This window comes from Felis catus, chromosome B3 (genome assembly GCF_018350175.1).
Source record: "Felis catus isolate Fca126 chromosome B3, F.catus_Fca126_mat1.0, whole genome shotgun sequence".
NCBI classification, from domain to species: Eukaryota; Metazoa; Chordata; class Mammalia; order Carnivora; family Felidae; genus Felis; species Felis catus.
The window spans coordinates 144,835,068-144,887,192 of NC_058373.1; the positions used below are offsets into that span (position 1 = coordinate 144,835,068).

At 54.1% G+C, this 52,125-nt stretch overlaps 1 protein-coding gene, 1 long non-coding RNA gene, 1 other non-coding gene and 1 pseudogene across 13 annotated transcripts; 2 read left to right on the forward strand and 2 right to left on the reverse strand.

Moving 5' to 3' along the window:
• Positions 1–9,273: 9,273 nt before the first annotated feature.
• LOC102901183 lies at positions 9,274–26,087 on the reverse strand. Of its 11 annotated transcripts, none has more exons than XM_006933146.5 (13): positions 25,670–26,081; positions 23,892–24,201; positions 21,209–21,770; positions 20,602–20,722; positions 18,575–18,667; positions 17,579–17,679; positions 15,765–15,857; positions 15,290–15,422; positions 13,657–13,770; positions 13,236–13,391; positions 12,678–12,802; positions 12,016–12,107; positions 9,274–9,942 (listed from the first exon to the last, which is right to left on the reverse strand). In XM_006933146.5, exons 2-12 carry the CDS (start codon positions 24,118–24,120, stop codon positions 12,035–12,037), a joined length of 1,800 nt encoding a protein of 599 aa, XP_006933208.4. In that variant the 5' UTR covers positions 24,121–24,201; positions 25,670–26,081; the 3' UTR covers positions 9,274–9,942; positions 12,016–12,034. The 11 variants fall into 11 exon arrangements, 7 of the variants coding, with proteins under 7 accessions (XP_006933208.4, XP_019689225.3, XP_044916509.1 ...); XM_019833666.3 differs by having other exon boundaries at positions 20,602–20,725; positions 25,670–26,080; XM_045060574.1 differs by lacking the exon at positions 18,575–18,667 and having other exon boundaries at positions 25,670–26,080.
• Positions 18,664–23,363, forward strand: LOC123386215. Its single transcript, XR_006600029.1, has 2 exons — positions 18,664–18,828; positions 19,419–23,363. It is a non-coding gene; the product is annotated as an uncharacterized LOC123386215 (long non-coding RNA).
• On the reverse strand, positions 25,009–25,115 carry LOC111561063. The gene has a single exon (XR_002743431.1). It is a non-coding gene; the product is annotated as a U6 spliceosomal RNA (small nuclear RNA).
• Positions 26,088–40,884: 14,797 nt separating the features above from the next.
• LOC101097493 lies at positions 40,885–41,183 on the forward strand (annotated as a pseudogene).
• Positions 41,184–52,125: the final 10,942 nt, after the last annotated feature.

Consider the following 52,125-nt stretch of genomic DNA (forward strand, 5'->3'; position numbering starts at 1 on the left):
GAGGTGGGGAACTGAGGTGGCAGCAATGTCCTAGGATGGGACGGACAGGACACCAGTGTCCCCATCTGGGCCTCAGTGTCCCCATCTCGGGTCAGGAAGGGCCATGTGGTCCTTGGGTGGAGCCTGAGTGGACCTGCTGGGCGAGCTCTATCACCAACCCATTCTCCTCCCTATGTGAAGGGAGTCCTCCCCTGGGGAGGTCCACAACCTCCGGGACCCATGTCTGAATGCCTCGTGGGGCCCCGTAGCTCATCCGCCATGGTGGCTGGACCCCAGTCCTGCCTCCATGAAAGTACCTGGGCCCTCAGCGGGGCACAGCCCTGGCCTCTCACTCCTCCTCACAGGCCAGGCCTGGGCAAAGGTGTTCAAAGGCTGGACCCCAGGATACTCCCCAGAAGATTCTAGGTGGAACCCTAGGTCTCCAAACTCTGGAGGGGTCACGGGCATCCCCACACCCTCCTGTCCCCAGCATCTGGCAGGAGATGCTAGATCAGGCCCCAAGGTCAGGTCTCAGTTGCCAGAGTCAGGGGTACCCCAGGGACTGAGCAAGTCACTGAGGTAGGGAAACCATACCACCTACCCCCAGGTCACCCCCACTATGCCTCACCACCCCACCAGTCAGAACCTACAACCCCTACCTCAGGCTCACCTGAAGGATCCAGAAGCCCTGGAAGGAGGGTCTGGGGCCTCCAGGGAGGCAGGGGAGGCTCAGGTGAGTGCTTGGAGTAGCCATCAGAGGCCAAGTACCCAAAGTTTTGGGAGGAAGGGACAGGCTGGGCCCTACAGGAAAGGAAGGCGAGGCTGGGGCTTCTGCAGGACGCAGGGGTGGGGGACGGCTCGGGCCCACGGGCCCCTGGGACACAGGACCTAGGAGTGCTGCCTTCAGTGAACTACAGGCCGAGAGCCCTGGATGGTCCTGGCCCAGTAGGTGCTGCTTGTGTTTCTTCCTGGAGCAGTCAGGGTGGAGAGGGCTGGAGACCCTCCTCAGGGAGGGTGGAGGCCTCTTCAAGCTTGAGGGGAGTGTCGCAGAGTAAAACCCTACCCCGCAGAGAGGACATGGGACAGGTCATGGAGCAAGGGTGGGTGAGCCAGGGGCACCAGGGCACAGGCAGGTCAGCAAGGGGAGGGAGAGCCTGGCCCTGGTCTGACCCCACCACGGGGGATCCTGCAGCTACTCCTGGGACAGGAGAGCCCACCCTGTGACTTCACATGAGAAAACTGAGGCGCAGAGAGGGGCAGGTGGTTGCTGAGGGTCACAGACACGAGGAAGGGGCAGGAGCCACACAAGACATGGCAAGGAAGGGTGGGGAGACCTCATAGCTCAAAGGAGCCCCCCAAGAACCGCGCTGCCCTTGCAGCTTGGAGCTCCCACCCTCAGAGCCCCCTGCCACCTGGGCCCGCCTAGTCACAGCCATCCTGTCCCCAGGACAGAGAGGTGCCCACAGCCAGCAGGGACCAGGTTGGGGGTGGGCGTAAGTGGGCAGGTGCTGGGCTGGGACTGCGGTCCACCAGGTGACTGGATTCATGAGACCCTCTTTAGAGTCCCCATAGGGTGAGACACCTTACAGGACTGGTCTCTGGAGGGTGCGTCCAGGATAGAAGCATCGAGGGTCCCAGGCATGGAGCACAGAGTCTCAGGGCAGACATCGGGGTGAGGAATCTTGAGGGGTGCCTCGGAGCAGAGCCCGGGAGGGGTGGGGAGCAGACAGGAGGAAGGTAGGGACAAGTGAGGACAGCATTCGGAGGCAGGACCAGCAGCGACCACACAGAGGCTGCAGACAAGAGCCCCTGAGACCAGTGGACATCCTTGCCAAAGTGCCAGAGACCGAGAGGCAGGAGGAATCCCCAGATGGGAGGGCACGGCTGCAGCCCAGCCAGTGACCAGCCTGGCCGTGATGACAGAGGCAGGGCCCCTGCAGGGCCAAACCCCCGGCGAATGAACACAGCCCGTGTACAGGAACACACACTGTCCCAGACATTATAGCCGAACCCCAAAACACAGGGGTCAAGCAGGAAACGACCCAGTCCGAATGCCACCCGTTCAGGCTCAGGAAAGTAAGTGGAGAGAACCAGGCAGCTGTGGGTGTGACCCAGAAGGGACTGTTGGCACCTTGGACCCGGGGGAAGGGGAAGAGGAGGAGCACACCCCCCCTCCTGGAACAGCCCCCCAGGGACCCCCCACTGCCCACAGGAGTAAAGCAGGACTCCTGGGCCTGGACCCCTCGAGACCTTCATTGGAGGACCTGGTGTCCTCAACCACAGAAATCCCCAATTCGTTGGCTCAGGCCAAAGCAGACAGAAGCTGTTCTTCCAGAGCTGCCCAGGCGATTGTAATGTGTGGCCAGCACGGGGGTCCGGAGGTCCGCAGGGTCCCAGCAGAAGGAAGGGCAAGCAGCGGCGGGGGGCGTGCCCCAGCACCAAGACCGGAAGTGCACCCCAGCAAGGGCACCTGCACGGTGACAGAAAGGACCGGCCCCGGAAAGTCGGCTCAACTCACCTGTTGAGCCGGTTGCAGAACACGGAGACACGAAATTCACAGTAGGTTCTAGGTCAAACCCACCAGGCCCTCCCCAGCCCCCACAGCAAGTGGGGGGCATCGAAGATGTCAGAGAGCCTGCCCCCGAGCCAGTGGGTACTTTCCCTCCTAGCCAGGGGCACATCCTGCCCTTAGGTCAGCCGCCTTCCCCCCCTGCCTGTGCTGCAGCGCGCCCAGCGCCAGGCCCTGCCAGATAGGGAGTCAGCTCCTGAGCTCGCTCAGTACCCTGCTCTGCCCTCCGCCTGGGCCTGGTCCACGCGCCTGGGGTGGGGGGCCCAGGGACGGGAGAGAGCAGGGCCAGGCTCAGGGGACTTCCCACCTGAGCTGCATCGTGGCTTTTCTCCAGGACAAGGACGGAGACCCATGGGACGCACAGGGAGAGTCAGAAATGGAGCTGGCGGAGGGCATCACACTTGGCGAGGGCTCCCCCAGCTCTCCGGGTGGGGATGGGGCCCCAGACACCATGCTCTGGAAGCTGAAGCCCAGGCTTCTAGAAATGGAAGTGAAGACACCCCAGGAGGAGACTCCTGGGGCAGACCAGAGCTGGGCCCACCGGGTCGGGGAGCCCTGAGCCCCCACACTGAGCTCCTTACCTCTCCCTCCCCGGGCCAGGATTGGGCCCCGACGGGGATGGGGCTCACCACCAGTGAGGGAGTGCAGCTGTGAGGCCCATGGAGGCCGGCCTTGGGGAGGTGGCTGGACTCGGACACCAGGGCCCTCTGTGTCAGGCCCGGTGCCAGGAGCAGGTGGCCCCCACCCACCTTCACAGGTGCCACAGGTACCATCCTGGGACAGGCCGGCAGCGGGTGCCTCCCTCCAGCCCCCTGCCAGCTTGACCAGGACCTCGGTGGCTTTGTGCCAGGGGCCCTGCTGACCAGCTGTCTGCCTGCAGCTGCCTCCCTCCCCTCTCCCAGACTCAGACTGGGTGAGGGGCTCTCTCTGACCTCCCCCCAGCTCCTGCCCCTTCCTGCCTCTGTGGACCTTAAGGTCCTTCCAGGGAGGGCTCTGTCCCTGCCCTCCAAGTGTTCCGTGCTCTCCAGCGGGACCCATGTGGTGCCTCGTGTACAAGCCCCCGGTGATGCGGGCGCCCATGGCTCTGGGTCACAGCCTGAGGGTCGTTGAGGCTCCACACCCTCAGGGTGAGGCTTGTGACCCAGGCTCTGTCGTGCCAAATCCTTCTCTATCATGCAGTCCGGTAGAGATGTCTCAGATGAACCGCCGGAATCCCTCCTTCCTCTCGAGACAGCAGATCCTTAACCCCAGGCCTCCCTCGCTCCTATTCGTGTCTCTGCGTCCAGGTGTGTTTGAGAAATGAAGTGACATTCGTGAGCGACATGGTGTTCGGCATGGCGGCAGATCGTTCCCCCTCAGAAACCTCTTCCAGCTTTGGGCGTGACTGGAGCTTCGGGGCTTCCGAATTGCCTGGAGACCCTGTCGCCCCACCCACGTGCCCTCCCAGCCAGGGGACCAGCTCCGAGTCGGATGGGGAGTCCCCCTACGTTGTTTAACAAATTCTACATCTAGTGGTTTCCAATGAGTTTTTTGCTTTTTAGCAGTTTGAAATCACCATTTTGTGTCCCCCCCGGTCCCCGAGCCTCCTGCTACTAATTACTTCCCTCACCAAGTTCCTGGCTGGAGTCACCCTGCTTTCCGTAGATGGTCACATGGGCCCCAGAAAGGTGGCTCTGATGGGTCCTTCGCAGCTGCCCGTTGCCGTAACTCTGACGGGCCGTCCCTGATCTTTGTCTCCTAAATGCTGAGAGGACGCCCCATGTCTCTCTGTTCTTTTGCGTGTTGGCTGTCCCAGGAAGAGACAAACAGGTGTCGTGAAAGAGAACTGCTAAGCGACAACTCGCAGTGTAGACCCAGGATGATGGCCACCTTGTTTGCCAGAGCTTTGCTCAGGAAGCCGTGCCGAGTAGGTTGTTAGGTGCTGAGGGGGCAGCTGACCCCAGGGAGGGAAAGCGGGGCCGGGGGGGCATTTAGAAAGAGAAGCCGGTGCCAGCCTGGCTTTGCTGTTATTTCCCCCGATGGCAGCCACGAGCACATCTCGTGAGTGCATCTCACCGTCAGGGCCTCACTCCCTCTCAGCTGTGCCATAGGTCACAAGATCAAAGCTGGATGGCGTGGCTGTGGTCTAGGCCCTGACAACATCCGGGGACAGCATCTGGGGATGGGGCAATTTCTACATGGAGCCGTTCCATAAAACTGTGTGAGTCAAATTTTGAAAGTGAAGTGTAACGTAGTTGAAGAAATATGTACAGGCTGTAAGTGCACAGAGCGAGCACTTATGTGTCAGCCCCCCGAGAAGCCCACTGGGTAATCCCTCTCCTGTCCTCCCCGTGGGTAAGCTCCGTGATGTTGTCTAACACCACAATGAGTGTCACCTGTCTTGGCCATCATCCGCAGGGATGTGCACGTCCCAACACGGATTTTTCGTGTCTGGCATCTTTCAGAATTCAGCTGGCGGGATTCCACAGGGGGCTGTACACAGCTGTCGTCCATCCATTCCCTTTGCTGAACCATATGCCCTTGTTTGGGTCTAGCAGACTTCTTGTCCAATCTACTGATGATGGCCGTGAGGTTGAGGGTGCTGCTGGGGACGTCCCTGGCCCCGGCTTTGGTGAGCAGGTGCACACATTCTGTTTCCCTGACTCGGCATAGATGCACAGGGGCGGGGAAAATTCACCCTGGACTAAATGCTGCTTGGGTCCTTAACTTAAATGCAAGTCCCCAACTGATCTCACTGTTTCCAGGTAAGTTAACTGCCTCCCAGAACAACAATCAAGAAAATTTACAGAATATAAAAATAACCAGCACCAAAAAGATAAGCTTCCTGTCATCTGATTTCCCAGTATCAGGCATTCAACAAATAGGAAAAAAGAACCCATAAGGATAAGAGGAAGCAACCAGTTAAAACAGACCAATAATGACACAGATGAAAGAAGCGATAAGGACATGATCACAGAAACACAAATTGTCTAAACTCCCTGGTGAAATGGCAGAAATCGTCAGATTTGGTTAAAAAAACAACAACTCTATGCTATCTATAAGAAGCCCACTTTAAATATGAAGATAATATAGCGAAAGCAATAGGATGGAAAACGATACGCCATGTCAAACCAAAGGAAAGCCATATGGCTCTTAAAACATCAGATAAAATAGATGTCAGAAAAAGGACTATTATCAGAGATAAAAAGAGCAGAGGTCTATTAATCAAGAGAACATAACATAACAGATGAGGTTTATGCATCTGTAAGAGCTTCAACATACTTGAAGGAAAACTGAGCCACAAGGACAAATAGACAAATCCCCTCTCGCTCATTTCTACCTGTCTCACGGCAGTCCCCACCTCACGCTGCCCTGGTGGTTTCAAGCTGCGTCCGCAGGCCCCTTCTGCAGTCAGCCAGCGGCTTGGCTTTCAACCGGGTGCCTCAACCCTTTGGCAAGGAAGCAGTTCCCAGCCCCCCAGCCCAGAGCAGGGACTGTATTTCCTGCTGGGCTCTATACAGTCCTGTTTATCAGCTGGGACGTAACAAGGCAGGGCCTCAACGGACCTAGAGACCCAGCGACGCCTTGCAAGTTACCAGCCTCAGGTGAAGGCTCCGTAGACTGTCGGGGACAGGGGTGGCCCCCTCGATTCTGCGGCAGGCTCACGGGAATCCGGGGTTGATGATTCTCAGGCCCATCCTTCCAAACATCTCCATCTGTGCCTACAGGTCATTCTGTTCCTGTCAGAGCCCCATCCTTGGTGTAAGAGACCTGTCGCATTTTCAGCTCTGCCACCCTTAAAATCAGATCCTAGGCTGACCTCCAGCATCCGTTCAAAGTATACCGGTGAGTGGGTTCCCACTCATTGGCAATTAGGGCTCATCCCATTGGGAACCCTGGGAAGTACCATGTGGAATGTTCCAGAGAAACTAGGCTGCTCGCCACCAGACTCTCCTTGCCTATTTGTTGAGGGAAGCCTTGGGAGTGACTGTAAAAGCCTGGGCACTTCCAGGGTGCCGTGGCCGTGGAGCAAGCACGTTCCGTGGCACCTGAGAAGGTCCTCAGGTGGTGAAGCAGAGACCGGCCAGCTGAGTCTCAAGCTGCCGCGCTGCAGGGGTGATGCCCCCACAGCTGGGGGTGGACTCGGCTGGCCTGAGGGGAACGTCCGCAAAGGGGGTGAACACAGACGTGGCGCTGGAGGTCTTAACATCTTGGTGGCAGCATTGCCTTAAACATTTCTTCCCTCTGGCCGCAGAGGACTGGGCGGAGAGCTCCGGGCCGTGTGTTCTGCCACGGAACCACGAGGAAGATGCGTTGTCTTGACGTCCACATCGGGGCCCACATCGGGGCACCTGGGGTCTGGCACGGGGATGTCTGGGGGGTGGCTCTGAGAACTTGAACCCTGCCACTGGCAGATACGAGCCCCTGCCTCCGGCAGCGGTCTCAGAAGATCACACCCATTCTCTCCAACCCTCATGCCTTCAGACCAACAACCAGGGTCGGGACAAAGCGGGATCGTCGGTCTTGACTCGAGGGGACTAGCTTATCCGAGGAAGGAATTGCAGTGTCTGGCAAACGTGTGTCCACAGGGACTGGGCAAAGTCAGGTAGGACTGGGCCCGCGCGCTGGGACCAAGGGCTGGGGCAAAGCGTAAAGTGGGTATGGGGCCTCCGCTGACATAGGAGCATCCCCTTGTGACCGTGTGACCAGCGTCCTGGCAAGGGCACCTGAGACCAGTCCTAATGCATTTCTGGAGGCTGCATCAGGGTCCTGCTGTACATGAGGCAGACAGCTATGAACTTCCTCTGCAACATGCGGAAGGCTCAGGAAAGGGGAAATGTTAGGACAGGGTTTTCTCGTGACACCGGTGACTCTGCTCCCCAAGAGGTCCCAAAGGAGCCTCCCTAAGGCCACAAGGAATCCCCAGTGAGGGGGAGTCAGCATCTGCCCTATAGATATTTCCAAGCTTGTGTTTATTTCTTCCGGCACGATTAGTCTGCACTCCACAGTCCGTGCCTGATACACGGGGTGGCCGAGAGCCAGGTCTTTGCCAGCCCGCCCGCTGTCCACTGTTCCTGCTGGGTCTCGCCCATGTGCTTGCTGATTTTTGCATGGAGTTCATTGTCCTCCCAAAACTCCTTGTAGGGGCCCCTGGGGGAGCTCAGTCGGTTAAGGGTTCGACTCTTGATTTCGGCTCAGGTCATGAACCCCTGGGTCGTGGGTTCTAGCCCCACATCAGGCTCTGCTCTGAGTGTGGAGCCTGCTTAAGATTCTCTCTCTCTCTCTCTCTCTCTCTCTCTCTCTCTCTCTTCCCCCCCCCATCTGCCTCTCCCCACCTCTGTCGGAGTACTTTGACACCCAGCCAGAATGAAGACACTGTTCTTAGGAGACGATCAGTGTTTGCTGCTACCCAGCACCAGTCTGGGCTGGTTTCAAATAACACGTATGGCTTCAACTTTTTATTCTGTTTTGTTCTTAGACTGCTTGCTTACGTAATGTGATTGGCACAGTGCCCAGCACCCTCTCCCCGTGGTCCAGCCCTGGGTCCAAAGGGGTGGAAAGTGTGGCTGGTCCATTGGCTGTCCCCGGGGCTCTGCTTCCTAGACCAAGCATGTCAGGGCTTCCCGATCCTTCCCAGCCATGGTCCTGCCCTGCCCGCTCAGAAACAACCCCAGGGACACAGTCCTGGGCCCGAGTTAGAGAAAAGAGGGCTCTCCGGTGGAGAGAGGAAGAGGAGGGACCGAGACCCACAGCGGTGGAAGATCAGGAAGGAGGCGGCCTGGCCGTTGTCTTCAGCAGGTGGCAGCACTGGGCAGGAGGGCCGGAGGACAGAGAGGACCAGGGACGAACAAGCCAGTTCTTTCTTCAGACACAAGGAACGTGCACAGTTTTGGACTCTGCACAACCACAAAATCCTGCTGGTCTAGAGACCAGGAGACAAAAGAAAGGAAGAAAGACTTCCCACCCCAGCTCATGAAGGGACAGCCCCCTTCCCCAGGCTCACCTTGACCTGCGGGACCTGAGCGGGGGGCGCTGAGAACTCAAAGGACTCGGGATGGGCCAGAGTTGGAAAAAAGGCAGTGGGAGGTGGCTATGTTCCTGATTGTTTGGGCCTCCCCACCAAGCTGAGGGTCCTCCCGGGGCAAGGACACTGACCTGAGCAGTGTCCCAGGGAGGGGCCAGGCTGTGGCCTGTGGACAAGGCCTGCTGGGGTCGAGGACGGGGATGATCAGGGCTACAGGCTGAATAAGTCCCAAGAAATAGAAATCATATAGGCAGCATTCTACGGTATCATGCAACGAAACCAGGTCTTAAAAATGAAAAGACCCTTCCACCGGGAAATTTTAATTGAAAACTCTTCAACATCTCTAGAGACAAAAAGGAGATACAGACCCAGAGGCCTGGGTGGCTCAGTCGCTTAGGCATCTGACTCTTGGTTTCACCACAGATCATGATCTCAGGGTTCATGGGTTTGAGCCCCACATCGGGCTCCCTGCTGACAGCATGGAGCCTGCTTGGGATTCTCTCTCTCCCTCTCTCTCTCTCTCTGCCCCTCCCCTGCTTGTGCGTGCTCTCTCTCTCTCAAAATAAATAAATAAAATTCAAAACAAGGAACTACAGACCCAAATTGCACAGTTCTTTTACAATATATATAAAAATACTACCTATCTGAGCCCAGGGGATCCGCTAAACACGGTGTTTAAATTCCTATGCAAGGTCGAGGTCACAGACCACAAACACAGATGTACAGGAGCTACTCTTTAATTTTCCTGAAAGGAGAATGAGGACAAGAAGGACCAAAAAAAGGGAAAAAGGGAAATGACTGCTTCCAACTCTAGAGTTAACCAGAGGCCTGTCGGCTGCGATTTATTCGCGTAGCCCGGAGGCAGCAGTACCTGAACGTCCACCCAAGACATTTCCTGCGACTGCTCTTCTGACACCAGGTGTGGGGGTCTCCACACCAGGCAAGTGTCCAGGTGTGCAGACACAAGTTAATTCTGATAATACATCAGACAGCAGCTGGGGCTGTAGGAATCTTGAAGCTCTCCTCACTCAAACATCTGGGGTTCACGTCCATAGCCCTGGCTGGGTCCTCAGTAGAGTCGCTGGCTGGGACACCTGCACGTGGCCTCCCACAAGGCCTGGCCTACCTTATAGCTTGGTGGCTGGGTTCCAGGGTAAATGCCCCAGGCATTCCTTCTGATAGAAGAGTCCAGACTTCGGAAGGATTGGCTTCCTCCTGAATATCAGGCTGTCATTTATGAAGTGGCCACTGGGTGGGCACTGGGATCAGGGGCACCCAGATCCTTTGCCTTAGGTAGCTGCTGGAGTCACACAACTTCCACAGCCCGAGGTTCCCTGAAGCTACTGCTCACTTCCACCTCTGTTCAGGGCAGTCAGGGTTCTGCCAGACCCTGGGGGGACAAAGACAAATGTGGTTGGTCCTCTGCCATCAAGCCACTTGCCAATGAACAGACAAGACAGCTCTTGGCCAGAGGAAGACTGTGATGTGCATCTTGGGAAAGAAAATGAGCAACACACTTGGCGGCCTGAAAGGAGAAGAATTTCGACAGATGGGAAGGACACTCCAGGTAGGTGGAACAGAACATACAAAGATGTAGAGACAATCTGACCAAATATCAACAATTTCATGTGAGTCAACCAACAGCAGGCACATGGGTAGGAGAAGAGCCCAGTGCAGCTAGATCAGTGGTTCTCAAAATATATTCAGTGGAATCCCCGGGACCTGAGATCCTTCAGGTGACCTGTGAGGTCAAAACTTTTCATATGCCCCTTTTGCTGAGTGGACATTTAACACCAATGGCCCAAAAGCCATGGCGGATAAAGTTGCTAGAACCTTGGCCCACACCAAAGCAGTGGCACCAAATTCTACTAGTGTCCTTCACCACCATGTACCCACGGGAAAAAAAAAATCCAGTTTCACTTTAAAAAGTGCTGATAAAAGAGTAAAAATACTTACTCTTGTTAAATCTCAATTTGTGATTTACACAAAATTTGTGATGCATAAATTTTTAAGATCCCACATGCAGAAATACACAGTTCATACCTGCCCCTTGTATTGCACAGTGAAAGACAATGGCCGCCCTGAGGAAAAGCACTTGTGCAATTGACATTTGAGTTACAAGCTGAATTAGCTACTTGTTTCATGGAACACCACTTTTACTTGAAAGAATGACCCATGGACAGACTGTTCAGTTGTTGATGGCATGTTCTTGGAAATGAATGATGTGAGCTGGCCACTTCAAGGTAAAAACAACGGATGGTGTTTGTTGCCAATGATAAAATTTTGAGCTCTCGAGCAAAAATTGGGATTTTGGAAAACTTGTGTCTCCACTGTGAGCCTGGGATTCCCAACAGCTATAGACTTTCCTGATGAAACTGATAGCTATGTTAACAAAGGTGCTTTATGGACAAGGTCTGATAAAACATGCTGACATCTAGATCCACATCACTGTGTGAACCTGTGTTTGCCAGGTGACAAACACTCTATGCTACAACATCACATATGGGTAGAAGAGCCATTTCAAAGTGCAAAGTAGACCGAGGGGTTTTACTACAACAGAGCATGCAAATTTCATAAAATTCATCAAGCTGGTTTCAGAATCTACGTCCTAATCTTTAATAAACTACCACCTGTCCAGGAAAGGTGTGATATCAAAGCAGACTGGCCATAATTTCCTAAAAGAGGCATTAAAATACCCTCTCTTTCCCCAATAGTAACTGGTCTATGAGAGGATGGACCTTCCTTATATACTCCAGCCAAAACATGTCACAACACATTGAACACAGCAGCCAATAAATGAGGATCTACCTGTCTCCTAGTAAGCCAGACAAAGATTTTGCAAAAATATAAAACAATGACACCCATGTTGTTAAGTTTGTTGTTATTATTGCAGAAAATACTTAATTTCTCCATTTAAAAATCATTATTTGCCATAATGTTAACATGTTATGGGTTTATTTTTTTAAATAAATTCATATACCTAAATTAGTGTTATTCTATATAAATGTTAATTTATTTTCAAATCTATATATTCACATATAAATAATATATTGTCATTTACTTTGTTTCTAGTGATTTAATAAATACTAATTTTCCATTTTGATGAATTACTATTTTAACCAATATTGTAGATGAATTACTAAATATTTATTGGCTTTAATTTCTAATATGGTAACTCTTAGATTTAACCACGTAAGCTACAGCACTTAAGTTCAGTGACTGTTCAGAGTAAAGGGGTCCTGAGATCAAGATGTTTGAGAACTGTGCTCGAGAGCACAAGGTGCGGGACCCAGGCTGGCCATGCCACCTCTGCTACGGCAACTGGACCTTGATCCGGCTGTGCCCTTTGACCTGGTTCCCTCCACATCTCCAGAGCCACGGCCCTGGCCACCCTGCCCAGGGCTGGACCCTGCCCTATTGCCTCCCCTGGAGGGATGCTCTGGAGACTTGCACCCTCAGTCACCTGGTGCAGAGCTGGGGGATCAGCAGCAGCAGCAGGATCTTCCCTTGACCTCAACCTCCAAGTCCACAGAGCTGCATGGCTGGTCCTGCATGCTAGGGAGTGAGGAGAGAGCTTCTGTGCACCTGTGAGTCTCTGGGTCTGTGCACCTGTGACCACGGGGTCAGAGTACCCAGGAGTGCCCACCAATGAAGTCTAGAGCAGTATCTTCCAGGGCGGCTGGGACACTAGCACATTCCCCAAGTCTCCACCCGCTCTTCCCTCCGGGGACCCCTAGGCGACCTACCAGGGAGCCCTGGGAACTCTAGGAACGGGTCAGGATGGGAGCACTCTGAGGGTGGCAGGGAGACCAGCCTCCCTTAAGACCCCAGGTGAGTGATGGTCCTGCACTGCCTGCCGTGTTTTGCTGGGGACTCTGGGCAAGTCCTTGCCCAGACCCTTGCTCTCAGGCCTCAGTTTCCCTATCTGGGAATAGGGGTCAATGAGCTGTGAGACTCCAGCTTAGGGTTCTCGGTCTCTGGCAGCTACTGACCCTCCATACCCAGGGGCCCATGCTTTGGTGCGGCCTTGCCCCCACTGGGGCCCCTGGCAGCACCCCACCTCCGCAGGCTCACCCGTCCCCCTCTCTACCAACCCCCTCCCCAGCCCCTTATTCTCCTTCGTACCTCAGATAACCTGGGAATCTGTCCCTGAAGGAGGCCAGCCAATCATCCACAGTCTCCCTGCCCTTGTTCTCACTGAGCTGGAAGATCCCCAGGATGGGTTCCTCTGGGATGGCCAAGCCGGGACCCTGCCGGGAGCAGCTGGTACGTGAGCATGGGCCCTGTGTTCCTGGCTTCCTGACTCTCCGGAGGACCCATTCCCCTTACCCACCTGCAGGCCCAGAGCCCAGGTCTATCCCTCAGGCCCCAGGGTGGGCGCTGCTGGTCAGGGCTGCCTGGTCCCGCCAAAGTTACCTCCTGAGCTCCCCACACCTGTCCTGGGAGGGCTTGCCTCCCCCCAGCTTGCGACATCCCAACCCTATCTCACAGTGTCGCCGTGGAAGCAGGTGGCCCCAGCCTTGTGTGTGGGATTCGAGGCCCAGTGCCAGCAGGTCTGAGTGTGGTTTGGGCGAGGACAGCACACCCAGCCCAGGCAGGGGGCCGGGAGAGACGAGAACCGGAAAGGGAGGACAAAGCGACTCCCTCCCAGCACCTGGCCTACCCGAGGGGTCCACGGCTCACCCCGTGCTTCCTGAAGATGTTGTCCAACTTCCAGATGTCCGTCTCCACCTGAGTCCTCAGGCTCCCCCACTTCCTGGGCGCCAGCATCCTGAGGTGGGTGGCCAGGGCCTGGACGTACTCCCCAAAGACCACCATGTGCAAACTTTGCATGATGCTCTGCTCTCCACAAGACAAGATGGAGAGGCCCGAGTGAAAGCTGTCCCAGGACACGGTCTGGCTGGCCTTAGCGGTGCACCCTCGGGGATGGGGGTGGGGGGGGCGGAGAGGCGGATGCTACTCAAACTCCTCCAGCACGGGTCTGTGGAGGGCCTGTCCCCACCACCAGCCACATCGAACCCCTAACCGCCGGGTTCCAGGGGTGCCTGCTTCAGCTCCTCAGGGTGACCGCCAGCAAGTCAGTCCCCCCGAATCGGCCTCCTACCTCATACACGGGAGTGGAGTGCAGGCTGGGACAGCCCTCCAGGCCCTGCCACAGGGACTGCAGAGCCTTGACCAGATCCCTCTCCTTCCTTCCGAAGTGGCCCCTCAGCAGATTCTGAGGACAGGAGGGTCGGATGTCACGGGGGCCCACGGTGCCCAGGCCGGCCGTGCTCCCTCCCGCCCTTGCCGGTCTCCTCCAGCCTCTGGGCCCCCGCCTCGCCCCACTGAGGGCACAGTCCTGGGCCAGAAGCTCACCCACTGTCTGTCCCAAAGCTCTGTCTACCCTCCTCCTGCCGATCTCTGAGAGCACCCCAGATTCAGACTGCAGCCCCTGACCCGAGCTCTTCCCTGGAGCCCTCCTGAGTCCCCCCGCGTCTCTCCCCTTTGTCCCCACAGGACTGGCCTGGCACCAGACCTCGATGACGCTTTCCCTCCAGATCAGACTCCCAAGACACGGGACCGGGGCCTGCTCAGTTCTCAGTGGACGCCACAGAGGATGGGCAGAGGGGCAAAGCCAGCCTCCTCGGTGTTACCAGGGTACCTGAGCAAGTCCCGTCCCCGCTACACCCCAGCCCTCCGGCGCCCCGTCTGCATGACGCAGCCTCATCGGCACCATCTGTAAAAGACGGTGCCAACGTCCAATCCATGAGGTCCGCCTGCCTGGAGCTCTGTGTGGAGAAAGACCCCGGGGCTCCAATCGGGCCAGAGCAGAACGGAATGCTGGGATTGAAGCCATGTCTGCCACAGCCCAGGGAGAGGCAAGGACAGGCTGCTGGTCACCCTGGGAGGACCAGACCTCCCCAGGGCTTGCCAGGTGCTCAACTCTGCAGAAAATCCAATGGCAGTTGTCTCAGGAGCCGGTCCCCAGGGGGAAAATGAACCACTGGCTAGAACTGCAGGAGTGGAGACCGACCACCAGTACCTCCCATCTTCCACCCAGGAGGCCCCCATGAGGACAGGGCCCTGAACCCCTAATCTGAATGGAAAATTCCCTCCTGTGGTTTCCACATCCTAGGAGGCCACCTCGCCCTCTCAGGGCTTCGGCTCCAGGGTCAGCCTCTGGGCATCCTCGGGGACCTCACCCTCTGGTGTGGCAGCCACAGCTCAGGGGGAGACAAAGCCGGGCAGGCACAGCGGCTCTGGGACACAGTGAAGGGACTTCACCTGCCTGGGAATGCAGCCCGGTCAGAGCCGGGGTGGGGAGAGGGGGGCCAATGTCAGGCCTCAACTGGCCTGGCAGGAGAGCAATCACACAGGTGGAGAAAGGAAGAGGCAGGTCTGGCCAGAGGGGACAGAGGGAGGTACCCTCCATGAGGAGGGGGCCAGGCCCCATAAAGTGGCAGGGAGGCTAAGCTAAGCCCACTCATCGGACAGGACCCCTACCTCAGGTCAGACAGGAAGCTGGCCCTGCCCCTCTGCTGCAGACAGAGAAGGCAAGCTGGGGAAGGCGGGGGGGGGGGGGGGGGCCTGACCAGGAACATCTCTAGCCCATTCTGTCATTGCTGCCATGTCCCTCCCCAGCAAAGGCTCTGCTGGGCTGGGCAGAAGTCCAGGGAGACACGGGCAGGAGCCTTCTGCCTAGGTTTTCTAGGAGAAGAGACCCCACGCCAGTGCTGGGGCAGGGATGGCATCACCTGGCACAGGGCTCTGACTCTAAGCAGGAGGTGGTCCCGGCTGTGGCCCTCAATGGCGTGGATGGCACCCTGTACCGCGGTCACCAGGTCTGCAGGTGGAAAGCATGCCTGACTCAGCTCCTGCCACGTTTTCCTGTTGGGGTAACCAAAGGGGGTCCGTGGGGCCTGGCCCAGAGCCCTGCCACAGCCCCAAAGCTGCAGCACACCGGCCACACCCCTGCGCCTCTGTGCACCCTGGGACAGATGGGAGGCTGACGCTCCCTCATTTCTGCTGCCGTTGCTGTCTATCCCATCCCACTGTTTTTTCTCTCTGTACTTATAGACTGTTGTATCCACGTGCCTTAAAATGCAAAAGGTACAGTGGAAAACTCCTCTCCCCACTTTTTTCACAAAGGACAGTAAATCCGGATCGTCCACTGCCTAGCCTGCCGGGGCCCACCGGCCCCGCCCGCACCCGGGTCACGCCCCCACGCACCTGAGGATGCAGCAGTTTCCCAGCAGGTGCACCTCGGGGAAGGCCCCCGCAGTGGCGTTCTGCTGCAGGAAGTGGACAGCCTTGTCCTGGTACCTGCGGGGTAAAGCGGGAGATGCAGTCCCTCCCACCAGCCGCAGACCCCGCCCACCGGCCGCAGTCCCGCCCACCAGCCGCAGGCCCCGCCCACCAGCCCCAGCCACACAGGCCGGGTCCCTTCTCTGCTTTAACGGCCGCCTCGTTCACAGAACCACAAACGTGGGTTGCAGGGACCGAGATGTTGACAAGGCAGCCGGGGTTTACTTGGGCTGGCTCCGTGCCAGACCCGGCAGCCAGATGCTTCCTAAAGACATTTTCACCGAATGCCCTGGAGGCCCGCTGGTGGCAGATGCTTGAGAACAGGATGGGGGTGGCTTTTCCCGTGGACTTGGAGCTGCGTCAGTGCTGTATCTGAGAAGCCCTCCCTCCCCGGCGGGTGAAGGGGAAGGGGGGCAGACGAGGCCGTGCCCTCCAAGCCCTGGGAGCGTCGGCTGAGGCCTGGGCGTGCTCTCAAGAAGGGGAGGTCGGCACCCCACGCCCGGGCTGGGCCACTGAAGCTGCTCCAAAGCAGAGAGTAGGGGGAGGCTCCGGACAGCACACACCTCTGCTCCCCAACAGCAGGACAGAAGGGGCGCCCTCACGAGTCTGAGTCCCTAGAACACAGATCAAACTGGCGGCCCAGCAACATTTTCTTAAACATTTAAAACCTGGCTGATTTCACCTAACAATCCATATCCCTGGCCTCTCTTAAGTAACCTGCCTCACAGCCGCCCTTTATGGAGCCTGGCCCAGGTGAACACAGCCACTTCTGAAGTCTCCGGAGAAAGGGGCCTCGTGATGTGGTCTACACCGCGCTGTGCCCAAGGCATGCTTCTTAATCACAGGGGCCCAAGGACCCTGCAACACTGAGCCCAGCCCCAGCCCGCCGGGAAAGAGGCAGAGTCCCCACCCAAATCCTTAGCCCGGGACAGAGCTGGGTGTGTGGCTCAGGACTCTGACAGTGAAAAGCAGAGGAAATGGGGACACGGGCAGTCTTCCAGGTCCCTGGCCAAGGTTAGTAACCAAGATCATTTTTTATTAGTTATTTATTGGGGGGAGGGGCAGAGAGAGAGAGAGGGAAGGAGAGAGAGAGAGAATCCCAAGCAGGCTCCAGGCTCAGTGCGGAGCCCAACATGGGGCTCGATCCCACAAAATATGAGATCATGACCTGAGCCAAGATCAAGAGTGAGACACTCAACCGACTGAGCCACCCAGGTGCCCCAAGATAATATTTTGATGAAACATTTTAAAAAATCAAAACCGATCCAAAACATCCAGAATGAGCAAAACATGAAGTTTTAGATAAAGACAGAATTCGACTTTGCATGCTCATGACTGCCCTGCTGGGCTCCCCCTTCCTCCCAGTCCTGCTGTCCAGTACGGGAGCCCCAGCCCCAGGTGGTGTTTAAAGGTCAATTAACTAAAATTAAGTAAAAGTTAACTGCAGTCCCTCCATGGAACTAGCTTGACAGCCACGGGAGGCTGGAGACGCCATGTCAGAAGGTGCCACCATGGGACGTCTCCGCAGTCACCCAGGGGCTGCCTCCAGAGCCAGGCGGGAGGTGGAGCAGGCCAGACTGGGGGCACCCAAAGCCAATGCCCACCCCTTGCCCTGCTTCGGGAACTGGCCAAGCACCCGGTGGCCCGCGGGCGGAGGCTCGGCTAGCACTCTAACTGGGCTTCTGTGGACCCAGACACCCATACCTCCTTCTCTAGGCAACGACCACCTTTTCACTTACCTGTTCAGAAACTTTGAAAATATTTCCAGAACCATGGCTTGAACTTGGCTAGTGACCGATGGTCCAATGGGTCTTGCTGCAATTATGGCTTCTTCCAGCAGCTGCCAGTCAAAGCAAGTGGCCTCTCAGGGGGGAACCCAGGGACCAATGACACAGCCGGCGGACCCTGGGAGACCGTGTCCCCCCCAACTCTGTTATAGGAAGGGCTGACGCGCGGGAGCTGCACCCACACCCCTCCGCCACTCTGCCCGCTGCCGGTGGCACAGAGCAGACGCCTCCCGCCAGGCCCTCACTACCCCTCCTGGCCCCACCTGTGTTGCAGGCCTCTCTCCCTCGAACCCTCCAGTCAGCCTGCAATCAGACAGCCTGAACGACCTCCTCATCCCCACGCATGGCTAGGCTTCTCCTGTCTGGCCCAGAGGCTGCTGCCACCCCTCCCCCCCCACGAAGCTGCCAGCTCCCCACCTGACACTCTGAACAGGGCTTCTTGGCATAAAGGCCTTGAGGATGCATAACATGTTTTCTCCCTCCAACTCTGAGCAGTCAAGAGAAGCAACAGAAACTCCCAGCACAGATCCTCTTTAAAAAAAAAAAAAAAAAAAAACCTCCCCCTCCCCACACACGGGGTGGCCTCTCCTCCGAGGCCAAACATCCCACACCCCCATGGCTGCTTGACCCTCTCGTCGAGGCATCCCCAGACACTGGTCTCTCTGCAGATCCTACCTGAGGCCCCGGGCAGTCTCGTGAGCTGAGACATTCCAGGAGGAGGCCTGTCTCCTGAAGATGCGCCCTGCAGCCCAGCACTGGGACCCCATCTGTTGTGCCTGCCGCCCTCAGTCACTGACACCGTCCTTGCCGCACATGCGCCCGGCCACCCGTCAGTCATCGCCCCCCAGCACCCCATCCTTCCAGGCACCCCCCACACACACACCAGGCGGGGCGCTCAGGAAGGGGCCAGGGACCCACGTGGTGGGCTGGAAAGACTCTGGCGAATACCTGGAAGATTTCAAGGAACGTTGGGTGGGAGAACGGGGCCCACTTTTTCTGATCGCAGATCAGGACATTTTCTAGAGTCTCCTCCAGCCTTTCCTGCCCAGAAAACAGTAAAAGCAACTTTGATCCCCAGGCTTCTCTCCAGGGCTCCGCCCCAACTGAGGACAGGAGAGCGAGGAAGAACAAGAGCCCGCCCAGGAACTCCCCCCGTGACCGGCAGCCTGAAATCCGCCCACCGCCGAGGGACCCAGTTCTGAGTAAACCCTCCCCTTCACAGCCCCCGGCCCTCTGTGCATCAGCGTCTAGATACACCCCCCTCCTCGATCCTGGCCAGGCCATCGCTCCCATCCCCGTCCGCTCATCTGCCTGGGGGCGATGGGCAGCTCCCACTCGCGGACAGCAGAGCCCATCAGCGGGCGTGGGCTGAGAGCTGAGAGGGCCGCCAGGGTCCAGAGACACACAGTCTGGGGACACAGGGACCACGGACCACTGGGGACCAGGTTGCACCAGGGAGACCCAGGGCCCTGGAGATCAGCTCCTGGCCAGAAGAAACCTGAGTGTGACCTCTCAGGCCCGACCCCGGGCAGTGACAGAGGCTGTCCCTAGCAGGTCCCCCCAGGGGAAGCTGTCCTCCTCACCCGGCTGGCCACACGGCCAACACAGTGCGGCCGGGGGAGGGGGGCGTCCTCAGGTTGGCTGCCCAGACTCCCACTTGGGTCTCCTTCCTAGCCCGGGTACCTCCATCTGAAGGCCCCTGGCGGGCCGTGGCCTTCCCATCTGCGGAAAGGGGCAGCCTGGCAGCTGACTGTCTCCACCAGCTCAGCCCTCGGTGCTTTTTCCCTCCTAGCCCTGCCAGAAGCTGATGTCTGGCTGCCTGCCCGACGCCACTGACGGCAGGTGCTAGCCCTCACCCGACACGGGTGCCCGGCATCGCGCCTCTCGCGGGCATCGCCGCGCCACGACCCGGAAGGCGGCACCGTCGCTTGCGCTCTGGCTGCCCGTCTGAATTGCCCACCGGACACTGCAGCGCAGCCCTTGACGGCTGGAGCGTGGAACAGCGAGGAGTGGGAAGCCCCGTCTTCCCTGATCCGGCCCAAACTGCAACGCCACGGTTTTGGGGAGAGCCGTGAAGGACAAGGGGCCTCAAAACTCAGAGCCCTGAGTTTGCCGGCGAGGAAAAGGCTGGGCACTTACGCGCCAGCTACTGGAAAATTCCCGTTAAGCCGATACCGATTCTCCACCTCATGGTCGTAAAGCTTAGTTTCTCGGTCTGTTAGCTGAGATAGGCAGAAAGCTTCCCTGCATCCCAAAACATCTCTTCCGCCGGTTCCCGTGACACTAGACGTGTCTGTGCCACGGCCAGGGATGCCGTTATGGGAGGTCACGTCTGTTAAAAGCGATCATAGGGGCGCCTGGGCGGCTCAGTTGGTTGCACGTCTGACTTCAGCTCAGGTCACGATCTCAAGGTTTGTGAGTTCGAGCTCCGCATCAGGCTCTCTGCTGTTAGCACAGAGCCCTCTTAGATCCTCTGTCTCCTTCTTTCTCTGCACCTCCCCCACCTACACTCTCTCTCACAAATGGATAAACATTAAAACAAAAAAAAGGCCATAGTAGGAAATTGCGACGTCCCCTTAAGTCCTCTCCGTCTGCCAAGGATTAACCGTATGCACCCACCTTGGGGCAGCTGGCTTTCCACCCGAGGCTCGCCGGCCCTGCTCTGTAGCCACCAGTGTGGAAGTGGCCAGACTGCGCTCACTGGTCAGGACAGTGACCTCTGGTCCGGCGCGCTCTCTCTGGGCCCGCGATACGCCTCACACCTCAGACCCACGGCACGTGGTTACTTCCCACGTGACAGTGCTCGAGGGCCAGAATGGGCACGGCATCACCCCTGCAGCCCTAAGAGTGGACTGGGGCTCTGGCTCCAGCCCACCATCCGGGGCCCGCCCCGGCCCCTCCCCTTCCCTGTTGTCCCCCAGCCAGATGTGGGACAAGGAGACCTCTGGGTGGTGGAGACTCCTGGATCCATTTACCTGGACCAGCCCCACCAGCTTCTTCTGCACTTGGGACATCCAGGTCACAAACATCATGGAGTCCAAGAGGTACCCGGCCGTGGGCTTCTGGGAGGTGGAAGGTGCATTCGGAAGCGTCTCCCTGCTGGGTTGGAAGGAACCACGAGGGGCGCAGAGCTGAGCTGGGGTTGGGGGAGGGACTGGGCTGCGGAGGACAGCTCAGCGCTAAGGGCAGTGGACTCCAGGCCGGGCCTCGCCCCCTCCCCAGCCTGTGCTGCCCGCCCCTCGCCCCTGCACAAGGCCCAGTGACTAGAGAGGGCAGCTGGGGTTGAGAAACCAGAGCCAGAGGCTCTGTTGGCGTAGACCAGTCTCTGGTCACACACAAGTGTGGACCGTGAGCCCCCCCCCCCCACACACACACACACAAAAACACACCCTAACATACTAACGCACGGGCACATATACACGACAAGCACACTGACACACATGTGTCCCCGAGGCTGGGGCTGCATCTGCCTTCTCCGGCCACCAGCCCCGCCCAGGTGGCCCCTCGAAAGGCTCTGTGTCGACCGCAGCCCTGGCCTGGGGGCCCTCACCCAGGACCCCAAGCTCCTCCAGGAGGACTCACCCCAGCTGCCCAAACAAGGTCGTCCTGCCCCAGGCATACAGCACGCAGCAGCTGTTCCAGCTGGTGCCGCAGGAGTGCTTGAGCTCCAAGAGGCGGCTGAGGAGGACCTCCTGGAAGCAGGTGCTGTAGATCGTCCAGAGGCGGGCCCCCAGCCGGCTCGCCCTCAGCAACCCCAGGCCCTGTCTCACAGCCTCCTTTAGCTTCTCCAGGAAAGGGCCCAGCTCGTCCCTGGGGTCCCAGGTGGGCACTCGGGCCTCAGCGTCATTTCTCAGCAGCCTCTCCAGCTGACTGCCCCAGGTGGCGACTGTGCCGTCCTCGAGGGTACCGGCCTCCGGGCTCGGGGGCTGGTCCTGTGTGTACTCCACAGTGTCCAGCACCGCCTGGAGCTTCAGCTCCAGCTCCTGGCCGAGCCTGACGCCCTCCAGAGCCTGCTGGACCACTTGCCACATGCTCTGGGCCAGAGCCTGGTACTGGGGGCCGCAGTCCTGCCCTTCCCATGCTGACGCGGAGACGCTCAGGTAGGCTTCCAGAAACTTCCCCTCCTGCACCAACTGTTGGAAGCCTGGAAGAAAAGAACCCAGAAGGATGGCTCAGCGGAGGGACTCGGAAGAATGGGGGAAACCGGGGAGGGGGAGGGGCGCCCGCCCAGGATTCTTCCCCAGAGTAGGGTGGGTGTGGGCTGAGCTGGTGTCCGGGGAACCACGCACGAAGATGAGGCAGTGGCTTGAAGAGCCTTTGGGGACGGGGCTCCTTGCGGCCAGTCAGGATCAGCAGGGCACGAGTTTGTACGAGGGTCACAGAAGACTGGTAGGCTTTCCACCGTGTCCCCCTTGCAGCAGGAAAGCTTAACACGAGCGGTTCCTTCCCATGAGCCTCTAAGCGCCCAGGGCGACGCACGGTCTGCGCTTTCATCAGCGGTGCATTGTCAACCCGACATCGAGGCAGCAAAGGCGCTTTCCCGACCAGAGGCACGGACAGGGGGGTCCAACAGAGGTAGTAGGAAATAGTGTCAAAGGAATGCCCATCAGGACCACGTGGAGGGCTCGCTGAAGCCCAGGTTGGAACGTGCATCTGGGACAGGGTCCCAGGGGGTGCCAACAGTGCTGGTCCTCTGCCAGGAGGGAGGGATGTGAAGGGAAGAATTCCGCCTTGGGTCCCAGAGGAGCCTCAGCAAGACACTGCGGCCTGTGGCTGCAGGAGGCAGGCTCTGATGAGACTCAGATGGGAGAGAAGAATTGGGAGACAGGGCTGTCCAAAGCACTTGAACACTTGGACACTGATTCTTATGGACTTCAACTTGGAGGGGCAGTTTTGAACTTTAAATCCTCCCTGGAAACTTCAGAACGAGAAGGCAGGTACATTTCAAGTTGGGGCGCAGAATGCCTTCCTGTCGTCAAGGGCGAACGCATGCCCCTCCCCCCATTTCCTATTCTTCCTTTCTCGTAGCAAGAATGAACGTGTGATGCCAGGAGCTGGGCAGCCGTCTTGGGCCACGAGACGGGAACCCCATGTGGAGGATGGTGGAGGGGTCCGATGGAGGGGTCTGGGTCCCTGATCGCAGAGGAGCCCTGGACCACCTACCCAAATCTTCCATGGGAGAAGCACGTTTTATCTTGCTTTATCTTAAGCCACTGTTTGTTGGGCGTCTCAGTGAAAACAGCTGAACTTATAACAATACGAAGAGCTGAGGAGGAGTGGAATGTGGGATGGAAATTATTTTGCCCCAAGCAGGACAGCCTTTGACAGCCTTGAGCTATTCTGAAGGTGGAGATTCCCTGTCTACTTCTCATAGATGGCTCCCTGTGGACAGGCATTAATTAGATTGGATGCGGAAATAGGAACCGTGACCCCTGGAATCTCTGTGCTGTCACCAGGTGCAGGGGCTACCTGGACATCATTCCCCTTCCTTCCAGAGCTGTGCCGTCCAGCACAGCAGCCCCGAGCCACCCGTGGTTACTGAGCACTGAAAACGTCAAACCTGAGCTGTGCTGTCAGCGTAAAACACACACCAGATTTCCAAGACTTAGCAGGGGGCAAGAAAAAGAATGTAGCATACCTTAATTTTAATACCGATTGAACGTTGAAACATGTTGAAATACTACCTTAGCTCTATTGGGCTGAAGAAAAGATATTACTAAAGTTAATTTCACCCGTTTCTTTTTCAATGCTTCCTGTGACTCCTGAGAACTTGAAATCACCGCCCGGCTCACACTCGGTCTCCTCAGACAGCACTAGCCTAGAATATACTTGCCCCTCTCCCTCCAACATGGGATTCTGATTTATCCCACACCAACCTGGCTCCTTTCTGGGCAGGGGGCCATGATCCGCACCCCCCCCCAAAACAGAAGACCTGCCCTTACAACGTCCTGAGGTCTCGACTGCGTTGCTATTTCTTAGCAAGAATATTGGCGGGGTCGGGCCGGGCCGGTTCGCTCTGTTCTGGGGCTTCCCTCACCCCCCAGCACGCGTCAAAGCCCCCGTGCGCTTAGCAGCCCGGCCCCGTGACGGCTGTCGTGTGGCGGGGGGTGATGGTGAGCAAGCCGGCCCCCCTCCCCTCGTGGGGCCCTCCAGGCCCTCCGAGTGACACCCAGGAGGGTGGCACGCCGCACGTATTGAAAGAAAGGCCGAGTGAGCAAGCAAAAGATGGGGAAACAGTACAAAGATGCGAAGACAATACCCATACCTTGGGAGGTTTCGTCCAGAGGAATGACATTCTGGGGCCCTTTGTTTGTGTGCAGTCCTTTCAGAAACCCGGTAATCCTCCTTAGGTTCAAAGGATGTCCTCTGGGCTGTTGTCTCGGGTGCCCCTGAGGCTCAGCCAGCAGGATTTGTCCACACTCGCTCCCAGCTTCTTCCCCTCCGAGCCTGGATTTCCTCCTGCCCCAGAAGACCTTCCTGTGGACTAGATCCATCCCACTGCTCTTGTGCCTGGCAGCGGCTTGGCCCCACCGACACCTGGCACAGCCTCTGAGTCACGGGGCGTGTTTCTCTCTCTGCGAAACGAAAGAAACAGGAGGAAGTGGGTGACTGCCAGAGAAATTTCCTCTTGTGTTTAAAAATATGGCTGTTAATGCTTTTGAGAAGTCCCCAAATCTCACTGCCCAGGGCAAAGAGGTGGTAGTCTCACTGTTTAGTCCAGGAATGTTTCCCTGGCATCTTGAGCCAATCCCAGGTCGGAGCAAAGGCTGGGAAGTTGGGGCAGGGCACGTGAAGCCTGTGGTCACAGTGGACCCCCATCACCACCACCACCACACTCCCACCCCACCGTTGCTGTCAAAAAGTGAGAATAAACTCTTGTTTGGATTTTTGAATATTTATTTATTTTGAGAGAGAGCGCGCAAGCAAGTGGGGGAGAGGCAGAGAGAGAGGGAGACAGAGAATCCCCAGCAAGCTCCGTGCTGTCGGCACAGAGCCCGACGTGGGGCTCGAACCCACAAACTGTGAGATCGTGACCTGAGCCCTACCTGGATGCTTAACCGACTGAGCCGCCCAGGCACCCACTTGTTTAGATTTTTTAAAAGTCTGTCATTTGGGGCGCCTGGGTGGCTCAGTCGGTTGAACATCGGACTCTTGGTTTCGGCTCAGGTCATGATTTCACTGTGAGTTCAAGCTCCGCTTCAGGGTCTGTGCTGACAGTGTGAGCCTGCTTGGGATTCTCTCTCTCCCTCTCTCTCTCTCTGCCCCTCTCCCACTTGTGTTCTCTCTCTCTCTCTCTCTCTCTCAAAATAAATAAACTTGAAAAAAAAGTCTGTCATTAACAAAGAAATTACTCATAGCTATTTTTTTTTAAAACAGGCTTTAAAAATACAGAACACTTCCCAAATTTGTGTCATCCCTGCACAGGGGCCCTGCTCATCTTCTCAGTGTCATTCCAATTTTAATGCACGTGCAGCTGAAGTGAGAGCTCTTTTTTTCATTATTATTACAGCAAAGCACAGACAACATAAACTTTACCATTCGAACCATTTGTAAGTGTACAAGTCAGGGGTATCGAGCAACACCCTTCCAGTAAGGTCTGCAAACATCACCACCATCCATCCCCAGGACTTTTTTTGTCATTCCAAACGAAAGCTGCCCCCGTTAAATGTGAACTTCTGTTCCCCCGGCCCCGGCTCCCGGAGACCACCCTACCTGCTGTGTCTGTGATTCTGACCACTCTAGGGACCTCACATAGGTGGAAGCATGCAGTGTTTATCCCTCTGTGACTAGCCTAATGTCCTCAAGTTTCATCCTTGACGCAGCAGGTGTCAGAATAATGCTCCATCGTATGGATAGACCCGCTTTGTTTGTCCACGTATCTGTCCGTGGACCCTTGGGTGGCTTTTGGCTACTGTGAATGATGGTGTTCTGGACACGTGTGTGCACGTGTCTGTTCAAGTCCCTGCTCTCAGTTTGTAGCTCTGGTTTCTTTTTCACCGACAGAGGAAGTATCACAGCTGTGGTTCCGAAAGCCTCACGTACCTTGGACGTGCTCACTGCCCGAGTAGGTGGGTGGCATCCTCGAGAAGCCACCGCTCGCCTCCCAGGAGGCTCCACGGGGACACTGCCGCCAGTAGCATCGCCCAAACCCTGGGGCGGCTTCTGTCCAGTGTGGTGTGAGGTAGGGATCCGGTGCCATCTTTCTCCGTGGGGAGAACCTGCTTTCCAGTGGTGGTTACCAAACAGTGTCCTCTCCCCCGTGCCCTGATTTGACAGGCCAGCTCTGTCTCCTGCATCCAACATGGAAACTTGGATCTGCAGCAACCCAGATGGCAGCTTTAACCACTAGCCAGAGAGCTCCGAGGATACATTCAGAGTCCCCGACCTGGACCCCATGTATCCCATGGGAGTTTCCTGTTGCTACTGTAACAAATTACCACCAGCTTAGCGACCTAAACCATGCAAGTTGCAAGTTTTCTTTGCTGCTGTTCCAGAGGTCAGAGATCTGACTGGGCATCTCTGGGGTGTGTTCCTTCCTCCCGCAGCCCTGGGAGGGAACCTATTTCCTGCTTTACCACCCTCCTGATGCTGCCCGCGCTCTTAGGCTCACAGGCCTTTCCTCCAGTCTGCAGATGCAGCAGTGGCTGGCTCGATTCTGGTCTCAGCTCTGCCTCACTCTCCCCCTGGCAGGGACCCTGGGATGACATCAGGCCACGAGACAGGCCAGGGTGGGCTCCTCTGTGAGGTCAGCTCATCAGCAACCTTATTTCTGTCGCATCCTCCGCTCCCCCTTTGCGGTGGAAGGGGGAGCCGTCAGGCGGGCATCGCTGGGGGGGCGTTATTCTGCCTACAGCACACCCCCTTGGGAACAGCCTCCCCTCTCTCCTCAGCTTCACGGTGTGACTTCCCAAAGCACTCAGCATCTCCACGCTCTAGTGGCCAAGGGCAGGCCGCCAAAATGGCGTGTTGATTGTTTTACATTGAAGCTGCTTGGGAAGCTTCCGGTATAAGGTCACTGAGACCCTCCCCTGTCCCCAGAAAGCAGGATGTAAACCTCCCACATGAAACGTGTCCCGTCGGTACTGAGAAGCAAAACAACACCCTTATCACCAGAGACAGAAAATCTAGAGCCAAGAAGGCCATAGCGACAACCATGTTATGTTCTGCTGATCTCGTACCTCGGTCCAAATTCCACTTAGAATTCTTTACTAGTCAAAGCTCCCAGACACTGAAAGAGGGACCCTTTCACACCACTGGTGAGAATGCAAACTGGGGCAGCCACGCTGGAAAACAGAGCGGAGGTTCCTCAAAAAAATTACAAATAGATCTACCCTACGACCCAGCAATTGCACTACTAGGTATTTATCCACGGGATGCAGGTGTGCTGTTTTGAAGGGACACAGGCACCCCCATGTTTATAGCAGCCCTGTCAACAATAGCCAAAGTCTGGAAAGAGCCCACATGTCCATCAATAGATGGATAAAGAAGATATGGTATATATACACAATGGAGTATTATTCGGCAATCAAAAAGAATGAAATCTTGCCATTTGTAACTATGTGGATGGAACTAGAGGGTATGATGCTAAGCGAAATTAATCAGAGAAAGACACACATCATATGACTTCACTCATATGAGGACTTTAAGACACAGAACAGATGAATATAAGGGAAGGGAAGCAAAAATAATATAAAAACAGGGAGGGGGACAAAACAGAAGAGACTCTTAAATATAGAGAACTGAGGGTTGCTGGAGGGGAGGTAGCTGGGGGCATGGGCTAAATGGACAAGGGGCATTGAGGACACTTGTGGGGTTGAGCACGGGGTGTTATATGTAGGGGTTGGATCACTGGAATCTACTCCTGAAGTCATTGTTACACTAGATGCTAACTAACTTGGATGGATGTAAATTTTTTTTTCTTTTTTTTTTCTTTTTTTTTTTTCTTTTTTTTTAATTTTTTTTTCAACGTTTATTTATTTTTGGGACAGAGAGAGAGCATGAACGGGGGAGGGGCAGAGAGAGAGGGAGACACAGAATCAGAAACAGGCTCCAGGCTCCGAGCCATCAGCCCAGAGCCTGACGCGGGGCTCGAACTCCCGGACCGCGAGATCGTGACCTGGCTGAAGTCGGACGCTTAACCGACTGCGCCACCCAGGCGCCCCAGGATGGATGTAAATTTAAATAAACAAACAAACAAATAAACAAATCTCCCAAACACCTGTTTTCTTTATCCTGCCAATTTCTCAAAATTTAGTGCTTCTCTGTCTAAAAGTACAGAAAGTCTAAAAGAGACCCGTCTGGGTCTCTTCCTTAGGTCTCAGTTTTATATTAGGCCTCCGTGCACACAGAACAAAACTTTGGGTTTTTTGTCCCGTTGACCCATCTCACGTTAGCTTAGTCTTGAGTCGAGCTGGAAGATCCCCGAGGTAGAGAAGAATTCTTTCTTGCCTGCGACACGATCGCCCTCGCCCCTTCAGGTCCCCTCCCCCACCCAGCCGGACGGGTCCCGTGTTTCTCTGAACCCGGTTCCACAGCACACTCCCACGAGCCTTGTCCTTAGGGACTCAATTCAACATTCTAGAACAGTCCTCCATTTCGAGGACAGCGCCTTGGTTTCCGAGGACCATCTGGCTCATTTGCCATTCCCTGTGTTCCTACTTCCTGCTCACAGAGACGGAAACACATGCATATCCACACTTAACTAAGGGACACAGAGCTCACAGAACACAGCGAGCGTGCAGAGATGTTGGCATTGCCCTAAACACACACCACAATATCCCCCTCCCCACGTGTTGCAAAACAGGGCCCCTGTCCGGTGCCATGAGGCAGGTGCTACTTTATAGATATGCAGTGAGACAAGGAGATGGCCTGAGGCCCTGCAGCTGGAAGGTTCTAGAAGGGGGGGGGGAGGGGAGCCAGCCCCACAGGCAACTCCGGAGCTTCTCCTCCTAGAAATGCTGGGGGGGGGGGTGCTCCCAGAGAATCCTTTTTTTCCTGATGCAAAGACTTTTGGGCTGTGAATATGAAGCATGCTGTATCCAGCATCCAGAACCAGAAAGATACTCCCACAGCCTGAAGGGAAGTCCGTACAATGTGTCCCCCCGGGTCACCTGCCTGGAGCGGAGCTCTCGCAAGGCGCTCGGATGAAAGGGGACAAACTTCAGCGGCCGCAGGGAGGCTGCCCTGGAACCCTGGCACCCTGCCCCCAGTTCTCTACGAGTCCGAGATGAACATGATCAGCAGTCAGAACAGGACTGTCTCCAGTGGGCTCGGGCGGCCAGACCTCGGCATCCTGCCCAGGTCTGGAAGCTTGGGCATGAGGGACACCTCGGTTCTGGGGACTCCCCCACCAGCAGCACAGACCAGGAACCTCGAAAGCCGTAGAGCCTCATGAGTCACACGTCCAGGTGACACAGAAGAACTGGTGGCCTTGACGAGGCTACGGGAGAAGGGGTGGGCAGAGGGGCAGGGGGCGTGGACAGAGGACGAAACCCCCTCAGTCGGGCTTAAGGCCACCGAGAGGAGCCACCGTCCCTGTATTAGGTGCCTCGCTCCTGTAAACTGACCAACTCCCAGCTTAGAAGCCTCCTGGGGACAGAAGGTGAGTCTGCCAGGCTGGAGAGAAATCTCGGAGAATCCCAAAGTTTCACTTTCTGTTTTGCTTTTCCTGTTTTTCTGGAGTTTCTCAGAAACCATTTGGAAGTTCCCTTTGTCTCCCCCACCCCCTCAAATCACATCCTAGTAGATGAGTTCATGTGAGGCAACAAACGCCCTCTTCATGGGGTTTCCAGCCTCTTACGAGACTACCCAGGGTCCCAGCACAGCTGCCCACCCGAGTGGAATGTCCCCTCCCTCTTCTCTAGTTCAAGGGGCGCCTGGCAGGTTACACGGGCCCCTGCTGGACTCCAGCTCACACTGGCAGCCCCGGGAGGGAGAGGCAGCCTTTCTCTAAATGTCCCCTCGCCTCCACGCTGCTGGACACCACCCCGAAGGGGTCCCAGGAAAGCCCCAGCCTGAGCCAGCTGCTCGGAACCCCACCGGCGTGGCCACAGCTCCGGGGAGCTCAGGACAGAGTGCGGCAGCCGCTGCGAAAACTCGAGCTGGGCGCCGTCCCCACGAGCCTGAGGGCTTCCCCCTAACCCTCCGGGGCCCGTTCTCTCCCTTTACCAACTAGCTTCACCAGACAGATCGGAGCGATGCACCCCTCCTTTTCTAGCACCAGACGGTGGAGCTTAGAACCCCGCCGTCCACGCGTGGTTCCCATGCAGGGGGGCGAGGGGGATGTGCCAGACCCGTGAAGGTGTTAAATGCACGCACCCTCAGCCCTAGCAATTCCACTACGAAAACTTCAATATCCTGACAGATCCAGACTCCCCCCACAATCCGGACCTCGGCACCTTTATAAAAGCTGAGGCCACGTACAGGCTGGAACGCACCTGGAAGGAACCAGCCTAATAAACTGTCTACAGCAGTCAGACCAGTTGGAGCTCCCACAGCCACTGACGGCGATGAGGCTCACCTCGAGACGCACAACTCAAGGAAAAGAGCCAAGGGCAGCGCACACACAGCTTTTAGAGGTCACCTTGGCGGCCTGCTCGCGGCCCACCTTCCTCTGTCTTCAAGGCCGGAAGGATCGCATCCCTAACCTGTCATCACCTCTCTCCCTCCGACCACAGGTGGGGAAGGCCGTCCACCTTGAAGGACTCATGATGCCACTGGACACCCTTAATCACCCCTGCACCGTCCCTTTCTCCATGTCGCGCATTCACGTCCCAAGAATTAGGGCGAGAATATCTTTACGCCTTGACCGCTATTACTCTGCCAACCAAAACAGTGCATCCTAAAGGCTGCTTGTGGTCATCTACAGGGAGAGTCCCCATTCCTTTTCGTGGGTACATCCTCTTTAGCCCTCCAAGGACGGACCACAGCCTACTCAACCGTTCCCTTCTGTGAGGAAATAAGTGGAATTTTCTCTTGAATCCACTTTACTATAAGCCCAGTGGAATCCCAAACACACCCTTGAACATTTACCAGCTACTGATTATACAGCTGAAACAAATATTTTTAGTAAGCAGCAAATTCTACACTGGCTCCCTGACCCACAGAATAAAGGTTTCCGGATAGAAAAGACTTCACTAGAGGATGAAACAAATGCTGAAGGGAATCCTAGGGATGAGGGTGTCGTCAAAGACAGAAACACAGTCCCATCTGACTCTGGGCAGAGATACCCTGCCGGCCAGTCCCCAGTGCTGCTAATCACACCCCTTGATACAAAATCCTCCCTCCCAGGGCACCTGGGTGGCTCAGTCAGTTAAGCATCCGGCTCTTGATTTCTGCTCAGGTCTTAATCTAATGGTTGATGAGTTCAAGTCCTGCCTCAGGCTCCAAGCTGTCAGTGCAGAGTCTGCTTGAGATTCTCTCTCTCTCTCTCTCTCTCTCTCTCTCTCTCTCTCTCTGCCCCTCCCCGGCTCATTCTCTCCCTCCCCCCCCCCATCTCTCAAAATAAATAAATACAACTTAAAAAAAATCCTCCCTCCCAAAGCGTATGAAATCTGCTTGCTTGCCTCTGTTCCTGCCACTGCCCCATCCAAGCGTCCTAACTGCAGATCCGTGACAGCAGGCAGGCTCTCTCCTGCTCCCTTCCAGGGCTGGTCTTGGTGTTCAAACGCAGATCTGGTCAACTCACCCCTACTCAGCCAGCTTCCTGTCGCCCAAGGACTCAGTCACATTTATTAGAGGACTGAAGTCTTGAAGACCTTTTGGCCCATCCCACCTCCCTGCCTACCTGCCCCCCTCGGCGCTGCAGCCACACAGCTCCTGCCCGCCCCCTTCTCTCACTCTCCCCCTCCTCCTCCAGGAGGCCCCCAAGACAAGAGTGCAAGAGCCAGATGTGTGCCTCGTGGCCCCTGACCTCTACCTCTACCCGTTCAGCGTCCCTCTTTCCAAAGACTCATCAGCTGCGTGAGATCGGGCCTGGGTTGGCCCCTGAGTCCTGGTGCCTGGCAGGGCCTCGTGCATTCAGGGTTCAGCAGAGACTGGCTGAATGAATGAATGAATGAATGAACATGTGGATCAAAGAGTCTCCGAGGCCCCTCTTAAGGTGTGTGCCTTCCCACAGCACCTCTCCTGCTGGAGTGGGGGCCGGGCCGGGGCCCCTCAAGCCCTTCTGCCTCTGGGGCTGGGCGACTCCCCAGGCTTAGCCCCCTCTCTGGAGCAGTGGGCCTGACCAGCAGTGTCCGCCTCTGCCCCGTGAGCAATCATAGTTCCACGAAAAAAAAAAAAAAAAAGAAGCTTCGTGGTGGGTCGCTCCCACAGGTGTTGCCTAAATGGGGCTGGGGCCAGGAGAGAAGGGTCTTCCCTCCCTCAGGTGCCCCTCGGAGCCCCACTGTCCGCAGAAGCAGAATGACGCTGGGATAATCTCTCCCACATCCTAAATCCCAGGAAGCCGGCAAAATCCCCTTTGTAAAATCCTCCTATTCATCGAGATGCCCACTTGCCCTTTCAGAACCTGCCCCTGTGTCTGTCCCCCCTCCCTCCCCTCCAGGGGTCTGCTGACTGAGGTGGGCCGGCCACTTGCCACTCGAGGGGGCCACGCGTGAGCAGCTGGCTAGGGGGAGAGGAGGCCATGTGCATGTGGGAACACAGGAAGTAACCCCACAGAGCCCAGGATCAGTCTGTCCAACCTGGAGTAAGAAAGCTCTCCCTCAACTGTTCTGACTCCGACGGATCCGGCTCAGGCCCTGCGGCCGGAGGCTACGGCAACGCCTGGTCTCTCTCCTAGAACCCTAAAGAAACAGAGCGTGGGGCCCAGAGGATGGGGACAGACGCTGCGGTCCTCACCCACCCTCATTCCCGGGAGGAAGAGCTCGCTGTCCGTGCCTGTGGAGCCCCCAAGAGGGCCGGTGTGGGCGCAGGCTGTGGCCTCCCCGGGGCGCAGTGTCCACCCCCGGTCCCCAGCAGCCTCGAAGTGCACCCGCACAGACCCACCCCGGAAGCCCCCCACCTCTTCTTCCTCCACTGGGAGACAGTCCAACAGCTTTGACACTCGTCACCAGGGCAGGAGAGAGGACGTGAGGGTGGGGGAGAAGGGGTGGGGGGGGCGGGGAGGCTGGGACCCCATACTCAGGAGATGAGGAAGGGGCGATGGCCTCTTCCCCGGGGCAAAAAGCACAACGTTACGTCGAGACGGACCCCCTTCGGCTGTGTCGAGGAGTCTACCCATTTGGGTGTGAAGAGTTGAAGTTCAAAAGTGATGTCAAGGGAAAGGGGCGGCGGGTGGGGAGGAAGCTGCGAACCCTCGGAGGCGGGTTCGGAACGAGGGCGAGGGCGCAGCGCGGGGAGGCCCTCCGGGCCTGGGCACCGCGGGGCGCCACCTGTCGCGGGCCGCAGCCGCCGCAACTCGGGCTGGCGAGTGCGGCGCCGCTGGCTTCCCCGGGAGCCGCGGCCGCGCGGCCGCACCTGCGGCACTGGCGCCCCGCACCGCGCTTGCCTCCCGGGCTCGGGAACACGTCGGGGCCGCTGCACGGCCGGCTGCAGAATCCGGGTGAGAAAAGGCCTCGGCCCGGGCCGCCGTGAGTAATACCGGGGACACGAGCGGGAAGCGAAGTCTGCGGACACCCGATCTCCGCCGAGACGGCGGCCGCGTGCCGCCACCTGGTGGCCAGGGCTGGGAGCGTCCGCTGGCGTTTGGCGCTTTGCCCACCTGGCGGCCCCTCGGCCCGGGTGAGACCCGGAGAGCGGGACTGAGATCTTCCCCTCAGAAGACAGGTGAGAGCCTGATCAACGGGGGACATTTTCTGAGTAATGTTTCCATAAACATTTGAAGGCTCTGAGTTCTTTCAAGAAAAATCCTTTCCAAAAAAAAAAAAAAAAGAGGCAGAGCACAGAACGACGGTGGTCATTATAGCAGCCCAGGTGCCCCCTCTTACACAGCAGGCCCTGCTAAACGCCACTGCGGTTGTCCCGCAGGTAACACGCACGAGTGCCAGGACAGGGCTTTCCCACCGCAGGCTCCAGCTCACAGGAAGAACCACATTCCAACGTGTCCCAATACTTGCCTATATATATGTATATGGCCCCTTTTGGTATTTTCTACTCCATGCTACTTAGGGTTGCCAGATTTAGTAATAAAAAAAAAAAAACAGGACTCCTGGGCTGCCTGGGTGGCCTCAGTTGAGCATCCAACTCTTGATTTCAGCTCAGGCCATGATCTACCACCTCATGAGATCGAGCCCCGTATCCAGCTCTGCACGGACACCATGTAGCCTGCTTGGGATTCTCTCTCTCTGCCCCTCCCCCCCCCACACTCTCTCTTCCTCTCTCAAAATAAACAAACAAACATTTAAAAATACAGGATCCCGAGGGGCACCTGGATGGCTCAGTCGGTTAAGCATCTGACTTCAGATCAAGTCATGATCTCGTGGTTCACAGATTCCAGCCCCGCATCAGGCTCTTGGCTGACAGCTCAGAGCCTGGAACCTGTCGGATTCTGTGTCTCCCTCTCTCTCTGCCCCTCCGCCGCTCCACTCTGTCTCTCTCAAAAATAAATAAACACTTTTAAAATTTTTAAATAAATAAAAAAGATATTTGGCCCATTAAAAAAAATACAGGACCGGGGTGCCTGGATGGCTCAGTCAGTTAAGCGGCCGACTTTGCCTCAGGTCATGATCTCGCGGTCCGTGGGTTTGAGCCCGTGTCGGGCTCTGTGCTGACAGCTCGGAGCCTGGAGCCTGTTTCAGATTCTGTGTCTCCCTCTCTCTGACCCTCCCCCGTTCATGCTCTGTCTCTCTCTGCCCCAAAAATAAATAAACGTTAAAAAAAAATTTTTTTAAAAATACAGGACCTCAGTTATATTTGAATTTCAGATAAATAAATAACTGACTTTTTTTTTAGTATGTGTACATCCCACACAATATTTAGGGTATATTTACAGTAAAAAAAATTATTTGTTTTGCAACTGAAATTGAAATTTAACTGGGTGTCCTGTATTTTGCTTGGAAACCTTAATTCTACTCCATTTATTTAATGCTGGTTACAATACTGCAACCCAATATTACAGCCTGCTAATGAGTCAGAGGCCCCAGTTTGAAGACATTGCCTTAGGTGACAGGGCCAGAAGCATTTCCTTCTGCAGGGAAACCAAAGTCAGTGGAAGAATTTGTACCCAAATTGGACAGCCACCACCCCTCCCCTGCCAAGACCCACCCCCCCTTGGCTGCAGTGAGCCACTTCCCCCACCAATGGCCTGGGCACACCATCGCAAAAGGTTTGGGAGTTTTTAAAGATGACTGTGGTGCACACACATGACTAGGCACTGTTACTCTGCTTTTTAAACAAATATTCAATGTGCTAAAATACTACATTTTAAAACCTGGTTTTTGAGTATAAACAGTTTAAAAATCCAGTCAGTTTTTAGGGGCGCTTGGGTGGCTCAGTTGCTTGAGTGACCGACTTCGGCTTAGGTCATAATCTCACAGTCTGTGAGTTCAAGCCCCACGTTGGGTTCTGCGCTGACTGCTCAGAGCCTGGAGCCTGCTTTGGATTCTGTGTCTCTCCCTCTCTCTGCCCCTCCCCTGCTCATGCTCTGTGTGTCTGTCTCTCTCTCAATAATAAATAAACATTAAAAAAATTAAAATAAATTAAATAAATTCAGTCAAGTTTCACAATCACAAGGGGTCTTTGGTATTTAGTCTCATTTACAAGGGAGGTCAAGTAAAAACTCTTAAGCCTTTAAAACTATACATTTAATTACTGTAAATACTTCCATTGCATAATTACAAGCAAAACAGTCCCTAGTAGATGTAAACTGGTACAGCCACTGGGGAAAACAGTATGGAGGTTCCTCAAAAAATTAAAATAGAAATACCGTATGATCCAATAATCCCACAACTGCATATTTACCCAAAGAAAATGAAAACACTAACTCAAAATGCCTATGCACTCCTATATTTATTGCAGCACTATTTACAATAGCCAAGATATGAAAACAACCTAAAAATTCATCAATAGATGAATGGATAAGGAAGATGTGGTGTGCGTGCATGTACACACACACACACACACACACACACACACACACACTATTATTCAGCCATAAAAAGGGATGACATCATGCCATTTGAAACAACATGGAATGATCAGGTATAATGCTAAGTGAAGTAAGTCATGCTGGGAAAGACAAATACCATATGATTTCACTCACATGTGGAATCTAAAAACAAATGAATAAACAAACAAAAAGCAGAATCAGACCTGCAAATACTGAGAACAAACTGATGGTGGCCAGGAAGAGGAGGGTGGGAGATGGACTAAATGGGTGAAAGGGAGAGGGAGACATAGGCTCCCAGTCACAAAATGAGTAAGTCATGGGAATAAAAGGCACAGCATAGGGAATGTAGTCAGTGGTGTTGTAATAGCACTGCACGGTGACAGGTGGCCACACTTGTGGCCAAGCATAGCATAATGTATAGTTGTCCAGTCACGACATGCACACCTGAAACTAATGTAACATTGTGTCAACTACACTCAAATTAAAAAATTAATTTAGGGACGCCTGGGTGGCGCAGTCGGTTGAGCGTCCGACTTCGGCTCAGGTCACGATCTCACGGTTCATGGGTTCGGGCCCCGCGTCGGGCTCTGTGCTGACGGCTGGGAGCCTGGAGCCTGCTTCAGATTCACACAGAATCTTCTCTCTCTGCCCCTCCCCCACTTATGCTCTGTCTCTATCAAAAATAAAATATTTTTTAAAAAATTAATTTAAAAAAACCCTAATAGGGGTGCCTGGGTGGCTCAGTCAGTTGGACGTCTGACTTAGGCTCAGGTCATGATTTCACAGTTTGTGGGTTCGAGGCCCGTGTCAGGCTCTGTGCTGACAGCTCAGAGCCCAGAGCCTGCTTCGGATCCTGTGTCTCCCTCTCTCTCTGCCCCTCCCCCATTCACACTCTGTGTGTGTGTGTGTGTGTGTGTGTGTGTGTGTGTGTGTGTCTTAAAAAATAAATAAAAATTTTTTAAAAACCCCTGGTAATATGGTAACTCTTCAGTCCTGACACACAGAAGAAGTGCTTTCTTTCCAAGCACTAGCAGACGGTGAGGACACCTGTCATGGAGAGTGAGGACAGCATTATTCCACGCATGCACATCCGCTCTCCCCCCCACCCCCCCACAACGTGGACCAGAACTTCTACTGGAGGGAGATGTGGAAAGCAAGGATTCAGGTCGACCTCTTTCCCTTGCCCAGGAAGAAAGAAACCTGGGGAGAAGCTTCTGCCTAGGAGGGGGTCCCCGCGGACGTGAGCTCTGCTGTGAGTGTCAAGTTTGACGTTAGACGAGTGACTTCTCCCCAGGGCCTCCTCTACGGAGTGACACCCAGCATTCAGCAGTTTTACTCAAGATCACTTCTACCTTCGCTCCTTCCACGGATGCTCATTAAGTTACCCAAGACACGGGGGCTACATTCGCTTCCCAGGACTGACCTAAGGCACCACGGACCAGGCAGCTTACACAACAGGAGTTCGTATGCTAGTGGTTCTGGACGCCAAAAACCCACTCGGGGCCTCAGCAGGGTGGCTTGCTCCTGACACCTCTCTCCCTGGCACGTTGATGGCCATCTTCTCCCCATGTCCTCACGTGGTCTCTGTACATGTCTGTGTCCTGATCTCTGTGTCCTGATCTCTGCTTCTTATGAGGACACGGGTCCTGGGGCACCTGGGTGGCTCAGTGGGTTACGCGTCTGACTTTGGCTCAGGTCATGATCTTGTGGTTAATGAGTTTGAGCCCTGCATCAGGCTGTGTGCTGACAGCTCAGGGCCTGGAGCCTGCTTCAGATTCTGTCTCCTCTCTCTGCCCCTCCCCTGCTCGTGCTCTCTCTCTCTCAAAAATAAGCACTAAAAAAAATAAACAAATAAGGACACCGGCCCTATTGGATCAGGACTCACCCTAATGACCCCTTCTTAACTTGACCACACCTGTGTGGACCCCATCTCCAAATACAGTCACGTTCTGCGGTGCCGGGGGTTAGGATTTCAACCTGTGCATCTGGGGAGGGAGGTAATTCAGCCCATAACATAGATGCTGGTGCTTAAAAAACAGAACGAAGACACAGTCCCAGGACATGAGGTGTCCCAAAGCCTGGTAGATGTGAACACAGCCCAGCCCACAGCAGAGCCCAAACCCAGGCCGAGCCGTGGCTGTGGCCCGGAGCAGGGCCTCCCGAAGCCGCTGCGGAGAACCCAGGCCCAGCTCAGACAAATCGCCCCTGTGCGTTTCTGTGTGTTTTGGGTGGGGCAGAGGTTGGCCACAAGTGCTGCAGGTGACAGCTAAGTCACCCATGCGATGGGTTCCTGTCATTCCCATGCTGCCCTGTCCACGGGGAAGCCTTTCCGGGAGCAGAGCTGGGCTGCCCTTCTGTGCGGCGCGGGGAGGCCTCCACAGCGCCAGAGAGCAAAAATTACGGCATGGCACAGAGCAGGTTGTCGAAAGTATGAGCTCGTGGCCAGATCCCTTCCCTCCCACCCCCTCCTGCCCTCCAAGAAGTCACCCCCTGTCTGCCCTGCTGGCTTCACTCAGCAAATACTGTTCTTATAAACAGCTGGCCCAGATTCCCAGCTTGAGTTAGGACGCTCCCCAGGCAGTCAAGGGTGTTCGGTGATGAATTTCAGCTCAGCTTAAAAGCATGAAAACTTGCAAGCAACCTTGGGCTGCTCCCCCCAGTGGGGACAACGCTGCCGGCACCCGCCGGAGGCCCTGGCCCCACGCGAGACCCCATCAGCCTTCGGGTGCCTGTGGCACTTCCCCCAGACTCGATGCTGACTCACGGAGCCACTGCAGAAACGTCTCTGCTTTAAACTTTAATTGACCTACATTCTTTCCTAGATCTCATGACCTGATTTTCCATTTTCTCTCTGCTGGGACCCACACGGCGGCAAAAGAACCACCTTCTCTTTAGCCCCAACACCCGTCAAACAGGGGCTTGACCTCCAAAGCAGAGGACACAGGCACAGAAGCAGGCGGGGGCTTGTGACAAACGCGTCGGTCAGGGGCACTGTTCCCCTTCATCTTTGCATCTGTAATCACGGAGGTGGGGCGAGGGGACAGGTCCAGGCCGGTCATGCCCAGAAGAATGTGGTGGCCGTAAGGACGCAGACCCTGAGATCCAGGGAAGGTGACTGGTCCAGGGCCCAGCTGCCGAGCTCTGAGATCCAAGCTTCCCATGGCTGCCACCAGCCGTGACCGAGCACAGCAAGGATGTGTGGGCAGGCCCGCTCCTAGGACACAAGGCCTCCTCTGATGGCCGCGCCAGACCTTGCTGAGGCAGCAGGCCCTCCAAGTCACCAGCCTTCCCTCCTTACCCCGGAGTCCAATGTGCACGGCTGTCCCCGCTCTTCCCGCCCTCGGCACCTGCACCCCTATTTTCTCCCCCACGGACATCTCCCTCCTGCAAACCTTTAGTCCCCGCTGCTTCTCAGAGGAGCCCCAACATCACCCCTCCATAGTGACATGGGAAACAAAGGCCAGAAGGAAACGGCAGATAAAATTAAATTTCCTCATAACCTGCAGCCCATTGACAGATACTTCAGACCAAGACAGAGTAGAACATTTCTCCAGGCACCTGCGAACATCCTGATGCTAACGCCTTACTAGAGGGAAAACCACCTTGGCGGGACAACAGCAAGGCCTCAGGCATCTTAGGAGTCTTCCTTAGCACATCACAGATCCTGTCCCCATGTTTTAATAAAATCACCTTTTTTGCACCAAAGATGTCTTCAAGAATTCTTTCTACGTCGTCAGCTCCAGACCCCCCACCATCACCCCAAAACCTCATCAACACTCATCACTCAACAAAGCGCCAACGTGGGCAGGAAACGGAGCTGGGTGCCGCAGCATTGGGTCACAAAGAGCCAACAGTCTGGCTGCAGGGCACGCAAGCAGGGCAGAGCAACCTGTTAAAGATGCAGAAGGTCCTTCCTTTCCTTTGTCACCCTATTTGCCCTTGGGAGGACAAAGCAGACAAATAGGCTTTTTTGTTTTCAAAGGTATGCGTCTCTCAAAGCAGTAAATTCTAGTGTTCAGGCTGGGAGGGTAATCAGCAATTGTGTTTCCCAAAGGAACAGCAGGAAACCACCAGGCAGGTGTGGGGCTCCCCAAAGACGGTCCATAAACAGGCACAAAAAGAAGGCTCATTGGAGGGGAGGGGATGGGGTGTAGGCATTTTCCAGGAGGGACATGGCCAGAGCAGGAAGGGACAGCAGGCCAGAGAGAAAGCATACAACGTCATCGGAAGAATGCACAGCATCCAGGCCGGACCAGGGGGCAGCAGAGATCCTGTATTCAGGAGGGCGGCAGCCCCATCCAAGGCAACCAAGCTCAACCAGCCAAAATGATGTCACCTGGTCACTTTGTGTTCGTGGGTTTAAAAGAAAAAGTGGCTGGGGCTCCTGGATGGCTCAGTCGGTTGAGTGTCCGACTTCAACTTAGGTCTGTCTCATGGTTTGTGAGTTCAAGCCCTGGATCTGGCTCTCTCTAAAAATAAATAAACTTAAAACAAAAACAAAAACAAAAACAAAAACAGAGAGAGAGAGAAAGTGGCCAAGGGCAGAGCCTGACTCCTGAAGGCATCCTGACGCCGTGCTGGGACCACCTTGGGCAATTTCCACTGGGCAAGAGAGAGAAAGAGCCAAGTGTCCCTTAGCAGGAGGCCCAGGGCCTCCCGCCATATTCCTGACTCTCCATTCAATCTCGGATTTCCTTACAACCCCACAAAGCCCTTGGGTTCTCTCCAAACTGACACGCAACGTGTCCCTTCAACACCCAAGCAGAGTCTCGTGACCACTCGTCACCCCAGGCCAATTAGGGAAGCGCTCTCCGTGACAGCCGGTACGTGCAACATGCAGTTCACAGAACGGGACTGTGGTCACTCTGCTCCTTCTGCTGTGTCTCACTTTTTAAAAATGCTCTTCTGTGTAGGATGTGCCCCAAGAGTGAACTTCAAAGCGAACTACGGCCTACGTGGGTAATGACCACACGTCGATGTGGGCTCATCAATTGTAACAAATGTCCCACCTGGTGGGATGGCCACACTGGGAGAGGCGTGCCTGTGTGTGGACAGCGGGCATGATGGAAATCTCTAATTTCCGCTCAGTTTCACTGTGAGTCTAAAGCTGCTCCCGAAAGGTAAAACGTGGGGCGCCTGGAGCTCTGGCCGCGTTTAGGATCCACTTCCATTGGTCCTTACGGTCGCTTGTCAGACCCCAGCCGCCAAAATGGTGAAGCAGATCGAGAGCAAATACGCTTTTCGGGAAGCCTTGAACAGTGAGGGGAACGCTTTAGTAGTTGACTTCTCTGCCACGGGGTGTGGGCCTTGCACAATGGTCAAGTCCATCTCTCATCCCCTCTCTGAGAAGGATCCCAACGTGGTGTGCCTTGAAGTAGACGTGGGTGACTGTCAGAGGTTGCTTCAGAGTGTGAAGTCAACCCTCCCGTTTTTAAAAAAAAACAGAAGGTGGGTGAATTTTCTGGAGCTGATGAGAAACTTGAAGCTACCATTAATGAATTAATCTAATTATGTTTTCTGAAAACATAACCAGTCATTGGATGTTGACAACTTGTGATATTTTTTTATTTACAAAAAGGAAAGATCAAGTATGAAGACTATATACCCAACTGCCATCTGATTATAAGTGACAATAAAATATTAATTCTAAAAAAAAAAAAAAAAAATGGGGCACCTGGCTGGCTCAGTCTGCTAAGCATCCAACCCTTGATTTCTGCTCAGGTCATGATCCCACGGTTCGTGGATCGAGCCCCGCGTCAGGCTCTGCGCTGACAGCACTGAGCCTGCTTGGGATTCTCTCTCTCCCTCTCTCTCTCTGCCCCTCCCTCATGTGTGTGCTCTCTCGCTCTCTAAATAAACATTTTTTAATCTTAAAAAAAAGAGAGAGATAAAAAGTAAAATTTAAGCAAATGCTCTCTGGCTGCTGCCTGGAGGGTGGACAGCACTTCCCAGAACTTGATCTCAATAGTCCTTTTGGCCCACATTTTTCCCCATCCCACTTTATATTATACCAAGTAATTTAGGTAAAACATGTGCCCCTCCCCAGGGTAACAAACTGTTCCAGTTTGCCTGTGACTGAGAGGTTTCCCAGGATAGGGATTTTCACTGCTAAAACCAGGGAGGTTCTGAGCAAACTGGGCCGAGGGGGTCACCCGAACTGCCCCTCAGAGCCAGCGCTTGTTAGTAACATGGCCTCTGACCTCCTACCCGTGAGAACTTTGCTCAGAACCTACTGCCTGGCAGATGCTGGACAAATAGACTATGGTGTCCTTATCATTACTTTCAGTGATGACCCCTGCAGGGCCAGTGGGGGTGTCTCCACGTATGCTTACTGGGCTGGACTGGTATGGTTGTGAATTCCATTTCTAGATGTATGGGGGTCTCCTCTGCCATTCATCAGGGCTCGCCCCTTCCACAAGGACATGGCTTCCCAATGTTCTGGGCTGAAGGGCCACAAGACACTCCTGCACGTGGCCAGATGCAGGGCAGCTAAACAGGCCTATCCCCTGTCCAAAGGGAAGAGTCTGCTGACCGCACACGTGGCTAACCCGGCAAGGTCAGGCAACACTTTTTTTATTTATTTTTATTTTTTTAATGTTTATTTATTTTTGAGAGAGAGAGAGAGAGAGAGAGAATGAGAGGGGGAGAGGCAGAGAGAGAGAGAGAGGGAGGGAGACACAGACTCCGAAGCAGGCTCCAGGCTCTGAGCTGTCAACACAGAGCCCGACGCAGAGCTTGAACCCACGAACTGTGAGATCATGATCTGAGCCGAAGTCGGACACTCAACCAACTGAGTCACTCAGGTGCCCCATACACTCAACTTCTGAACACGTGTCCCGGAGAACCTCATTTTGATAGCACTGCACTGTGATCTCCCTCAAATAAGATGGACCGCTACCTCACATCTTCAATGGCCAGGAAGGGGCTGTATGTTCCTCAAAGAGGAAGATGTCATTACTTGGGGGAGCTTCCAGAGCACATGATGACCTAAAGCCATTTCATCCCCCTCCTCCCAAAACAATGATGATCAAAGCATAACACATCTACAGGGGCCGTATTCATCCTAGGTCTGCGAGTTCATGGCCCTGGTGTAGAGCTCTCCTAACGTAATCCAAATTCTCACAACGGATGTTAACAAGAGAGCCAAAGAAAAATCTACCTTCTCAAAACTTGTTAAATATCTTAGAAGGTCAGCAGTATCAGATATATGAAAACGTCCACCGATAACTTCCTTTGGCATTTTTATCCAAAGGCCCACACGCAAATAACTGCAATTTTGAAAAGGCTGGGAGACACGTAGTATGCATATCAAAATTTCTGCTGGCCATTAAGTGCTGGAGTTTGTTGGAAAGTGGCAGCTATCACTCAAACAGAAAAATACTAGGCACTGAACTTCATTTGTGCAGTAAGATGAAATTAAATCAATTTATCTATGTTTAAGGAAAAGATTCAAATTCAAACTTGGAATGATATACTATCTTGGGGGGAAAAATGGGGTGCCTGGGTGGCTCAGTCAGTTAGGCATCTGACTCTTGATTTCAGCTCAGGTCATGATTTCACTGTTCATGTGTTCGAGCCCCCATTGGGCTCTGTGCTGACAGTGCAGAGCCTGCTTGGGATTCTCTCTCTTTCTCTTTCTCTGTTCTTCTCTGACTCACATGCACATCCTCTCTCTCTCTCTCTCCCTCAAAAATAAAAATTTGAAATAAAGAAATGAGAAAAAAAAAATTCTAGCCAGCATTGAAGAAGAAGAGAGCCCTAAAATTGTTGTCTAAGATGTAGCTAATTCTAGGCCAGGTCTTTCTAAAGCAATGCATAACTTCATCATGGTTTCTTCTTTGGAAAAGCAGGGATGAGGACAAAAAGTCCTCCAGTGTCCCTCCCAGATCCAAGAGTCTCTCACTCTGAAGCAGAAATTGCAAACTGGCGGCCCACAGGCCAGACACAATCCCTTTGAGTTTTGTTTGGCCTGCATGGAGTTTGGTTTTGTTTTGTTTCCTTAGTTGAATGTGGATGCCTTTATATTTCCATTCCCGGAGTCCCTGTGGTTCCTCAGTGCCTCTCACAGCCCTGCAGCCCTGCTGTGATCACCTGAGGGGGGGAGGGGGGTGGCTGGAGGGCCCTGGGAGGATGTGGGTGTAGGATTCTTGCCCTGGGAGGATTTGGGTTGACAACTCTTGCCCTGGGAGGCTGAGGAGTTGACGGTGTTGCACTTGATTCTGTTACCACTTGAATCTTACTGAGGGGTGACTTCCATTTACTTTGGTTTCTACTGTTCCGCAGAGTAAATTTCTTGTCTTTAACCCACCCCCCCCCCACCTGTTTTACAGGAGAGTAGCAGTTCAAAATGCTAAGACGGGCTCAGTGTCACAGAGTTAGCTAAAATTGATATCTTCTGGGGAACTTTTTAAATTGAAAAATAAAGAAAAGCACAAAACAGAAAAGAAACTTCATATAAATATGCATGATTGTCAGTATTTATGATATGCATCATATTTAATCGCAGGCATGTGAGGTTTCTATCAATTGTATCACTTGTATCCATTTACAAAGAGTTGCTTAGGTTATTATAGGATGTTTTTTTGTTTTGTAAAATATACACAACATAAAACTTACCATTTTAGCCATTTTTATGTATACGGTTCAGTGGCACTGAGTATAGTCACATTGTTAGAAAACCACCGTCCATCTCCAGAATGTTTCCATCTTCCCGACCTGAAACTCTTTCCCTGTGAAACGCTAACTCCCTATTACCCCCTCCCCCAGCCCCTGGCATCCACCCTGTTACTTTCTGCTTCCATGAATCTGCCTACCCTAGGAACCTCATCTAAGTGGACTTATACAGCATTTGTCCTTTTGTGACTGGCTTCTTTCACTCAGCACAATGGGTGAACCTTGCAGACATTATGCCAAGTGAGAGAAGCCAGTCATGGCTTTAAATGCTGACTGTGGTTTTAAGGCAGCAGAGGTGTGTGTTAAAAATAGCCGTGAACTTCGTAAATATCTAACCGAGAATGACCTAGCCCGAAAGACTTCTTTCTGCATGAAATACCCAAACATGTGAGCAGCCTTTATGAGCGCAACTAAAAAGGGAACTCTGAGCACAGGCTCCTGGCACATAAACCTCAGAATAGCTAAGCTTTACTTACCAAGTATAACAGTACAAAATGTCACGCTGGGAATGTTGAACGTGGGGGTTGATAGCCCAAGAAAAAAATTGCTCACCTAATTTAAGGAAACTCAAAACGAATCCTTTCTTGCCTTCAGAACTCTAGATTGCAAAAGTCCCATCTGGTACTAACTATATTTACTCAGATGGATCAGTACCACAAAATAAACGTTATTTAGAGCATATTGTTATGGGTTCTGGATGGCTCTTCCATCTGCCAGTAGATGCAGGAAACTGACCCTAAATATGGGACTAAATCTTGTGCAAGTGGGAGTTTAGGGATCAAGAAAGTAATCAGACCTTTTCTTTTTTTTTTTTTTTTAATTTTTTTTTTCAACGTTTATTTATTTTTGGGACAGAGAGAGACAGAGCTTGAACGGGGGAGGGGCAGAGAGAGAGGGAGACATCGAATCGGAAACAGGCTCCAGGCTCCGAGCCATCAGCCCAGAGCCTGACGCGGGGCTCGAACTCCCGGACCGCGAGATCATGACCTGGCTGAAGTCGGACGCTCAACCGACTGCGCCACCCAGGCGTCCCTAATCAGACCTTTTCTACATCGTGCCCAAAGCTCCCTGCGATCGCCCTGGGAAGTCACAGAGCAGCACACGCCCCAGGGGGACGATAAAGGAGGTAAGCACTGGGTTTTGTGATGGCAGCTGAGACAAAGGTTAGCCTCACCTGTCCCTATCACAAGGGCCAAGGGTCTGAAGAGAACGGGAAACAACCTGCTGGCACTCGCTGTCGTTCACACACACACACACACACACACACACACACACCCAGCTCTGCTCCCCAGGGACTTTGGCAAAGCTGTATGACCGCTCTGCACCTCAGTTTCCTCATCTGCAAAGTCCACTGGCAACAGAATCTCCCTGGGAGGGCTGTGTTAGGGATTAAGCGGTCGGTGTGCATGAAGCACTGAGGCCACGGGACTCTCTCACTGTTCGTGCTCCAGGAAGGCAGACGGCCACCGGGTCCTTGCTGACACTTCGGGAGTCTTGTCTCCCAAACATGAGTGACGAGCCAGGGCCAGGTTTTACATCTGGAGTTGTTTGGGGTCCTTCTTTAAATGTCAGCCGCAAGTTCAACTCTATCTCCCCAAAGGATACATGGAAGTCCGGATCCTGGATGAGGGGAATGAGTCCTTATTTGGAAACAGGGTCTCTGCGAACGAAATCAAGTTAAGAGGAGGTCATACTGGGCCAAGGTGTAGGGCGGGCCCTACGTCCAACACGTCTGGCATCCTTCTGAGAAGACACACAGAGACAGGCACACGCAGAGAGACCGCCCTGCGACGACGCAGAGGGAAGAGGGTCACCTGCCAGAGACAGCGCCTGCGTCCAACCAACAGCAAGCGGAAGAGCATCCGGGCCGGCCGGCCATCGCCAGGCACAGAGAGAGGGCACAGCCCTGCCGGAACCTTGATTTCAGACTTCTGGCCTCCAGAACCAGGGGAGAAGAAGTCTGTTGTCTCACACCGGGTCTGTGCTACTTGGTCCCAGCGGCCCTAGAACACTAGGGCAAGGTCTCGAACGTCTCACTTCCCTCGAGCTGGCACACAGATGGCATTTGACGCACGTTCGCTGGAGGAAGAAAGAAACGAGCAGAGGCGTGACCGCCAGCGCGGAGGTGAGGCGGCCACGGGAGTGAACGGGACAGGTGGGGCCACGTGCACGCCTGCACAGAGACACGGGGCTGCCGTCTGCGAGCACTCACGCCCCACCTTCAGCTCTGAACGACAGAGGCGTGGCCACATACGGGTATATCCCAGCATTGCCAGGGCTTCCTATTTCCTGCAGAATCAGAAATCTAGACTTTCAGGTGACATCTCCCCAGCGCCCACAAACAACCATACGCGTACGAGTGGGTACAGCACCTGCAGGGGCCCCCCGCGTCTCTCATGTCCTGCTCGGCCGCAGGCGCCATACACAGTGGTTGCTTGAAGCAGGTCAGCGTCGTGAGGAGATACACCCTCAGCCCTTGGGTCCCGCCTCCTCTCACGTGTCTAAAAAGGAGCATTGGAGCAATTAAAATCCAGCCAAAGGAAGGGGAGCAAACTCTAGAACTGGGACATGCCAAACAGGATAATGAGGTCCTAGACAGTGGGAAAAACCCTACAGCTGGACGTCAGCACCCCAGCCCCAGCCTTGAGACAAATCCTCCCTCTAAGCCTTGGTTTCCCCAACCGCATGAGGTGTTGGCACGCCAGTGAGAGAACATGGGTGGCCGCATTGCGACAGCACAATGTCACTGGGACAACCGCTGTGAGGCCCCTGGCCGTGGTGCATACAACACAAAGTCTCCGACAGCCGGCCCCGAAACTTCTCCAAGCGGCCTGGGCACCACAACTGCAACACAGTCACTGGGACACCGATTTCGTTCTTCTTGACTTTGATTCCCAGACAGACTGTCTGAATGAGGGCTCGGGGGATTACTCAAAAGAAAGCTGCTGAATCCATGGTGAAGGAAAAGAGGTACCTGAGCTCCAAAGTCATGTGGTCCCCTGGCCTTAGGGCTGTGTGTGGTCCGGGGACCAGCAGCACCTGCGGAACCAGGGGATCTGGTTCCAAATCTAAATTCTGGGCCCCACCCAGACCTACTCTCTCACACTCTGGGGAGGGCCCAGCAATCTGTGTTTCAATAAGCCCTCCAGAGATTCTGATGCTTACCTCTATTTGAGAACCACGGGCTTCGGGAAACCAAGTCCTGCATAGATAAGCAAGAGAGGCATCCTTTAAGAAATACAGAGTCCAGGGGGCACCTGGGTGGCTCAATGGGTTAAGTGTCCGACTTCGGCTCAGGTCATGATCTCGCGGTTTGTGAGTTCGAGCCCCACATCGGGCTCTGTGCTGACAGCTCAGAGCCTGGAGCCTGCCTCGGATTCTGTCTCCCTCTCTCTCTGCCCCTCCCATGCTCATGCTCTGTGTCTCTCTGTCTCAAAAATAAACATTTTTAAAAATTAAAAAACAAAAGATGTGCCAGATTCACAACTAAAGAGGACAGTGTGTGGCAGAGGTGGGAACACGCAAAGATGCCCCCTCACAAAGGCTTGCAAACGGCTGTCAGGAGTCAGCGGGATTCGCAGGGTCTCCGGCGGGACAACTGGCCGCAGGACGCCCCTCGGCCTCCCCCAGGCCCTTTATTGTGGTGCCCTCCCACAGCAGGGCCCTAAGTCTGAGCAAAGGCCTTTCCTGCAGCCACCAGACTTGAGCAGGTGAGGGTGCAGCTAGGTAGCCAAACATTTTGTTTCCCCGAAGACAGGACCTGAGGCAAGCCAGACGAGACCAGCATAGCTGCCGCCCTGTACTGTGCGTGGCTCCCCGGCGACCAAGACTCAAGCGACCCAAGAGCAGAGCCTGTTCTCCAAGTCATCGACATTTCTCCGCCATCTACTGAATCAATACAATCGTGTACTTTTTTCTCTTTTTCCAGGAACGACAGAAGATAGGCTCCGCTTGGAGTCAGATGCTCGGGAGCAAGACGACATCATGTCTGTCTCCAGTGACACCTCACTTCATCTCTTCCTCGTAGACACCTCTGCCTCCTGCCTCTGTCCCCTTTGTAGCTGACTCCGTGGGCTCCTCAAGGACAGGTCCCCTGACCACAAGCTGTTCAGCCTAATGAGGGAGGCAGACCAGTAAACAGGCAGATGCAACAAAGTGCCATCTGAAAGCCAGAGGTGCGGTGGAAGTATTGGGTGGGAGGGGCCTGTCACAAAGGCAGGGAGACATCCTGCCCAGAGGGTCAGAGATTTCAGGAGTGGGGACGGGCGTCAGTGGGAGTCAGAGAGCTGCTATTTGTTTACAGAAGGCCCCTGGGCAGGGCCTGTGATGTGGGCGGGGCCTGTAGCCCAGCAACTCAGAAATGTTTATTAACCTGGGCGCCTTAGATTACCCTGGTTTGGGACACTAGCTTTCAACATAGCCAACGCCTTTACCACCTCTGTACTCATCAGATAACCTTCAGTTCCCTCCTAGCAGCTTTGAATGTCTGCTCTTTGCACACCCCTGTGACAGGCTATTGCCAGAAGAAAAACAATGCATAATCCCCTATAGCTCCTACTCCAGCAGGGGAGACAGGAACTTGCCTAACTAAGCTCTGCTCCAACGGTGCGATGGAGGCTAGAGATAGCTGAGAGTAGGATGTCATAGAGGCCCGCTGTCCAACCAGATGGCTCATCACAGAGGGCAATGTCCTGGGCCCCTCAGTGGCCCACAGCTCAGAAACACCAAGGTTCTTGGTCTTCTTGGTCCGTGCAGACTTGATCTTGCTCGAGGGGCAAATTCGTGCTACACAAAACAGACACCCATATCTGAACAACCAGAAGGCCAATTTACCAATTTACCTTCTCAGCAGCTATTCATGTCTGCCCTTCGAGGCAAGTGCTGAAAGGCATCATTCAGGCACTCATTTGACAAAGATTTCATAGGCACCGGCTGCCCATTACTTAGCAAACTGCGAGCACCTGGTTGGGGTAAATACAGCCAGATGAGGCGGAGAGCCAGCAGTAGGAAGCAGAATTGTGCAATGAGCTTGGCGTCAAGCTAGAGTTCAGACGCTGTCCACCGTTTATTAGGCAGGTGACTTGGAGAAAATTAACCTTCCTGACTCTGTTTCCTCATCTGTAAAATGGGAATAACAACACTACTTCACATGATTGTCAAAGGATTAAATGGGACTTCACATGTAAATTGCCTACTTTTGTGTATGTTTGTATTTACCTGGGAAGGCTGGGGCATGTAATGGTTAAGGGAACAGACTCTGGGGTCAGACAGCTCTCAGTTTAATTTCCAGATCTGCCACTTACTAGTATATGATCTTGGGCAAATTTTTTCCTCTAAGCCTCAGTTTGCTCTGCACTGAATGGGAGGAACCTGCTTCAGATTCTCTCCCCCCCACCCCCCGACCCCGTCCTTCCCCTGTGTGCATGTGCACTCTCGCTCCCTCTCAAAATAAATAAACTTAAAAAAAAATTTTAGGAAAGGTATCTCGTATCGAGTACAAAACCAAAAACTCTTTAAAAAAGGACAAAAATTCTTCATAGGGACTAAGAAGTAAATAAGATAGTGTATCCAAAGCACTTAGCAAATTTTTAGGCTCTAAGAAGCATTCAAAGGTATGGTTAAGAATAATTTTATAATTGTTTTTTTTTTTAAAGAGAGCTAGTGAGTGGGGGAAGGGCAGAGGGAGAGAGAGGGAGAGAGAGAGAGAGAGAGAGAGAGAGAGAGAGAGAGAGAGAGAGAATCTCAAGCAGGCTCCACGCTGAGCTTGGAGTTCGATCATGCAACCCTGGGATCATGACCTGAGCCTAAATCAAGAGTTGGACACTCAACCAAGCCACTCAGGCACCCCAAGAATAATTTTAAAAAGTTATCCCCAGTTCAAGCCCCATGTTGGGCATGTAGCCTACTTTTTTTTTTTAATTTTTTTTTTCAACGTTTATTTATCTTTGGGACAGAGAGAGACAGAGCATGAACGGGGGAGGGGCAGAGAGAGAGGGAGACACACAATCGGAAACAGGCTCCAGGCTCTGAGCCATCAGCCCAGAGCCTGACGCGGGGCTCAAACTCACAGACCACGAGATCGTGACCTGGCTGAAGTCGGACGCTTAACCGACTGCGCCACCCAGGCGCCCCAGTAGCCTACTTTTAAAAAAGTAAATTTAAAAAATAAACTAAAATTCTGGGGTGCCCAGTTGGCTTGGTCAGTAGAGCACGTGACTCTTGATCTTTGGGTCATAAGTTCAAGCCCCACATTGGGTGTGGAGCCTACTGAGAAAATAAAAATACAGGGGGCACCTGGGTGGCTCAGTTGGTTAAGTGTCCGACTTCAGCTCAGGTTATGACCTCACAGTTCATGAGTTTGAGCCCCACCATTGGGCTCTCTGCTGTCAGCACAGAACCTGCTTTGGATCCTCTTTCTCCCTCTCTCTCTGCCCCTTCCCCGCTTATTCTCTCTCAAAAAAATAAAAATAGAACTGTCCCTGATTAGATACAAATGAGTGGTACACCTGCTAAAAATTAAAGTTAAAATTAGTACAAACTTTTTTCAATGAAATTAAATATGAAACCATCAAACATGGCAAAAAACAAAATCACTTTGTATTTAGCTTTATTAAAAAATACTTCTGAGGGTCAGCTAAAGTCATAATCTCACCGAGTTGGAGCCTCACATCCGGGCTCCCTGCTGTCAGCACGGAGCCCACTTGATCCTCTGTCCCCTCCCCCGCTCATGTCACACGCTCTCTTTCAAAACTAAATATAAAAAAATAAAAACTTAAAAAAAATACTTCTGAGAAGGCAGGCCTCTTAACTCAGACTAGTTTCACGCCCATCTTTTCCAACAGTTTCTAAAATAATGTCACTCGCGTGCAGCTATGCAAAAACCCCAATGTTTCAATGCTGCTAAGGCATATTTCATGTTGAACCAGAAGCAGCTTGTTTGGGATCTACCTTTTCCATTTACCTGATGGGAAACCTGGTACCCATAAAGCATTACGCATTTCTTTTAACAATCACCCCCATGTATATACACTGGGTGGTTACAACAGAAGCTCTGGCACCAAGGACACAGATCACTTCTCTCAACTCTGGATCTTCCCTTTGATTTATTAACCTCCTCACCCACATTGTCAATTTTAAAGCCTCAGTCAGTTAAGCGTCTGCCTTCGGCTCAGGTCACGATCTCACTGTTGGTGAGTTCGAGCCCCACACTGGGCTCTCTACTGTCAGTGCAGAGCCAGCTTCGGATCCTCTCTCTCCCTCTCTCAAAATTAAATACATGTTAAAAAAATTTTGTAATGGTTTATGAAGCTTGTTAATCATGATGTACTTTAATAAAAATCAACATACCTTTCAGTGCCAACCTTCTTGCATATTTGACAGATCCGTAACAAAGGGCAGACTCTTACCACCTCACCATGTCCTCAACAACATTGCTACTTTATTCAGATGGGGGAGACCACAGAAAGCAGATTAGAGCCCGTGGCTCCATTATTTGGCTCTTGGCTAACAACTATGTTTGCAAATTTCAGGATGGACTCGATCGCTTTTACAGTAGCAACTGAAACTTTTAAGCACAATTTAAGTTTTTGAAAGAATGGGAGAGTTTCTGTAATCACTTCAAAAGGAGGAAAACATGAGAGGCTCTAAATAGCCATTCCAGAGGGACCGCTCTGGAACCTCATTAGGAACACCTGCTTTGGGCTATGCTTTGCCTAGCAAAGAAGTCACAATTTATAAACTGTGGAGTGGATTCCAGGAGTGGTAACCCAATGTGATA

Bases quoted from the DNA above. Each gene is read 5' to 3' on its own strand.
- LOC102901183 (XM_019833666.3), bottom strand. From the start codon at position 24,120: ATGGATCTAGTCCACAGGAAGGTCTTCTGGGGCAGGAGGAAATCCAGG. The intron at 17,680-18,574 runs GTATTCGCCAGA...TTTGACTGGCAG, and splicing joins CGTTCCTTGAAATCTTCCAG to CTGCTGGAAGAAGCCATAAT. The intron at 12,803-13,235 runs GTGAGCCGTGGA...TGCTCCCGGCAG, and splicing joins ACATCTTCAGGAAGCACGGG to GGTCCCGGCTTGGCCATCCC.